Here is a 57,577-nt window from a genome sequence, read left to right on the forward strand (position 1 = left end):
GGCTGAAAAAATTCAAATATTTAAATAGGCTAGTTTTCTCAAAATAAATATCTCTACATGCCATGAGATGGACCCTGACCCTCTATATGCGTTTGAAAGGGGTATAGGGGCAAATATTTGTAAAAAGTCGAATAAACACCAACTTTTAGGCCGAAATGTTAAGGCCGGGGTGGTCCAGCATTTTGGCTGAAAAAAATTGAAATATTAAATAGGCTATTTTTCTCAGAATAAATATCTCTACATGCCATGAGATGGAACCTGACCCTCATATGCGTTTGAAAGGATGTAGGGGCAAATATTGTAAAAGTCGAATAAACACCACTTTCGGCCCAAATGGTAAGGTCCGGGGTGGTCCAGCATTTTGGCCGAAAAAATTCAAATATTTGAATAGGCTAGTTTCCTCAAAATAATGTCTCTACATGCCATGAGATCAACCCTTACCCTCATATGCGTTTGAAAGGGGTGTAGAGGCAATATTGTAAAAAGTCGAATAACGCCACTTTCAGGCCGAAATGTTGTAGGGCCGGGGTGGTCCAGCATTTTGGCTAAAAAATTCAAATATTTAAATAGGCTAGTTTTCTCAGAATAAATATCTCTACATGCCATGAGATGGACCTGACCCTCATATGCGTTTGAAAGGGATGTACGGGCAAATATTGTAAAAAGTCGAATAAACACCACTTTCAGGCCAAAATGGTAAGGTCCGGGGTGGTCCAGCATTTTGCCGAAAAATTCAAATATTTGAATAGGCTAGTTTCCTCAAAATAAATGTCTCTACATGCCATGAGATCCCCTTCCCTCATATGCGTTTGAAAGGGGTGTAGAGGCAAATATTGTAAAAAGTCGAATAAACGCCACTTTCAGGCCGAAATGTTAAGGGCCGGGGTGGTCCAGCATTTTGGCTAAAAAATTCAAATATTTAAATAGGCTAGTTTCTCAGAATAAATATCTCTACATGCCATGAGATGGAACCTGACCCTCATATGCGTTTGAAAGGGATGTACGGGCAAATATTGTAAAAAGTCGAATAAACACCACTTTTCAGGCCAAAATGGTAAGGTCCGGGGTGGTCCAGCATTTTGGCCGAAAAAATTCAAATATTTTAAATAGGCTAGTTTCCTCAAAATAAATGTCTCTACATGCCATGAGATCAACCTTGACCCTCATATGCGTTTGAAAAGGGGTGTAGGGCAACTTGTAAAAAGTCGAATAAACGCCATTTTCAGGCAGAAATGGTAAGGGCCGGGTGGTCCATCATTTTGGCTAAAAAAATCAAATATTAAATAGCTAGTTTCCTCAAATAATGTCTCTACATGCCATGAGATGGAACCTGACCCTCATATGCGTTTTGAAAGGGATGTACGGGCAAATATTGTAAAAGTCGAATAAACACCACTTTCAGCCAAATGGTAAGGTCCGGGTGGTCCAGCATTTTGGCCGAAAAAATTCAAATATTTAAATAGGCTAGTTTCCTCAAAATAAATGTCCTACATGCCATGAATCAACCTTGACCCTCATATGCGTTTGAAAGGGGTGTAGGGGCAAATATTGTAAAAGTCGAATAAAACGCCATTTTCAGGCCGAATGGTAAGGCCGGGGTGGTTCAGCATTTTGGCTGAAAAAATTCAAATATGAAATAGGCTAGTTTCCTCAGAATAAATGTCTCTACATGCCATGAGATGGACCCTCCCTCATATGCGTTCGAAGGGGTGTAGGGGCAAATATTGTAAAAAGTCGAATAAACGCCATTTTCAGGCAGAAATGGTAAGGGCCGGTGGGTCCATCATTTTGGCTAAAAAAATCAAATATTTAAATAGCTAGTTTCCTCAAAATAAATGTCTCTACATGCCATGTGATGGAACCTGACCCTCATATGCGTTTCGAAAGGGATGTAGGGGCAAATATTGTAAAAGTCGAATAAACACTACTTTTAGCCGAAATGTTAAGGGCCAGGTGGTCCAGCATTTTGGCTGAAAATTCAAGTATTTAATAGGCTAGTTTCTCAAATAAATGTCTCTACATGCCATGAGATGGACCCTGACCCTCATATGCGTTTGAAAGGGGTATGGGGGCAAATATTGTAAAAAGTCGAATAAACGCCATTTTCAGGCAGAAATGGTAAGGGCCGGGGTGGTCATCATTTTGGCTAAAAAAAATCAAATATTTAAATAGGCTAGTTTCCTCAAATAAATGTCTCTACATGCCATGAGATGGAACCTGACCCTCATATGTTTTTGAAAGAGATGTAGGGCCATATTTGTAAAAAGTCGGATAAACACCACTTTAGGCCGAAATGTTAAGGGCCGGGGTGGTCCAGCATTTTGCCGAAAAAATTCAAATATTTAAATAGGCTAGTTTCCTCAGAATAAATGTCTCTCTACATGCCATGAGATTGACCCTGACCCTCATATGCGTTTGAAAGAGATGTAGGGGCAAATATTGTAAAAGTCGGATAAACACCACTTTTAGGCCGAAATGTTAAGGGCCGGGGTGGTCCAGCATTTTGGCCGAAAAAATTCAAATATTTAAATAGGCTAGTTTCCCTCAGAATAAATGTCTCTACATGCCATGAGATTGACCCTGACCCTCATATGCGTTTGAAAGGGGTGTAGGGGCAAATATTGTAAAAGTCGAATAAGCACCACTTTCAGGCCGAAATGGTAAGGGCCGGGGTGGTCCATCATTTTGGCTGAAAAAATTCAAATATTTAAATAGGCTAGTTTCCTCAGAATAATGTCCTCTTCATGCCATGAGATGGACCCTGACCCTCATATGCGTTTGAAAGGGGTGTAGGGGCAATATTGTTAAAAGTCGAATAAACACCACTTTCAGGTCGAAATGGTAAAAGCCAGGGTGTCCATCATTTTGGCTGAAAAAATTCAAATATTTAAATAGGCTAGTTTCCTCAAATAAAAAAATGTCTCTACGCCATGAGATCAACCTTGACCCTCATATGCGTTTGAAAAAGGGGTGTAGGGGCAAATATTGTAAAAAGTCGAATAAACGCCATTTTCAGGCCGAAATGGTAAGGGCCGGGGTGGTTCAGCATTTTGGCTGAAAAATTCAAATATTGAAATAGCTAGTTTCCTCAGAATAAATGTCTCTACATGCCATGAGATGGAACCTGACCCTTATATGCGTTCGAAAGGGATGTAGGGGCAAATATTGTAAAAAGTCGAATAAACGCCACTTTCAGGCCGAAATGTTAAGGGCCTGGTGGTCCGCATTTTGGCTTAAAAAATACAAATATTTAAATAGGCTAGTTTCCTCAGAATAAATGTCTCTACATGCCATGAGATCAACCCTGACCCTCATATGCGTTCGAAAGGGATGTAGGGGCAAATATTGTAAAAAGTCGAATAAACACTACTTTAGGGCCGAAATGTTAAGTCCGGGGTGGTCCAGCATTTTGGCCGAAAAAAGTCAAATATTTAAATAGGCTAGTTCCTCGAAATAAATGTCTCTACATGCCATGAGATCAACCCTGGCCCTCATGTGCGTTTGAAAGGGGTGTAGGGGCAAATATTGTAAAAAGTCGAATAAACACCACTTTTAGGCCGAAATTTTAAGGTCCGGGTTGTCCAGGATTTTGGCCGAAAAAATTCAAATATTTAATAGGCTAGTTTCCTCAAAATAAAGTCTCTACATGCCATGAGATCAACCTTGACCCTCATATGCGTTTGAAAGGGGTGTAGGGGCAAATATTGTAAAAAGTCGAAAAAAACGCCATTTTCAGGCCGAAATGGTAAGGGCCGGGGTGGTTCAGCATTTTGGCTGAAAAAATTCAAATATTGAAATAGGCTAGTTTCCTCAGAATAAATGTCTCTACATGCCATGAGGGAACCTGACCCTTATGCGTTCGAAAGGGATGTAGGGGCAATATTGTAAAAGTCTAATATACACTACTTTTAGGCCGAAATGTTAAGGTCCGGGGTGTCCAGCATTTTGGCTGAAAAAATTCAAATATTTAAATAGGCTAGTTTCCTCACAATAAATGTCTCTACATGCCATGAGATCAACCCTGACCCTCATGCGTTTGAAAGGGTGTAGGGGCAAATATTGTAAAAAGTCGAATAAACGCCACTTTCAGGCCGAATGTTAAGGGCCTGGGTGGTCCAGCATTTTGGCCGAAAAATTCAAATATTTAAATAGGCTAGTTTTCTCAAAATAAGTTTCTCTACATGCCATGAGATGGACCCTGACCCTCATATGCGTTTTGAAAGGGGTGTATGGGCAAATATTGTAAAAAGTCGAATAAACCACCACTTTTAGGCCGAAATGTTAAGGGCCGGGGTGGTCCAGCATTTTGCCTAAAAAAATTCAATATTTAAATAGGCTAGTTTTCTCAGAATAAATGTCTCTACATGCCATGAGATGGAACCTGACCCCTCATATGCGTTCGAAAGGGATGTAGGGGCAAATATTGTAAAAAGTCGAATAAACACTACTTTTAGGCCGAAATGTTACGGTCCGGGGTGTCCCAGCATTTTGGCCCGAAAAAAGTCAAATATTTAAATAGGCTAGTTTCCTCGAAATAAATGTCTCTACATGCCATGAGATCAACCCTGGCCCTCATGTGCGTTTGAAAGGGGTGTAGGGGCAAATATTGTAAAAAGTCGAATAAACACCACTTTTAGGCCGAAATGTTAAGGGCCGGGGTGGTCCAGCATTTTGGCTAAAAAAATTCAAATATTTAAATAGGCTAGTTTTCTCAGAATAAATATCTCTACATGCCATGAGATGGACCTGACCCTCATATGCGTTTGAAGGGGTGTAGGGGCAAATATTGTAAAAAGTCGAATAAAACGCCACTTTCAGGCCGAAATGTTAGGGCCCGGGGTGGTCCAGCATTTTGGCTGAAAAAATTCAAATATTTAAATAGGCTAGTTTCCTCAGAATAATGTCTCTACATGCCATGAGATCAACCCTGACCTCATATGCGTTTGAAAGGGATGTAGGGGCAAAATTGTAAAAAGTTGAATAAACACCACTTTTAGGCCGAATGTTAAGGTCCGGGGTGGTCCAGGATTTTGGCCGAAAAAATTCAAATATTTAAATAGGCTAGTTTTTCTCAAAATAAATGTCTCTACATGCCATGAGATGGACCCTGACCCTCATATGCGTTTGAAAGAGATGTAGGGGCAAATATTGTAAAAAGTCGAATAAACACTACTTTTGGGCCGAAATGTTAAGGTCCGGGTGGTCCAGCTTTTGCCGAAAAAATTCAAATATTTAAATAGGCTAGTTTTTCTCAGAATAAATATCTCTACATGCATGAGATGGAACCTGACCCTCATATGCGTTTGAAGGGGTGTAGGGGCAAATATTGTAAAAAGTCGAATACACCACTTTTTTAGGCCGAAATGTTAAGGGCCGGGGTGTCCAGCATTTTGGCTGAAAAAAATTGAAATATTTAAATAGGCTAGTTTTCTCAGAATAAATATCTCTACATGCCATGAGATGGAACCTGACCCTCATATGCGTATGAAAGGGATGTAGGGGCAAATATTGTAAAAGTCAAAATAAACACCACTTTCAGGCCAAAATGGTAAGGTCCGGGGTGGTCCAGCATTTTGGCCGAAAAAATTCAAATATTTGAATAGGCTAGTTTCCTCAAAATAAATGTCTCTACATGCCATGAGATCAACCCTTACCCTCATATGCATTTGAAAGGGGTGTAGGGGCAAATATTGTAAAAAGTCGAATAACGCCACTTTCATTCAGGCCGAATGTTAAGGGCCGGGGTGGTCCAGCATTTTGGCTAAAAAAATTCAAATATTTAAATAGGCTAGTTTTTCTCAGAATAAATATCTCTACATGCCATGAGATGGAACCTGACCCTCATATGCGTTTGAAAGCGATGTACGGCAAATATTGTAAAAAGTCGAATAACACCACTTTCAGGCCAAATGGTAAGGTCCGGGGTGGTCCAGCATTTTGGCCGAAAAAATTCAAAATATTAAATAGGCTAGTTTCCTCAAAATAAATGTCTCTACATGCCATGAGATCAACCTTGACCCTCATTATCGTTTGAAAGGGGTGTAGGGGCAAATATTGTAAAAAGTCGAATAAACGCCATTTTCAGGCCGAAATGGTAAGGGCCGGGGTGGTTCAGCATTTTGGCTGAAAAAATTCAAATATTGAAATAGGCTAGTTTCCTCAGAATAAATGTCTCTACATGCCATGAGATGGACCTTGACCCTCATATGCGTTCGAAAGGTGGGTAGGGGCAAATATTGTAAAAGTCGAATAAACGCCATTTTCAGGCAGAAATGGTAAGGGCCGGGGTGGTCCATCATTTTGGGCTAAAAAAAAATCAAATATTTAAATAGGCTAGTTTCCTCAAAATAAATGTCTCTACATGCCATGAGATGGAACCTGACCCTCATATGCGTTCGAAAGGGATGTAGGGCAAATATTGTAAAAAGTCGAATAAACCTACTTTTAGGCCGAAATGTTAAGGGCCAGGGTGTCCAGCATTTTGGCTGAAAAAATTCAAATTTAAATAGGCTAGTTTTCTCAAAATAAATATCTCTACATGCCTGTGAGATGGACCCTGACCCTCATATGCGTTTGAAAGGGGTATAGGGGCAAATATTGTAAAAAGTCGTGATAAACACCACTTTTAGGCCGAAATGTTAAGGGCCGGGGTGTCCGCATTTTGGCTGAAAAAAAATTGAAATATTTAAATAGGCTAGTTTTCTCAGAATAAATATCTCTACATGCCATGAGATGGAACCTGACCCTCATATGCGTTTGAAAGGGATGTAGGGGCAAATATTGTAAAAGTCGAATAACACCACTTTCAGGCCAAAATGTAAGGTCCGGTGGTCCAGCATTTTGGCCGAAAAAATTTCAAATATTGAATAGGCTAGTTTCCTCCAAAATAAATGTTCTCTACATGCCATGAGATCAACCCTTACCCTCATATGCTTTTGAAAGGGGTGTAGAGGCAAATATTGTAAAAAGTCGAATAAACGCCACTTTCAGGCCGAAATTTTTAAGGGCCGGGGTGGTCCAGCATTTGGCTAAAAAAATTCAAATATTTAAATAGGCTAGTTTTCTCAGAATAAATATCTCTACATGCATGAGATGGAACCTGACCCTCATATGCGTTTGAAAGGGATGTACGGGCAAAATATTGTAAAAAGTCGAATAAACACCACTTTCAGGCCAAAATGTAAGGTCCGGGGTGGTCCAGCATTTTGGCCGAAAAATTCAAATATTTGAATAGGCTAGTTTCCTCAAAATAAATGTCTCTACATGCCATGAGATCAACCCTTACCCTCATATGCGTTTGAAAGGGGTTGTAGAGGCAAATATTGTAAAAAGTCGAATAAACGCCACTTTCAGGCCGAAATGTTAAGGGCCGGGGTGGTCCAGCATTTTGGCTAAAAAAATTCAAATATTTAAATAGGCTAGTTTTCTCAGAATAAATATCTCTACATGCCATGAGATGGAACCTGACCCTCATATGCGTTTGAAAGGGATGTACGGGCAAATATTGTAAAAAGTCGAATAAACACCACTTTCAGGCCAAAATGGTAAGGTCCGGGGTGGTCCAGCATTTTGGCCGAAAAAATTCAAATATTTGAATAGGCTAGTTTCCTCAAAATAAATGTCTCTACATGCCATGAGATCAACCCTTACCCTCATATGCGTTTGAAAGGGGTGTAGAGGCAAATATTGTAAAAAGTCGAATAAACGCCACTTTCAGGCCGAAATGTTAAGGGCCGGGTGGTCCAGCATTTTGGCTAAAAAAATTCAAATATTTAAATAGGCTAGTTTTCTCAGAATAAATATCTCTACATGCCATGAGATGGAACCTGACCCTCATATGCGTTTGAAAGGGATGTACGGGCAAATATTGTAAAAAGTCGAATAAACACCACTTTCAGGCCAAAATGGTAAGGTCCGGGGTGGTCCAGCATTTTGGCCGAAAAAATTCAAATATTTAAATAGGCTAGTTTCCTCAAAATAAATGTCTCTACATGCCATGAGATCAACCTTGACCCTCATATGCGTTTGAAAGGGGTGTAGGGGCAAATATTGTAAAAAGTCGAATAAACGCCATTTTCAGGCAGAAATGGTAAGGGCCGGGGTGGTCCATCATTTTGGCTAAAAAAAATCAAATATTTAAATAGGCTAGTTTCCTCAAAATAAATGTCTCTACATGCCATGAGATGGAACCTGACCCTCATATGCGTTTGAAAGGGATGTACGGGCAAATATTGTAAAAAGTCGAATAAACACCACTTTCAGGCCAAATGGTAAGGTCCGGGGTGGTCCAGCATTTTGGCCGAAAAAATTCAAATATTTAAATAGGCTAGTTTCCTCAAAATAAATGTCTCTACATGCCATGAGATCAACCTTGACCCTCATATGCGTTTGAAAGGGGTGTAGGGGCAAATATTGTAAAAAGTCGAATAAACGCCCATTTTCAGGCCGAAATGGTAAGGGCCGGGGTGGTTCAGCATTTTGGCTGAAAAAATTCAAATATTGAAATAGGCTAGTTTCCTCAGAATAAATGTCTCTACATGCCATGAGATGGACCCTGACCCTCATATGCGTTCGAAAGGGGTGTAGGGGCAAATATTGTAAAAAGTCGAATAAACGCCATTTTCAGGCAGAAATGGTAAGGGCCGGGGTGGTCCATCATTTTGGCTAAAAAAAATCAAATATTTAAATAGGCTAGTTTCCTCAAAATAAATGTCTCTACATGCCATGAGATGGAACCTGACCCTCATATGCGTTCGAAAGGGATGTAGGGGCAAATATTGTAAAAAGTCGAATAAACACTACTTTTAGGCCGAAATGTTAAGGGCCAGGGTGGTCCAGCATTTTGGCTGAAAAAATTCAAATATTTAAATAGGCTAGTTTTCTCAAAATAAATGTCTCTACATGCCATGAGATGGACCCTGACCCTCATATGCGTTTGAAAGGGGTATAGGGGCAAATATTGTAAAAAGTCGAATAAACGCCATATTCAGGCAGAAATGGTAAGGGCCGGGGTGGTCCATCATTTTGGCTAAAAAAAATCAAATATTTAAATAGGCTAGTTTCCTCAAAATAAATGTCTCTACATGCCATGAGATGGAACCTGACCCTCATATGCGTTTGAAAGAGATGTAGGGGCAAATATTGTAAAAAGTCGGATAAACACCACTTTTAGGCCGAAATGTTAAGGGCCGGGGTGGTCCAGCATTTTTGGCCGAAAAAATTCAAATATTTAAATAGGCTAGTTTCCTCAGAATAAATGTCTCTACATGCCATGAGATTGACCCTGACCCTCATATGCGTTTGAAAGAGATGTAGGGGCAAATATTGTAAAAAGTCGGATAAACACCACTTTTAGGCCGAAATGTTAAGGGCCGGGGTGGTCCAGCATTTTGGCCGAAAAAATTCAAATATTTTAATAGGCTAGTTTCCTCAGAATAAATGTCTCTACATGCCATGAGATTGACCCTGACCCTCATATGCGTTTGAAAGGGGTGTAGGGGCAAATATTGTAAAAAGTCGAATAAGCACCACTTTCAGGCCGAAATGGTAAGGGCCGGGGTGGTCCATCATTTTGGCTGAAAAAATTCAAATATTTAAATAGGCTAGTTTCCTCAGAATAAATGTCTCTTCATGCCATGAGATGGACCCTGACCCTCATATGCGTTTGAAAGGGGTGTAGGGGCAAATATTGTTAAAAGTCGAATAAACACCACTTTCAGGTCGAAATGGTAAAAGCCAGGGTGGTCCATCATTTTGGCTGAAAAAATTCAAATATTTAAATAGGCTAGTTTCCTCAAAATAAATGTCTCTACATGCCATGAGATCAACCTTGACCCTCATATGCGTTTGAAAGGGGTGTAGGGGCAAATATTGTAAAAAGTCGAATAAACGCCATTTTCAGGCCGAAATGGTAAGGGCCGGGGTGGTTCAGCATTTTGGCTGAAAAAATTCAAATATTGAAATAGGCTAGTTTCCTCAGAATAAATGTCTCTACATGCCATGAGATGGACCCTGACCCTCATATGCGCTCGAAAGGGATGTAGGGGCAAATATTGTAAAAAGTCGAATAAACACTACTTTTAGGCCGAAATGTTAAGGTCCGGGGTGGTCCAGCATTTTGGCCGAAAAAATTCAAATATTTAAATAGGCTAGTTTCCTCAAAATAAATGTCTCTACATGCCATGAGATCAACCCTGACCCTCATATGCGTTTGAAAGGGGTGTAGGGGCAAATATTGTAAAAAGTCGAATAAACACCACTTTTAGGCCGAAATGTTAAGGGCCGGTTGGTCCAGCATTTTGGCTAAAAAAATTCAAAAATTTAAATAGGCTAGTTTTCTCAGAATAAATGTCTCTACATGCCATGAGATGGAACCTGACCCTCATATGCGTTTGAAAGGGATGTAGGGGCAAATATTGTAAAAAGTCGAATAAACACTACTTTTAGGCCGAAATGTTAAGGTCCGGGGTGGTCCAGCATTTTGGCCGAAAAAATTCAAATATTTAAATAGGCTAGTTTCCTCAAAATAAATGTCTCTACATGCCATGAGATCAACCCTGACCCTCATATGCGTTTGAAAGGGGTGTAGGGGCAAATATTGTAAAAAGTCGAATAAACACCACTTTTAGGCCGAAATGTTAAGGGCCGGGTTGGTCCAGCATTTTGGCTAAAAAAATTCAAAAATTTAAATAGGCTAGTTTTCTCAGAATAAATGTCTCTACATGCCATGAGATGGAACCTGACCCTCATATGCGTTTGAAAGGGATGTAGGGGCAAATATTGTAAAAAGTCGAATAAACACCACTTTCAGGCCAAAATGGTAAGGTCCGGGGTGGTCCAGCATTTTGGCCGAAAAAATTCAAATATTTAAATAAACTAGTAGTAGGAGACCAGCCTGTAGGTCCCGTGACCAATCTCGGGGAACAAAGGTTTGAAAGTGTTTTTGTGTTCCCTGATGAATACCCAACAATTTTGACTTGGGCTGCCCCCTTGAAAATCCCAGGCATTTTCGTGAGGGGTCAACAAAGGTCATACAGGGTAGAAATTAAAATATATTCCAATCGTGTCGATATGCATATCAAATTACTCGTCTGGTCATGAGAATTCAAAAAATGTATAGTTTGCTATACCTCCGACCTTAAATGAGGGCGCTATGGTCAAAAACGTTGAAAGGTCAACACACTTTTGACTGGTGGTCAAATTCACCAACACGGTTAACCTTATCAAATTTCAAATTAAATTACTCGTCTGGTCATAAGGATTACAAAAATGTATAGTTTGTTATACCTCTGACCTTAAATGAGGGGCTATGGTCAAAAAGGTCAATGCACTTTAGACTGGTGGTCAAATTCACCAACACAGTTAACATCATCCGATTCTAATGATTTTAGTGTCTAATAATATGTTTTCTGACATAAAAAATTCAACTAAGCAACTTTTAAAACCAAAAGTGGTTGCCATAACCTTGAAATTTCCCTCAAACCCATGGATAAGAAGTTATATATGTTTGTCACCGAAACGGCAGCCATTTTGAATGTACATGGTCAAGGTAAGCACTTTTACTTTTGAAAGTTGTATAGTTGAATTTTGCCGTGTCAGAAAACATATTATTAGACACTAAAATCATTAAAATCGGATGATGTTAACTGTGTTGGTGAATTTGACCACCAGTCTAAAGTGCATTGACCTTTTTGACCATAGCGCCCTCATTTAAGGTCGGAGGTATAACAAACTATACATTTTTGGAATCCTCATGACCAGACGAGTAGTTTGATATACAATTTGATAAGGTTCACTGTGTTGGTGAATTTGACCACCAGTCAAAAGTGTGTTGACCTTTCAACGTTTTTGACCATAGCGCCCTCATTTAAGGTCGGAGGTATAGCAAACTGTACATTTTTGAATCCTCATGACCAGCCGAGTAATTTGATATGCATATCGACACGATTGGAGTATATTTTAATTTCTACCCTGTATGACCTTTGTTGACCCCTCACGAAAATGCCTGGGATTTTCAAGGGGGCAGCCCAAGTCAAAATTGTTCGGTATTCATCAGGGAACACAAAAACACTTTCAAACCTTTGTTCCCCGAGATTGGTCACGGGACCTACAGGCTGGTCTCCTACTATAGTTTCCTCAAAATAAATGTCTCTACATGCCATGAGATCAACCCTGACCCTCATATGCGCTTGAAAGGGGTGTAGGGGCAAATATTGTAAAAAGTCGAATAAACGCCACTTTCAGGCCGAAATGTTAAGGGCCGGGGTGGTCCAGCATTTTGGCTGAAAAAATTCAAAAATTTAAATAGGCTAGTTTTCTCAGAATAAATGTCTCTACATGCCATGAGATGGAACCTGACCCTCATATGCGTTTGAAAGGGATGTAGGGGCAAATATTGTAAAAAGTCGAATAAACACTACTTTTAGGCCGAAATGTTAAGGTCCGGGGTGGTCCAGCATTTTGGCCGAAAAAATTCAAATATTTAAATAGGCTAGTTTCCTCAAAATAAATGTCTCTACATGCCATGAGATCAACCCTGACCCTCATATGCGTTTGAAAGGGGTGTAGGGGCAAATATTGTAAAAAGTCGAATAAACACCACTTTTAGGCCGAAATGTTAAGGGCCGGGTTGGTCCAGCATTTTGGCTAAAAAAATTCAAAAATTTAAATAGGCTAGTTTTCTCAGAATAAATGTCTCTACATGCCATGAGATGGAACCTGACCCTCATATGCGTTTGAAAGGGATGTAGGGGCAAATATTGTAAAAAGTCGAATAAACACCACTTTCAGGCCAAAATGGTAAGGTCCGGGGTGGTCCAGCATTTTGGCCGAAAAAATTCAAATATTTAAATAAACTAGTTTCCTCAAAATAAATGTCTCTACATGCCATGAGATCAACCCTGACCCTCATATGCGCTTGAAAGGGGTGTAGGGGCAAATATTGTAAAAAGTCGAATAAACGCCACTTTCAGGCCGAAATGTTAAGGGCCGGGGTGGTCCAGCATTTTGGCTGAAAAAATTCAAATATTTGAATAGGCTAGTTTCCTCAGAATAAATGTCTCTACATGCCATGAGATGGACCCTGACCCTCATATGCGTTTGAAAGGGATGTAGGGGCAAATATTGTAAAAAGTCGAATAAACACTACTTTTAGGCCGAAATGTTAAGGTCCGGGGTGGTCCAGCATTTTGGCCGAAAAATTCAAATATTTAAATAGGCTAGTTTCCTCAAAATAAATGTCTCTACATGCCATGAGATGGACCCTGACCCTCATATGCGTTTGAAAGGGGTGTAGGGGCAATATTGTTAAAAGTCGAATAAACGCCACTTTCAGGCTGAAATGGTAAGGGCCGGGGTGGTCCAGCATTTTGGCTTAAAAAATTCAAATATTTAAATAGGCTAGTTTCATCAAAATAAATGTCTCTACATGCCATGAGTTTGATGCTTAACTGTTTAAAAGATTTTGAAGTTAAGTGCATCTTCAACAATGCTTTCAAGAATGCAACAGATGGGGTTCTTGTTATATATATTGTACGGCTATTCCAAAACTTTGGTGCGTCACAACTGAAGGCATAATTTCCTAGTGTTACTTTTATTATTTTGTGAGGTTATTAGAATGTGGATGAGGAGATTTAAAAGATAATAATTTAGGAAAAGAATTTGGGGCTTTACCATTCAAAGCTTTGTAATGCAATTCTATGCATGATTATGATATGATAATGATAGCAAAGATAATTGTAATGCTGTTGCATTTTGATGGGGGTGATGATCAAGCCTAACTTCAAATACATTTAAGCAGAGATACTCAAAATTACGTTTCATGTGAATAGCATGTTATTATTTGTATATATATATGCAATCAGGTGTTGGGTGTTATGTGTATGAATAAGGGTAACAGTCTTTATTATTTCATAAGGGACCAGCAATTTCTTGTCGGTTTCCGCATTCTATACATAATGGTATTTTGTGTTCATCTTTTGTTATGCTGTTCGCATGTTCTTTACTTTTCTGTAAATACCAATGTTTTAATTTAATTTTGTATGTTTTTATATGACAAATGGAATAAAATTAATTGGAATTAATAAAATTATAATTTTGATGATTGCAATAATGATGATGATGATAAGATATTGTTTTGTGTCTCATTCTCTCTTAACAGAACCTTGGGGCTGGTGCGAAGAAAGCGGTAGCGGACGAGTCATGGAGGAAGGAAAGTGTGGAGGATAGATTGGAGTATTCTCTCGTAAAGGTAAATATCCTATAAGCTCTCTCTCTGTCTGGTGGGTCCATGCAGTACCCAACACATACATCTTGTGTAATATTTACTAGAATTATTCAAAAGTACAGGAAATATGATGGGTTTGCAATTAATGCAGTTGATTTTTACTAATATGGTAATGAACATAAATTTTAACATTCCTTCATGTATTTGAATGCAAACATAGATTTTATATTGATTAGATACAAAAAGGAAATAAATGTGTTTTAACATATCTTGAATACTAGTTGAACTGTGATACCAGGTAGAAGTTGTTTTTGAGATTATTAAGATATATATATCAGTGTTACCTGCTGAAAATAACTTGTTGATTGTGAGAGTTTTTCTTTCTTTCTCTCTCTCTCTACACAGGGTATTGACAAGTATGCGGTAGAAGATACAGAAGAAGCAAGGCAGAATACAGAGAGATATAAAAGACCACTACATATCATTGAGGGACCACTCATGAAAGTAAGAACAAAAGTCCAAATGGGTATAGCTTATGTACATATAAACAAAATTTTTGATACCCTTTAATTTGTAGGTTATGTATAGAAATGCAATCTCCCAGCATTTAGTCTACTAGAAGAATCAATTTAATGTTTGGACTGACTTCAAGAGGCAAAGAAAGGATTACAAATTTGTATTCAAGAGCAAAACATTGGATCCTACTCCCAGCAAATGATATTCTAGAAAATGAAATATTAACATGGATTTCACCATTTTACTTCTCTTTTGACAACTTGTTTCGGGGCATGTAAAGATCATTTAAGGATTTTCTTTTCCTTATTTAAAAAAAATGGTTATGTATGTATTGCCAATTTAGGGGTCAATTTTAAGGCTATTTGCTCCTTTATGTGGACCCCTCCTTCTCATCATTTGTTTTTTGTCTAATTGCTCTGTATTGTGGTTTTTCTGGTTTTAAATATATTTTATGTATGTTGATTTATTGAGAGTGAATATAAAGAGTGCAATGATATTCAGGATCTGCACATTGAATAACCTGTACTTACATGTATTCTATCTACCCCCAGGGTATGAGCATCGTTGGTGATCTGTTTGGTGCTGGTAAGATGTTCTTACCTCAGGTCATCAAGTCAGCGAGGGTCATGAAGAAAGCCGTGGGTCACCTCATCCCATTCATGGAGAAAGAGAAGGAGGAAACCCAGAAGGCAACGGGACAAGAAGTGGTAATGATCAGAATTTGGACATAGAGAAGAAGGAGGGAGATGTTAACTGTGACACGTAACACATTCTTATAATATATTGCTGGTATATGTATCATATTTGTACTCTGATATATCATCATTGCTTGCATCATTTATCAGTACTCGGATAAAAAGTAACAATAATGAATTTACATTTTCTTATAGGTTTGATGAGCTTTAGGGGGCATTATTTTTATGTCAAAAGGTGAACAAGCACCAAAGAAAGTATTTTACACCAACTAACAATATATTTTGAATGCTGTGCAAATGCACCAATTCTCCCGGTACTCATACTTATGGTATCCAATTAGGCTTATGTCAAACGTTCCTTATTTCACATCATGATTCTTTCAAAACATGAAATAACCATTTTTGAAAGGTTCGTTGCATATTTGTTCCCATGTTTAATATTTCTATCAACACTGATTCCTTGACCTCTCTTCCTTGACCTCTTCTAACCAGGCCTTCAACAATGGCACCATAGTCCTGGCCACTGTGAAGGGAGATGTTCATGACATCGGCAAGAACATTGTAGGTGTTGTGCTAGGCTGCAATAACTACAGGGTCATCGACCTGGGGGTCATGACCCCTTGTGAGAAAATCCTCCAGACAGCTATTCAAGAAAAAGCTGGTAAGCAAATCTCCTCGGGCATTTGAACAAAATTTGTTCAATGATCTTAAGATGGTTTTGATAAGGTCATGTTAAATGGATATAAATGTATTTGAGTACAATTTTTTGTAGTGATATTGAGAAGTTTTTAATAAAGAAACTCATGTAAAATACATAAAAAATCCCCTTACAGGAAGATTTTGACGTTTAAAGATGTAGAAGCACGTTGGGATCATTCAACAAAGTATTTTAGTTATACACTTGTGTAATGGAGGTCAATGATTTAGCAAAAATGTATAATTGAATATTAAAAAAAAAAAAAACTCTTCCAAGATTCATTTTAGGAGACAGCAAATATAAAGGCAGTTACAAATTTGTAATTCAGGATGCACAAGAGGTTTAAGGAAAAACAATTGCCTTAGACTATGTTTTTACTTCTTTTCATCCACTATTGTGAAACAGACATTGTCGGACTGTCTGGCCTGATCACACCCTCGCTCGATGAGATGATCCACGTTGCCAAGGAGATGGAGAGACTAGGTTTCTCCCTCCCACTTCTCATAGGGGGCGCCACAACATCCAAGACGCACACAGCCGTTAAGATTGCTCCTTGCTACTCCTCACCTACCATCCATGTTCTGGATGCTTCCAAGAGTGTTGTGGTGGTGAGTGCTAGACATTATGTTACCATTGTTTGATAAGAATCATATTTATGCGTCTTCATGTATGTCTTATCAATATAACTTCTACTCTTTTTCATCTTATGGCTCATAGGTGGTAAGCTACCTAAAAACTGGTGTTTGTTTGTAACAGCATTCAGGGTTGGTGCCTCGACAGGACCCTGAATGTTCTTTTGCTACCAACCCTCTAAGCTCCATTTCTTTGTATAATATTTAGCATTTTTTCCTTTTCTTCTCCTTTTTTCCCCCTCTCATACTTGTAAATGTATATGTATTTGCATTTTATCTGTTTGAATTGTATTTTTAATGGAATTTTTGAATTAATGAACTGAACTGAAGTGACCCAAAGTAGCTGTGCGTAACACTAAAATGGAATGCCCATGCAATGTAAAGTCTTTTTTATTTGTGGGACAAAAAACACTGAGTACCGTAGACCATGACGATGCAGTTTCTCATTTTATTTAAAGGAGAAGGAAACCGAACAAACATTAGCTGATAATCTAATGTAAAAAATGTCAGTCAGCGGAAAATATCTTTAAATCACTTGCATTTAATTATTTAGCAAGGAAAACCAGTATCTCCCAAGTTTGCAGATTCTAATTTCCTAGCCATTTTCCCAAGGGAGTCGCCATTTTGATTAGAAATAGTGATGTTAGATTAGAACAACTTGTGAGATGCCTACTGACTCGTATTTCAACTGCAATGTAGGACACTCACCTGTGAAATGTTTGTAAATTTTGAACTCAAGTGGTGCATTATTTGTCTTTCTTCTTCTCACATACTTAATATATCTAGTGCTCATCATTGATTGATGAAGATCGGTATGATGACTATGTGGAAGAAGTCAAAGAAGAATATGAAGAGGTCCGAGAAGATCACTATGATTCCCTTAAGGTAAGAAAAGACTGGGTCATTGTCCATATCATTTGTTCAGAGAAATGCAGAATGAATATATTGAGATCATAGAAGCATTTTATCTTTAAAGAAGGATAGAGAAAGTTTGTGACGCTGAACTGTAGTCACCTCTGTTCTAGAATATGAGGGAGCTATGTGTGATTTTATATAACTAGGTGTGGAAATGGAGATATTTAACATTTTATATTTGATAATTCAAACAATAAAACTGATACCAGACTGAATTTTAAGTATGATAAAATTTGAAGGATGTTTAATCTTTTCAGAGAAATTAAAGATTTATTTTTCTTCAGAATTTCAAAAATTGTACTTTAAAGTTTTGATCAGTGTTCACCTTTGGACAAATTAAGGCCCAAATCAGTGTGTATCACTAGTTGATATAATACTGTTGTGCATTGCACTTGTCATTTCCAACCACATTATACAAGCCAGTGTCATTAATATTTCATGCAGATGCTCTAGAAATTTGGCTGCCATGCACAATGTAGCTGTGTCCTGACTGAATTAAATTCACAGATATGTATTTACTCTGTGTAGGAATGTTATGTAATCAATAGGATGCCCCAAGGGCCATGTTTCATATGACCTTTCGATCAGCCTCGAGTGTCAGGTACAATTGTTGTTAAAGTGTGTCATTTCTTCTAACTTAATCATCTTGTGTGCTATGCCTGTAAAGCTGTTGCCAAGTTGGTGTTATCATGCCTAGCAGATGGACATAAATCAAAATGAATATTTGTATTTTTTGTTTTTTACTTTTTTTATCTAACAGGATAGGAAATATCTCTCTCTGTCAGAAGTCAGGAAGAGAAAGTTTGAAATCGATTGGAGCAACTTTGAGCCTGGTAAGTCTTTCACTAAGAAATGTGGGTATTTTAAGTTTTCCTGAAATTTATTTAATTATGAAATCAATCATCTTACAAAAAAGTATGAAAAAGTATTTATTATGACATATAAAATGAAACAAATCTGTGTGACGACTTCTATTCTATTATTTTCAAGCAAGTAAGTAAAAGCATGAAAAAAAGAGAAGAAGTTATACTTTGCATTATTAAAGTTTAAACAAATCAACAACAAAATTCATTTGAGCATTCTAAATTAGCAATTTTTTACAGTATTTACACTTTTCAGAATATGCAATGATAACATTTTGAATTTTTCTGTTGTTTGATTGTTTCCACTCTTGCCATGTACATGATGGTTCCAATGATTTATTGTTTGCTTTTAGTTGAACCATCTTTCATTGGAACCAAGGTTTATGAGGACTACGACCTGTCTCTTCTGGTTCCTTATATTGACTGGAAACCTTTCTTTGATGTCTGGCAACTGAGGGGGCGCTATCCAAATAGAGGCTATCCCAAAATCTTCAATGATAAGTTGGTCGGTAAGTCTTTGACTGACAGTCAGGTTACCTAGGTTTTCTACCAACCGTTGTTGCAACTTAATAATCTCCAAGGTACTTTGGAAGCTGATAGAGATGTTATAATCATAATGTGATATGCGCTTTGCAAGAACGGCATATTTTTATCATCATCTTTTGACCATTTACCATTCAATCCTGGTTGATCCTTACTGAAATGGCATGAACTTTAAACTTTCAGTGGATGATGTTCATCTTGCAAGACCAACTAGGAAGCACAGGCAACTATTTGAAGTGTTAAAAATCCACTTGCCTAGTGATTTATGCTAATGAGGCTACAGCGCATATTTTCTCAGATTCAGTACCTTATCTACGTAGACCAATTTCATTTAATTGCCATCAGTGATAATGCAACCAACCCTTTTATTTTGGGGGTTTGTTCTATACAGGCGAGGAAGCAAAGAAGGTCTATGATGATGCCCAGGACATGCTGAAGAAGGTTGTGGACCAAAAGCTGCTTCGAGCCAGCGGTATTGTGGGTCTCTACCCTGCCAATAGCGTAGGGGATGACATCCATGTCTTCTCTGACCGTGAGACGACCAGCGGTGGCAAACCTGATGCAGTCTTCTATGGTCTCAGGCAACAGGTGAGCCTTCCATGGAATGTTCTATCAAAAGAGTTCATTGTTACTTTTATAGGGAGTTTAGAAAACCTGTGGGCCCGAATTCACAAAGCAAGGTTTGAGCTCAGACAAAGGTTTGAGCTCAAACCTCCTTTTGTTCCGCCAAACCTCCTTTTGTTATTTACAAACCTGGTTTGTAAATAACAAAAGGAGGTTTGGCGGAACAAAAGGAGGTTTGAGCTCAAACCTTGGTCTGAGCTCAAACCTTGCTTTGTGAATTCGGGCCAAGATGTTTAAGGCATGTTCAGACATAATAGTAAACCTTTTTAATGTGTGAACAATGGTAATTAGAGATAAAAAATAAATAAATGGGCTAGTCTAAGGTATACATTAAAAACAGTATTATTGAAAGTGTGAATGTTTTGTGTGATTCAAGTTTATCAGATAAAGTTCCTTGAAACTTGCATATAGTTGGGAACGAATGGGACAGGATAGCATGGATTTGCCTATATATTTGTTCATAACCAAAGCCCCTATACATAGTTTATGCTTTGTGTGTTATGGTACAGTATGTACTAGGATCACATGAATTTTACAGCAATTTATTCTAATGGTGTCATGGCTGCAAAGGCTTAAAATTGATAGAAACAGGCTAAATTTTGTTAGAAAACCTGTTCCATTGAGGAGTAGGTTGAGTATTGTAGTAGTAATATTGTAATTATTACCACCCTCTCAAAATTGTAGTGCATTTTGTGTTTTGTTATGCCTAAAAATTATTTTCACTCATTTCATTCTTATTTTGACCTGTTAAAGACACTACAGGTATGTCCCTTTTGCAGCCAACATCAAATTCTGTAGAAATTTGCAGGAATTATAAATATGTCATGTTTGTAGCTCTTAAAGCCCAAGTCCACTCCAAAAATAACTTACTCAATAGAAGCAGAAAAATCAGACTAACCAATCAAAAAATGCCTGAGCAAAATCGGATAACTAATAAGAAAGTTATGAATTTTTAATGACATAAAACACTTTAAAAATCACTAGACAAATTGGCAACTCACTCATGAATCTGTGACGTCATGTTCTCACTATCCACTAATTATTTTCTTTATATTGATGATATAAATTTCCTATTTTCTCCTTAAGAATCTTATTTCTTCACACCAGCATCCAAGTTAGATTAATATTAATATGTTTTTGTGTGGATGCACTAATATACTGGTTGAGTAATTTTTTTGAGTTAAATCATGAAAAATGTGAATTTTGATAAACTATTTACATAAAAATCAATAGTTATGAATATACAATATTCAGAAAAAAGTATAAATTCTTTAAAGTTCATAAAAGATTTTGTGAAATGTCATGCATGCAATATGATACAAATCATGTAACCTGGGCAAAGGCATTTGGAAATCAAGTTTTGGGGAATAAAAAGGGAAATTAATGGGATTAAACCATATAGAGCAATTGATAAATAGTGAGGACATGACGTCACAAACTGATAACCATCTTGGCAATTTGTGTTGTGATTCTCATTGTTCCATAGTTTTACATACTTTTCAAAAATTCATAACTTTCTTATTAGTTATCCGATTTTGCTCAAACTTGTTTTGATTGTTTTGTCTGATTTTTCTGCTTTTATTGAAAGTAAGTTATTTTTCGAGTGGACTTGTCCTTTAAGTCGATTTGACAACTAATAGTCGTTATTTTCCACCTTAAAGACATTTTCACCCCCCCCCCCCCCTTTTTAGGTTCTAAATTCTAAATTAGTTCTAAAGTTCTAAAGTTCTAAATTATTATTATCTTTCAATTTGCCGTTGGAATTAAACTTTTTCATTTTTTTGGCCTGCAAATGGGACATAGTACCTTTAAGTGAAATAACTCATCACAATAATAAAGCAAGATTTGGTGTATATATATCCAGCACGATTCTGCCAAAATTGGTTTTTGATGTGACAAATCTGCTGATAACCAATCAGAAGCAAGGATTTCAGTAACTTATAACAAATACTGTCATTCATAATAAGCTGACAAATGTATGCAAAATAATTGCACATGTCATGTATGCATCTACTGCATTGGTTACTAGAGGCTTGCCAGATGCTTGTCCAGCATAGCAACAATAAATGCTTGTAATCTGCATTCTGACTTTTGAAATACAATGACTTGTAACAGGTGAATGCATCCCTAAATGTTCTTTGTCTCTGATTCAAAACATGCATTGATGCATGAAGATGTAAAAACTCTAGATACCACTACAAAATAGTCTATAGGGACTATGAACATGACTGACAAAGAAAGCGGACAAAATATACAGTTCCTCAGGTAGACAAAGGAACATCCCTTCACTGCTATAATGTAAAAAGGTGAATATGCATGTGACACCTGACATTTCTACATAATAGCAGTGAAGGGATGTTCCTTTGTCTACCTGAAGATCTGTATGTTTTGTCCGCTTTCTTTGTCAGTCAAGTTCATAGTGAGGGTACATCACAAGTTGGGTTGCTCATTTATATTTATTTATTCTGCTAATTGATGTTTAATCATGTTTTTTACATGTTTATTCATAACTTCCATCAGTATAGTGGTTGCATCTCTGCTAACCATTCCAAATATTAAGGACAGACTCCTATTTTGGGCCTTCAAACTCATCTTATGAACTTAAGACTCCTCACCTTTTATGTAAACTAATGTGTTAAGGCATACACAGAACATTTATTTCTAATTGCTGTGAGATGTGGCTAATTTTGGCTGTGAAAGGTTGCCAGGTATGGGTTTGAAGTAACCAATAAAAAGGTGTACACCATGATGGTGGGGTTATATAAGCAGCCTGTGCGGAGTGGTCTAGTGGATGCAGTGAGCAGACAAGGCCAGTGTACAAGATACACTACAGTCTTTTACAGTCAACAAATGTTGACATTACATACCAACATTTACACCTGCAATAATAACAAACACCCTACAACTCTCAACTGTATTACCGGCCTTGTTTATTAGTATTTATGCCAGCTTTTTCTGCTGGCATAAATCACTGATGTGCTATGTGGGCTGCTTTTCGACTTGAAAACAGATTTTAAATACCTGACATTTACAGCTCTAACAGCTATGTACTTGACGAGCAATACTGTTAATTCTTGTATGACAGTAAAGTTTGAATAAAAAGACAAAAAGAAAACAGAAAACATTGACACTCCTCAACAGGTGTGTCTTTATCATTTCTTGCCAGAGTGATACAGAGTTTTATCTTGACCCAATACTTTTTCAGAATATGTAGGAGATATATTCAACACTGGTTCCCTTCTCATCTAACCATATGTATTCCTTGAACTCACACTGTATCGAACCTGTATCGCTCTTTGCTACCAAATTCGCATTGAGGAAAAAAATTATTATTCTACAGTTGTGGGGCACAATGATGTATGCATTTTTTGTAATCGTGAGAAGGATTCTAGAAAACGCCATCAACCCTATACTAAAAGTATATATATATATATATATAGGTATCAATGGTACAAGAACAGGCAAAATTGTCCGGTGTTGGAAGGGTGTAAGCTCAAATATTTTTACATGGATTAACACCCTTTAAGCTCCACACAAACAAATTTTAGCTAACGTGGCACTTCAAGATTTACATGATTTGATTAATTAGACAAAGATGGTGAAGTACTTAGAACTCAAAACAGTACACAAAGAACCATTCCCACTTAATTCCATTCTTTTTTACCATATTATTGTTATTATTGTTATGACTGCTTACCAGATAGTAATATTATTCTTGTTTATGTATTTTTTATCAACTATATACCCATTTTCCCCATTGTCCAGGCTGAGAAGGAGAGCGAACACTACACTTGTCTGTCAGACTTCATTGCACCCCAAGAGACGGGCATCACAGATTACGTGGGTGGCTTTGCTGTATCAGCGGGGTTCGGTAGAGAGGAGATGTGCAGGCAGTTTGAGGAGGAGATGGATGATTATAGCATCATCATGATCAAGGCTCTAGCTGATAGACTTGCAGAGGTGAGATACATTGTTTTTGTTTGAATGTAAGACAATATATTCTACATGTGTTTGATCTATGATGTCTCCACAGTGTGCTGTGGAAGAGAGAGAGAAAGGGAGAAAAGTGTAGGAGAGAAAAGAGGAAAGTAGACAATGAGAAATGGAGAAAGAAAGAGAGAGGGAGGGAGAGAGAGAGAGAGGGAGGGGAAAAGAGAGAAAGAAGGGTCTGTCGGCACTCTGGCTGATAGACTAGCAGACATACTTTAGATGAAAATTAAAACAATTGTGAGCCTTAATGTCATACATGTGTTTAATATAGGGTGAAAGGGAGAAGAGGATTATGATCGTGATTCATTTCCAGGTGTTTTCACATTGCTATGGCTGGTAGGTTCTGAATAAATTACTTGGATTGTAAGGCATGGAACAGCTTGGGCTTTGCATGCCAGGTACTTCTTCATTACTATGACAGAGAGGGTTTGAATAAATGAATAAATTACTAGGTATTCAGCATCATGACAGGTCTTTGTCATTGTAATGTATAGTGCTTCTTAAGTTCTTAATGCATTGTTAGGTTGGTTGTGTATTAAGCAATCTAGGGCAAGGCATGCCAGGGTCTTTGTTATTGTAATGTAGAGTGTTTCTGAGTGCATTGCTACTATGATAGGGCAAGGCATGGTGTATGTTTGTGCAGTGCAGCCATTTTGCTTGAATGCGTTCTGGCTGTAGGGATGTTGTAAGGTTTTTATGAGCAATGCTTTTCAGAGGGCGATGCATTTCAGAGGGCAATGCTAATATGTCAGAGTAGATAGCCTGCCATTCCATACAAAGTAGAACATCCCCAAACACACTGTAGGTGATATTTTGGGTGTTTTGAGCTATTTTTCAATTAATTGATGTATAAAGAAATTGGCCATGATTAATGTATATGTATTAGTATAGAAGGTTTGGTTATGGGGCTGGTCACAATTTGAAGTATCCTATATTCCTAATTTGTATTTCATGTCATTTGAAGAAGTATTTTAGTTAGACATTCATATTATTAGTTGAGACAGTCATGTATATATTTAATGCATTTCATATAATGAAACAAATTTGTTATTACCATAATAATTATTAAATGATGTGCATTCAGAGATGAACATGTTTACATGAAATTTGACATAATCAAATTATTTAAAAGATATTTAATCTTGACTTTGTTTGTTTCTATTGCACTTGCAGGCATTTGCTGAGGAGCTTCATGAGAGGGTTCGTAAGGAGCTGTGGGGCTACGGTAACACTGAGAACCTAGAGGTCAATGAACTACACAAGGTCAACTATGATGTAAGATCAAGTGGTATATTATTGTTATAAGAGGTGTAATGAATTCACCCGCAGGGTTCATCCACTTGACTCTCAATCAAAGGGTTTAGAGTTGGAATTCTATGCTGGCACAAATGTTCTTTGGCAAGACACAACTCAAATTTGCCACTAATGGGTACCCAATATGCTAGGACTCTACATATTTGGCTATTTGGCTAAGGCCGGAGTAATCCTGTTGGAGCGTCATTGCATGACAGACACAAAATCCATCATTTAGAGGAAGCAGAGGTTTGTGCTCAGAAACGATTGTAGGCCACATCTTTGGCAGGAAAAAAAATTAGAGTAAAAATGACCTTGATGTACCAAAAGAAATGGCAGTAAAATAGTTTTCTGCGCCCTTATTTTTTTATACCAAGAGTAATTATTTTTATAATGTTGATTCAATAGGGCATCCGTCCAGCCGCAGGCTACCCATCCCAGCCAGACCATACAGAGAAGGAGAGCATGTGGAAGCTAATGGACATTGAGAGCAGCACAGGTATTCATCTGACCGAGTCACTGGCCATGGACCCAGCCGCCTCTGTGTCAGGACTCTACTTCGCTCATCCCAAGTCCTTCTACTTTGGTGTCGGCAAGATTGCAAAAGACCAGGTAGGTCTCAGACATTTCATAGTTTTGGGAAAGAGAAGTCTTACATCAAGTTGCTCTGAAAGGAAACAGAGAATTTGGAGAAAAAAACAATGAGAAAGCTATGATTTTTTTGAAAAATCTGAGATCACTATAAATATATGAATGTAAAATGGCAAATTGGTTATATCCCATTCAGTTATCGCAATGACCATTCTGTACATACACAGAAATTAAATGGAGAGGTTTGATTTTGTATGAGCTATCGTAACCTACAACCAACGAAATTAGGAGAAGTGATGATAATGTTTTGTTTACCCATGGAAGCTTCATCAGTATTAAAGGTAATGTGTTAATTTGTATGAAAGCAGAAATATAAGAAAAACTGACTGAAGTTTGAAAAAATGAGACCAATAATAAAAAAAGTTATGAATGTTTGAAATATGATAAACACTAAATCTGTGCAAATCTCAAATTGGTAATTCAGTCATGGACAACTCTTCTGTTGTTTATCATTTATTTCTGTTTTTCTCCACTTCGGGGCGTGTTTTAAAATGTTATTATAGGTAGTATATTAGGGCCTCTAAAAAAAATCAACATTCTAGTAATTCTGTGTGTTGGAACAAATGGGAGAATTGTCTGCCACTACTTCACAATGACATTCAGCCAATTTGAAATTCCCTTACGTATACCGGTAGTGAAAACAGTTTTCTAAAGTTCATAACTTTTTTATCGCTCAAATACTCGTCAATCTGCTGCATTACTAATTTTTCTGCTTTCTTTCCGAGCAGTTATTAGGGTAAGATTTTGTTTAAATACTGTTCTCCCTGAGAAGGACAGACTTAAATTGATAAAGTGTATAAAGGAAGTGAAATGTCCTGGAAAGGAATATGTACAAGAAAGATCACGATTGAATTGACTTTATATTTCTTTCTAAACTGGGGAATAAACCATTCTCTCCCTCATTACCCTTGGTTTTGTAATAATATACCTGTAAAGCGCTTTAGACACATCGTTGTATCGATTTATTGGGTGCTATATAAAAGCGGAATATTATTATTATTATTATTATTATTTATATATTTAGGTTGAGGACTATGCAGCTAGGAAGCAGATGGAAGTGAAAGACGTAGAGAAGTGGCTCCGACCGAACCTGTCCTACGACTGTTGACGACATCAGTACTCTCTACAAGGTTTATTCATTAAAGTCTACTAACCACATGGGTATATAAATTGGAGAGGCTCTTTATTGCCATGTTCATGCCTGTCACTCGTCTGTAAATTAGCAATGTTGTTGGTATCGTCGCATATACTGACGCTAATGGGAGATATTATTAAAGGGTACTACAAAATAATTGTATTATATTGACTTGGCTCGAGGGGTACATAAGAAATATTGACCAAGCTAAGATTATATTCTTTATATATTCTATATGGTCTTAGTGATGGTCTTATGATGTACCCTGAAAGATGGCCCTGTTATAACCTATACAAGGCATTTTTTTACAAATGATATACAACTTTGATATCAAGCATGCTTTTTACTTGTGTATTTACCGTGTATGCATGTTTTTCGCTTAATCTTTTCAAGAGATAAAAATGTATGAAAATGTAATTGTGACGTTTAATAATTGTTACCGTGTGTACACAATACTGCGCACTGACAAGAAAGAGTGGAATATGTCAAATGTTACCCTCTTATTTACTACAGGGAAAACCCAGAAGAGGGCAATATGGCAAATGTTGCCTGCTTCGTTTTGTCTTTGGAGTAGCGTGCAGAAAATGGCTTTTTATTTTGCAGCCAAAATGCCTTGTATAGGTAATAATGCAGGATCTTGCTCTTTGTTCAATGAGGAAGAGTGCTATATAAATTAATTTATTGTGAATTTTTTGCTTTTCCCTGCTAGGATCTAGGAAATATCTGGTATTAACCGACACCAGGCAGATTTAATTGTTATCATTTTTAATATAAAAGATTTTTTGTTGCGGGAAAGCTTAGCGTTGGACCACTTAACTGGTAATAATGTCCCTTGCTTACTGGGTCACCATATAGTGTTCAGCAATTTGAATTAATAATGTATTACCTACATGGGTATTCAGATAAATAATACCCTCATATTACGGTACTATTGTTCTTTTAGTAGATGTGAACAGGGCTTATGTGTGTGAAGACTAATTTGTTATTATAACTATTTAAGTCTGAAATTAAGTTGGCTGAAACGGAGAGCTGACCAGTAGAAAGTTACGTAAGATTGTGGTGACATGGTTTGCAGCGTTTGTTGCATGTACAGAGACTCCTGGAGGGGGCGTTTCACAAAACTTGTCATCAGTGACAAATGACAGTTGTTGTTATACGCTACTGAAATCCTTGCTTCTGATTGGTTACCAACAGATTTGTCACTGATTTTTGTCATTTGTCATTGAAAAAATGCTTTGTGAAACGAGTCCCTGGTCATTTGTTATTTTGTAAATGTTATTTTGTAAGTAATTTTATGATTGAGAATCATGAACTTTGTTTTCAATTTTGTAAATTGGACTTGCAGGGATTTAAAAAACCTTGATATTTTGCTTTTTTATAATTTTAAAATATTATTCCAAATAATACATTAAAGTTTTTAATTGCCTTTTACAATGAGTTCACAACATGGTAATCTGCTCGAATGAAAGAAGTTAAAATTGAATGCTAATATATGAAATCCTCAATTTTCTTTGTGCCATTTTCTAAATGTGTTCAGTTTTACGGCTTCAAAACTGTAGTACAGATCAATAATTAACCATTATTCTATTCAATAAAACTCATTCGATCAGATAACCCCGTTATGTACTTTGATATGTTGTCACAAACCTCTCAAAGTGGTATAAATTCTTACCAATTTAGGATTGTCTAATCATGAACTTAATTTGAGGTTGCAATTAATAAGTGTATATTTTTTAGAAATAATTTATATTCTCTCTCATTATGCAGAGAAATTCATACTGAAATTAACAAGGAGAATCAAAAAATTCAAAAGATGGCAATATTATAAAGGATGCATTACATTGGAAGGAGTTGTTTTGCAAATTACATCAATTGTAATTTTTGGTCTATTGACAATTTCTATCAAATGCAGGACAAGCTTGAAATGAAGTGTCCATGCACTTTGCATAAAATGAGAGGGAATACTCAATTCTTAGTTTACTAGTACAATCAATATAACAGGTTATCACAGGTTTACTGATTACTTTACAGAATAGAAGTTTTTCAATAATGTTGCCCCAGGAGTGTGATAGTGTATACAATTAGAAGAAGCAAGACATTGGGAAGGTATGATTGGAACCCCCAAAGGGCAAGCCAATGAAAAGCTCATATTGCCAAATTTAAACCTTCCAATTCAGAGGACTTTTAGCTAGATGCATTCCTTGTATCACAGGTTTACTGATATTTTTTTTAAACTTGCCAAGAACCCAACTAGTCCAGTAGACGGTACCATATATGTACGTGACCTGGAAAAGTTTAAGTACAATGTTGTTAATTCATGTTCTAGATCTGTGCAACCTTGGGTAATTTTTTTAGTAGCCTAATTAGCATAATCATCTATTTAGCATACATGCAAACAAATTATGTTGCTTATCTTAATCCAGGAAGCCTAAAAGCATGGATAATACTTCTTCTCAAGGGTTTCTCTTTGACGAGGAATTCATTTATGACCCCAATTTTTATTTTTAAGTAATGCAATTGTCATTGCATGATGAGCTTTAGCATATGTACGATATATGGACTTCGTTGTCAATCTAGAAAGCCTGAAATGGTGCAATGCAACATTGTAAATCACTTTTTAAAGACAACACATTAGTTCATGAGAAGATGTAGTATGATAAGCCTAATTAGCATTTATTGATACAGGTCTAGTTTTATCCACAAAAATCTGGAATGACAATTTTTTTTATTTTTTTTAAAATGACAACCAATATTTATTTCACAGGTCAATCATGTTGAGATGAAAAATAATTAGCCTTACTAGCATAATTAACCCTAATTAGCATATTTAATCCGGTAATTGCCTAATGCCCTTGTGGATTTCTGTCCGACAAGACAAAATACATAGGTATTCATTTTTAATTTCCCACTGTACCAGTGGTAAGAGCAGAATAAATAGTCATGACAGAGGCCAGGAAGTTATTAAAGATGGAGAGAAATGGTTTGGGTCGACTGAAAGATGGTTATGGTGGCAAAGTATATTTAGAATGTTCTTTTCTTTTTCATTTTTGAATTTAGGTATTGGGGACAGAATTAAGAGTTTCAGTTATTGTTTCAGTAATCTAGACATATTGGTACTTTGCAATCTAACAGTGCTTATACTCAGATGCATAGGTAATGAATTACAAAGTTACAATCCTAGCCTATTTAATCTAACCTCAGCGGAACATTGGTTGCAAAGTGGAATTCACTCCAATTCTTCTTCGTCTTGAGAGTCTTTGTTAATGTCTTCATCATCTCCGCCATCTTCTGACTTGTTGTGATTTCAACAGTTCACTCCTGACTCCCACTTGCAGTACACAGAGCAAGACAATCTCTCACGATGACAGCATTCTCATCCTCTCAATGGCCGCGGTGACTGCTTTTTCAATATTGTAACAGGACAAATTGCCTCCCTGAAATTAATGCTGAAGAAGCACTTAGCATCGGCAGATAGATGAAGGCCAAATTCGTCTCAAACCTGTCTGAAAAATTCCACACCAGTGTAAGCAGTCCTGTCAAGATGATGAAGGCCAAACACGTGGAACTCTCTCCAATATTTGAATTTGAACTGTGTGCTGTCCTGCCCATCCTTGATTAGATTGGATGCCTCCGAAAGGGAGCCAAATCAACAATCTATCGTTGACAGTCAGCATGATGACATCTATGGACATGAGGAGGCAGTTTGTCAGCCTTATCTAGTCACTACATATGTGCCGTCCACACAGGCTCTGGCAGGATTGGGCAGACTAGCAGGTGTTACATTCTCTGTTCCTGGCTGCATTCACATGCTGTTTGTTCGTCTTTGAAACTCCACTTCTGCATTATCCGTAATCACTTCTTAGGCGGTTGAGGCTTAGCCCAAAAAGGCCAAGTCTCGCTGGAGCCGGATACGAGGGATTCCTTGGGGTTGAGGTTAGACCACAATAGGTCATCCTACAGTTGTGAGGGCTGGTATTAAGGGGCTCTACAGTGTTCAAGAAACTGTCTGGATTTGAGCCACTTGCCCACTGGCTGTTGTTCGAAGAGTGAGTGGAGTGGATTGTTTTCTTGTTTGTCCTATTCTTTCTGGGACACGACCAACCGTCTGATGTGTGGTGGGGCAATACCGCAAAGCAGGTAGAGGTCTTCTACTTTAGTTGGCTAAAGGCAACCAGTGATTGCTCTGCAGGATGAATTTTGAGCTGGGTCAATCTTGGGCGCATGAGCAGACCTACTCCATACTGGTGATTCATACTCCGCAGCAGAGAAGGAAAGCAAGGGTTGTTGTTATCCGGAATGTTCTGGCATCAGTTCCCCAGTTGGTGATGGCTAGCTTCTTGAGGATGCTATTGCGGGCTTCAACTTTTCCCTTTGTGTTGGCAATGTAGTTCTTGTAGGTAAAGGAGCAATCTAGTGTGATACCTAGGTAGACTTGGTTGTGAGTGTGCTTTATCCTTTTCCCATACCAGCTGATGGTATAGTTGATGGTTGGTATCCCTGTTCTTGAGGTGGAATGCACTTATCTGAATTTTGTCAGGTGGTTGGTTGCGTAGTATGGGATAAGGGACTCCTCCGGCTTCATGAAATCGGCTTCACCAATTCGGTGGTTAGATTGAATAGGCAAGGATTGTAATTTGTTAATTCATTACCTATGCATCTGAGTTTAAGCACTGTTAGATTGCAAATTACCAATATGTCTAGATAACTGGAACAATAACTGAAACTCTTAACTCTGTCCACAATACCTAAACTCAAAGAAGAAAAGAACATTCTAAATACACTTTGCCACCATAACCATCTTTCAGTCGACACAAACAATATCTTTCTATCTTTAATAACTAACTGGTCTCTGTCTACACTGTTAATTTTGCTTAACAAAAAAAAAATCAAAAATGAACAGAGGTTCACAATGCCATTAGGCAATTGCCTGATTAATAAGCTAATTAGTTTAATTATGCTAGGAGGCTTATTATTTTTCCATTCAACATTATTGACCTCTGAGATAAATATTGGTTGTCATTAAAAAAAAAATACACATTAAAATTGTCATTCAAGATTTTTCCGGATAAAACTAGACCTGTATCAATAAATGCTAATTCGGCTAATCATACTACATCTTCTCATGAATGAATGTGTTGTCTTTAAAACGTGATTTACAATGTTGCATTGCAACATTTTCAGGCTTTCTAGATTGACAATGACATTGTACATATGCTAAAGCTCATTATGCTATGACAATTGCATTACTTAAAAATAAAAACTGGTGTTATAAATGAATTCCTTGTCAAAGAAAAACCCTTAAGAAGTATTATCCATGTTTTTGGGCTTCCTGGATTAAGATAAGCAACATAATACATATTGCATGTATGCTAATTAGATGATTATGCTAATTAGGCTAGTTATAAAAAATGCCCAAGGTTGCAGAGATCTAGAACGAGAATCAACAAAATTGTACTTAAACTTTTCCAGGTCATGTGCATATATGGTACCGTCTACTAGACTAGTTGGGTTCTTGGCAAGTTTAAAAAAATATCAGTAAACTTGTGATACAAAGAATGCATCTAGCTAAAAGTCCTCTGAATTGGAAGGTTTAAATTTTGCAATATGAGCTTTTCATTGGCTTGCCCTTTGGGGGTTCCAATCATACCTTTCCAATGTCTTGCTTCTTCTAATTTCATACATTGTCACACTCCTGGGTCAACATGCTTGACGAAGTAAATGAGGCAGAAGGCGGTTGGAAATAGATAATATGCAATTTATTGTTCAGATTCCTTGAAATGGTGAATAAAATGATATTCCAAATAAATACTGTTTTCTTATTAATTCATTTATACAGTGCGTCCCAACGAAACTGAGAATTAGCGATGTTTAATCATAACTTAATCACGATAATTAATAAATGACACATGTTTGTAAAGCTTAGATCCTCCTCTTTTATTTGAACTTGTATGATGCATAGATCACGCATGAGTGATTATAAGCAATTTGAAGAGAACCAAAAAAATCATTTGGCGGACAGTATCTGAATTTCAAAGAGAAATTTCAGTTTCTAATCCTTTCATACGACACCTCATTCATGAAAAATGAGCAAGGAATAACTTTGAAATTCAGATACCGTCAACTAAATAATTTGTTGGTTTCCTCTCTTCAAATTGATTTTAATCACTCATGCGTGAAATATGCATCATACGAGTTGCATCAAATGAAAGAAGAGGATCTAAGCTTTCCAAATATGTGTCATTTATCAATTATAATTAAGTTATGATAAAACATCGATAATTCTTGGTTTCATTTTTTCTGGGACGCACAGTACGTTCTAACAAAACGAATTATTAAAACAATTTGAAGAAAGTTCATCTTCTGCCCTTTCATACGACACATGAATCATTGGATTAAATGAATCCGTTCCACTGCCTGCCCTAACAGCAAAGTCTGTTGTTATGACAGGTAGTGAAAACGTACTCATTTAATAAAATTATGGAAATGCAAGCATTACTTTTAACAGAACTTTGTTATTCCTGGCTCATATGAAAGGGCTGGAAATATGATTTTCTCTTTGAAATTCAAATACCATTCGCTGAAAGACTTTTTGGTACCTTTTCTTCAAATTGTTTTTAATCACTTACAGTGTATGTAATATGAGATGAATTAATTAATTATGATAAAACATTGATAATTCTTGTTTTCTTTGAAACAGGAGGATCTAATTTTTTACAAATATGTGTCATTAAGTTCTGGGACGTACTGTAAGTTCTTGCCCAAATATTATTTCCACATTTGCAGGAATTGGTGCGAAAATGTTTCTTGGTACAAAGACCAACATAAAATAAAGTATATGGCAAGAAATTTCAATAAAAGGCTGGAATTTCACTTTCTAATGTACTTTATGCAATGCTGCTACCTAGATTTTTGAGGGACAATTTGCTCAATATTCATTGCACACAATGCTTGATTTAAAAAAAATTCATGTCATATATATTAATATTCAATTGTTTTCTCAGCCAATACTCCAAAATATCTACTCTCCATTAATGTCTATTTTTCTCACAAATACAGTAATAAACAAATAATACACAGCAGTGAGGGCATTAGTAAGAACTACCTACACAAGGTACCTTTGGACTGTTTTAAAGGTACCGAGTGTGGGTAATTTTACTAATACCCAAACAAAATGAGGTTTTATTACGTGTTGGGCAAAATAAATGCCTGGTAACGTGTACGCTCTCAACCAATCATTTGATTAGGATCCACGTCATCATCTTATAATACAGACATATAGCATGACCCAGAACAATTTGCCAAAGCAGGTCATAACATATAAACACAATCTAGTGCATATATTTTTACATTCATTCTCTCCACATTTTTGTGTGACGTAATAGGCAGTAGGCCTAGATAACAAGCCATGAAACTAGAAAAACATTTTTTTACAATCACACACTGGTTTAGGTAAAATAATAAGCATTCATACACAAAAGTATTAAAATCATAACTACATGTATATATAAACATGTGCCTTTAAAAACAAACCTAAGAAGGTATAAAATCAACCTCTAAAAAATTCACCCAGTATTTTATTGAAAGTAAAGCATACACATCTACTCATTAGTCACCTTTGTGTTTTTTTGAGAGAGTAAATTTGAACTTTCAATATATCTTAATTTAAGTTTGTTATTCGATTACAGTAAAGCAACAAAGCTCCTAACCTAACACTTTAATACCAAAGTACAACGAACATAGCATAATCATATCAAACATTTGTAAATGTATTGTAACCCTAGCTTAGGTACCCGCTGCACTAAACCTGGGTGGAGAGGCAATTAAAAATGAAAGCGTACAAAGAGCAACAGAGAACTAAAAAACTGGTGACATTTTCGGTAGGCTGGATTGGTCCAACATCACAACAACCTTTCTTTGGTATGAAATATCAACAATATTTATAACATTAAATCCTATCCTCCTCCATGACCCTTTGACATATCAGACTAGTCACTCCTGTGTATCTCCTTGCCCTTTTGTGCACAAGTGGAGTCGCACATCCCAACTAAGAATGTGTTAGGACCAAGAACAGCTTCTTTTTGATGCGAAAGAAGTTACCCTCTTTGCAAAGTTCATTATCATGTAAGATAATTTATGCCTCATTTAGCAATAAACCAAAAATACTATAAAGTGAGAATTTGACTTCATATCCATGTTGAACAGAAGGGGGCACACATGACTGCACACAAGAGTGGCCCATATACCACAGAGTAATTAATTTATGTTGCAATCCCATCACAGGATCCCCCTCTCCTTATAAACCATGTTTGACAACCAACTAGCTGCATTCTTCACCTCTTACTTTATCGCCAACATATCATCCACAATTCATTGCCTAGTAATCCAATGCAATCCTTCACTTCTTCATTTCATGGAGCAGTGGTATGGCAAGCAATGAATTCAACTAGCCACACTGATCTTTAATAGCAACAGCTATAATTGAGATATACTGATTTCAGTACTACTACTAACAAATTTCAGAAACTTTTAGAATAAAACTGTGCGCTGTATTGCATAAGATACCAACCATGAGACCCCAATACTGTTTTTGTCCTTCTTCAAACGCAGCAGCTACATTTTGGTTAAAAACATCACAAGATCGACTGTTCTCTTCTCTCCAATGCATACTGATATTCAGTCCATCACACATGACACTTCTTCAGCTAAAAAGACAGACATGTCATTTCATCTAAAGTAGGCCCGAGTCATTTTGGTTACAAAACTGATTTCTCTCATCCGGTGCACTGATCTCCACATGTAAGACAACAGTATAGATTTTGCGTTCTCTTTGTACTTACCCAAACATTTTGTGGGTTAGAAAGATCACTAAAATATCACTTTTTGATATATGTTACTTTCACACTAGGTGTAATTTTATGCCACAATTCATTCTATAAAAAAGTATTAGTATTCTTTCAATTCAGAACTATCTGACATTGGAGTCATATTTTGCTTCCAACAAAGTAAATTTCTCAGACATTTTTGGGTCATGTGTTCACGTTTGTATTCGTGATAACCTACATGTTTGAGAAGAAAAATTTAGAGAAGTTCACTACTTTTTGAAGCAAAATGGACTGTTTAAATTTAAATGAAAGAATACTATTATCTTTTTTTATCAAAATTTGACTTTTGTATGAAAAGTGAAATTTTAGCCATCTTTCTCACCTCCTCAAGCCAAGTTTTAGGTGGGTTCAGATTCAATACAAAGTCTGTACTGCATCGGGGCCTGACCGGCTCTCAGCCATTGGGCCACGATTTAAAGGAAACTGTGATGGCTCGGACCTAATCTTAATATTCTACCTCACTCACACAAGCACAAGAATGTTCCTAAATCTATCAATAGTAAAAGGTGTTAAGATGTTTTGAAATTGCGATTCCTTAGTATCCCTGAGGTTGGTTGTGGACTAGCCACATTTTCATTTAAGTCTGCAACTTCATCTATATTCTCCTCCTCCTCGTCCTTCTTATAATAAACCTCATCCTTATTATCCTCCAACCCTGGGGGTGGATCGTCGCTCGTGGTGTCATCCGAGTAACTTGATAAACTATCATCGCCTTTGAGTGTTTCCACCTTGTGCTTGATCCCTCCCTTCTGATTGGAGTCACTGTTGTCGCTGCTGATCCCCGAGCTGGGTGCTTCTGGTAGAGCTCCGCCTTCATCTTGAGCAAGGCCCCCATCAGGTGTTCTTGATGCCCTCTTACGGACGTTCCTCTGGGGGCTCTTACTACCGGAGGAGGAGGCTGGGCGGTGGGAGGAGGGTCCTGGCTGCTGGCTGGTGGTGGATGTGGATGGAGTGATTTGAGCATGATGAGGTGCAGGGTCTAATGGATCGATGATGGTCACGTGGGGTGGACGATTCCGGAATAGTGCTGCATAATTACAAATAATGTAGATTATCAGTCCCAAGCAAATTCATTTAATATTGCAAGAATACAATAGTCACAACATACATACCTACTATATACGCCCTGACAATTTACTTGAGAAAAAAAAGTACAGGGTTAATGGGCAGCACTCTTTTCAACTGATCAATAGAAAATAATATTTGGACGTTCTGTGTAATTTCAATCTACAGCATACTCTCAAGCTTTATCCAACCAACATGAACAGGAGCTTGGCTGAATTTTGACTGCCAGGCATTTGATCTAACGTTTGCTCCAAGTCTCCAAGCTTAGATACCAGGTTAGAGTGGTGTTGCAATTAATTTATATATAAGATTAAGGGCTGGGGTTAGAGCAATAGGTATACGGTTGTCTCGAGGGATGAAGTTAGGAATTCCATTTGTTTAGAAATTGACCACAAGACTGAATGGTGGATATCACATATTTTGACATGGGCCCCATCTTATGAAGAGTTGATATCATTCGCAACTAATGTACAAAAGAGAAAGGAGACTGCAAACTTTCGATTGATTGGAAGACTTACGATTGACTCACGATTGACTTCCGATTGATTTGGATCAATGAAACGGGGTCAAGAAGACAAACTCTACCTGCTTCTTTTGGTACCATTTTTGTTTGGCAACTCATGTTCCTTCATATTTTCAACTCTATCATGAAACAAGGCATGTAAAGAATTGTGTTCTTTTTTTCAACTCGCACACTATGTAACCCACCTGATCTTTCTTGTCCCATACTCTGCCTGGCCATCCTTCGTCTCTCTTCATAGCTGAGCACCGTTGAGGTGGTGGGTACCTCTCTCTCCTCTAGACTAGGGTCATCTATCAGGTAACCCACGCACTGCTGCCACATCATCATCGTCAGCACCGTCAAGAAGCAGAAGTTAGAGATGACGCTGACCACGACTGAGCTCACAGGCCAGTAAAACATGAGGTACCTGGTAAACCAAATAGAAAATCTAACATTATTCAAAGATTGATAGCTCTGAGGGGCATAGTATAGATTATATACCTCATTTTAAGATTCTTTACTAATCCTGTCTTCTGATTGGTTGAAAATACAGTCATGTTCTTAACCATGCCCGCTAATTGAAATTCATAGTCATTTTTCCCGGCTCTACCGGTTTATATCCATTTTTCATAGCACTTTTTCCATGGCTGTGAAACGTGACGTCATTTTGCTGCGATCCCCATTTTGGTTTACGTGTTACCGTATAAGTTTCTTTTGTGCGATGACCGATGCGCAATACCGTTAACGGTGTTTGAGTGCAATTCAATTTTGGTCGCTGCATTCAGGCGACGAATCTACCAATCCACGCAGCGCAGACGACCGATCGCCATTTTGTGTAGTAGTCTCGATAGCAAAATACTGGGGTTTTTTGTTTCGGTATATAAAATATATATTGACTGCTTTTAATATTCAAGGCATAGTTGTTTCTATAGGGTCTCGGGAAACTCACAACCTGCTATGACCCCGCGGCGCAAGCGCCTTGGGGTCATAGCAGGTTGTGAGTTTCCCTTGACCCTATAGAAACCACTATGCCTCTCAAAGCAGTCAATATATCCTTAATATTGACTGCTATGAGAGGCACAGTATACAAATATTGACTGCTCTGAGGGACATAGTTACAATAAATGCCCAACCTACTCTCTTGACTGTGTTATGCACCAAGGTAAAACAATGAACAAAGGGGTGGTAGAAATTAAATGATTTCTAAATAATGTAGACTAAAGATTTTTGAAACACAATCAAAAGTGTTCTGAATGCACAAACAAACAACAAGAATGGTATTACATGATAGTCATTAATGTAAATAAAAGATAAAACATCAGGAAGCAAAAGAACTTGCAGAGATAACACTGACCAAGGCTGAACTCACTGATCAGGAAAAAAAAAAATATGGTAGCTGGTTAACCAAAATAGGCAATGAAAAGGTGAAATTTAAAAACTTCCTAGTAGCCTACATCACACATGTTTCACATTCTAATATCTGTCATGGCGTTGCATCTAAAAAACAATTTGAAAAACGAAAAAGCTTACCGTAATCCTGTGAACTGGGCATGGACCTTGAGTACAGCAGCATACGTTTCAATTTTCTTGGCTCTCACTTCCAGTCCAATTTTGATAGTAGGTTTGTACTGCAAATCAATAAAAGCAACAGCAACAAACATAAAAATAGATTTCATAATACAAACAATTTGAAATTTCCCTCCTGAATTACAATTAAATATAAACTGTGAGTATAAGTCAAAGTTAAAAGACTCAAAAAATATAGTGTAATAATAATAATAATAATAATAATCTTTTAGTCCACTCCAAATTTTATTAAACCCAAATGAAAATTCTTTTTGCCTACAATAAACATCTGTGTACCTTTCATGGAAATCAATTATAGTCTACAGCAAAATTAATATTTCTACAAACCCATGCACATTCACCAAAAGATCTTTCATGTCTGCTCTCTTTTGCAATAAACACCAGAAAAGAAATAAAGCAATACAAATCCCCAAGGACCCCATCTATTGTCTACTGAGCCATTCCATTCAGATTGAAAATTGATTACTTACAGCATTGTCGACAAAGTCATCTATTAAGTTTACTTGTAGATTCTGTTTTTCTTCTGTGTATCCCGTCAGATAGAGTGGTGCAAGAAACACAACGTTGATCATTTTGAGCAGAGGGGAGCGATATCGTATCATGGCCTGTAAAACAGAAAAATGGTCAGAATTATACTTAAGTCAGATCATTGGTAAGGGATGATTTGTTAAACTGTAATGATGTAGCTACCACCCAATTAAACAAAGGGGCATTTTTGACGGGCTAACCCCTTGCCATTTTTCCACATGTCATAAAATTATCTGCAATAACATATTTTGGATGAACAACGTTCATAGACACCTTCCACAGATGAATAGAGGCCTTTTTCAAACTGTTCAAATTTTTGCCAAAAATGCCATTTTTCTCAAAAAAGGGCATTTTTCCACATTCCATGGAATTATCTGTAATAACATAGTTTGAATGAACAGGGGTCATAGACACCTTCTACAGATGAAAAGAGGCCTTTTTGGAACTGTTCAAATTCTTGCCCAACATTATGGGCTAACCCCTAGCCATTTTTCTCAAAAAGGGGCCACATTCCATGAAATTATCTGCAATAAAATATTTAAGTTGAACTGGGGTCATAGACACCTTCCAATTTCATGGAATTAAGCTCGAGTTCTTGAATCAAGAAAATTGGAAAGTACATGTTTCCTTATTACTGTCACTTTGTCTGATCATAAGAATATTTCAATAATTGGAGTTCTACTGATTTGTGCTTAAAATATCTCATTTGATAATGTGTTGTGTAATAATTTTATTGTAGCACACTGTTATTCATATATTCATGAATCAGACTCTACAATTTTCTTCTTTTCCTTTTTTTTTTTTTTTTTTTTTTACTGTTGTAAATTATTTCTACCATCGTTATGTAACTATTTCTTTTTCATTTTTATTTCAAATCCAACCTTAAGTTTTGGTTGCAATAAAGAAATAATAAATACAAACTTACTGGTCTAGATGATTTTGAAGTAATTTCACCAGATTTTGAAAATGTTTGGATCTTGATCATGAAGACTCCTGTTAAAGAGATAGAACACGATATACCTTGAATATACCTTGAAGTCCACACCTCGCCATCGTGGTGATAAAGATCCCGTAGATAGTGTGGTGTGGCAGGGTTAAGGGGGTCCCATGGGACCCATTTAAAAACCCAGGTTGGATAGTTGTTGTTTGAAGCTTAAGAGTGTGGGAGCATCAATGGCAGTTTGTGGCAGCTTGTTCCAATTGCTTACAACTCTCTGGCTATAGAAATTTTTCCTGATGTCAAGGCGGCTTCTTGTTTTGGCTAGCTTCATGGAATGGCCTCTTGTTCTTTCATAGTTAGCAAACTGAAAATAATTCTCGGGGTTGGATTTGTCGATTTGCGTCATTATCCTGTAGGTTTGCAGTAGGTCTCCTCTCTCTCTTCTTTTCTCCAAAGTAGTTAGTTTCAGTTTTGCTAGTCTCTCTTCATATGGTAGATGTTGAATACTTGGGATGAGTTTTGTGGCTCTTGCTTGAACTTTTTCCAACTTCTTTTTGTCTTTTTCCAGGTAAGGACACCAGGCCTGAATGGCGTAATCTAGGTGGGGTCTGACGAGTGACTTGTATAGTTTCAAGATCACTTCCTTACTCCTGAATGTAAAGTTGCGTTTTATCATTCCTAGTGTCCTGTTTCCTTTATTTGCTGCTGCAGCACACTGGGAGGCAACTTTCAGGGACTTGTGTACTAGAACCCCTAGATCTTTTTCTTCTGTACTTTCTTTCAGCTGGGAGTTGCCCATTGTGTATGTGTAGTGTGGGTTGTGGGTTCCAAAATGCATCACTCCACATTTGTCTGCATTGTACCTCATCTGCCATGTATTTGCCCATCTGTGAAGGTGGTTGATGGAGTTTTGCATGTCTGTTCTATCATTGTCTATTTGCACTGGATGGATTAGCTTGGTGTCATCAGCAAATTTGCTAACTGTTGATTTGTCGGTTAGCCCAATTTCGAGGTCATTCATGTATATCAAGAAGCACAGTGGTCCCAGGACTGATCCTTGTACTACAGAGCTGGTAACAGGTCTCCAGCTAGATTTGGCTCCCTGGGTAACGACTTTCTGCTTGCGACTGTTGAGCCAGGCTGTTATCCACTGTAATATGTTACCATCTATTCCATGGGCCTTGATCTTTGTTACTAGTCTCTTGTGTGGGACGGTATCGAAGGCCTTTGCTAGGTCAAGGTATACTACATCTACTGGTGTACCATTGTCTACTGATTTGGTGATGATTTCTAGGTATTCTAGCAAGTTGGTAGTTGTAGATTTCCCTTTCCTAAAACCATGCTGGGTATCCTGTATCAGACCATATTTATTCAGGTGGTTAGTTATTTTGTCTTTGATAATGCTCTCTAGTACTTTACAGCTGACTGATGTTAAGCTGATCGGTCGGTAGTTCTCCGGTTTAGATCTTGCCCCTTTCTTGAATATTGGAGTTATATGGGCTGATCTCCATTCCTCTGGTACATGTCCTTCCTTTAATGATTTTCCAAACAAAATGGTGTATGGAACACTCAGTTCTTCAGCCAGGGGTCTTAGAAAGGCCGGTGGTATATCGTCTGGACCCGCTGCTTTGGATGGGTCGAGGTGTTCAAGCTTCTTTTTCACACAATCTTCAGTGATTTCTATCTCAGCAAGGATCTCTTCATTAGTTCCTATGAAGACATTCTGGGGATTGGGAACATTTAGGTCCTCTTCAGTGAAGACTGCTGCAAAGTATTCATTTAAGATATTTGCCGTTTGTTGGCCTGATGGGACTGACTCTCCATTTTCTCTTTTAAGAGGTCCTACAGTGTCTCTGACCTTTTGTTTTGATCGAACATATGCATAGAAGCTCTTCGAATCTTCTTTAATGTTTTGAGCAAGTTTCTTCTCGAAGTCACGTTTTGCCGTCTTTATTTCATGTTTGGCGTCCCTCTGGCATTTCTTGTAGTACTCTAAGTTCTTGGTTGTCTTATCTGATTTGTACCTTTTCCAAGCTCGATGCTTTCGACGGATGCTTTTCTGTGTTCTTTTTGTGAGCCAGATAGCTTTCTTCTTTCTAGATTGCCTTTTTAATGGTACATGATCATGCATTAACTGCTTCAACTTTCTTTCAATTGTGTTCCATATTTGATCAGTCGTCTGGTTTTCAAGTTCCTTTATCCAATCTATTTCTTTTAGTTCTGTTCTGATTTGATCAAAGTCAGCATTTTTGTAGTCTCTCTTAGGTTGAGGTACACATGGTTGGACATAGTAGTTGGTTTCCCATCTTAACATGTTATGATCACTGGTTCCAAGATGTGCGAGAACCTCCACTTCATCGATCATGTCAGGATTTGATGTGATGACAAGATCCAGAATTGAATCAAGCCTTGTAGGTTGAGTCACATGCTGACACCATAGATTGTCCTGTATAACTTCTAGAAATGCACCTGATTTGCTTGAAGCAGCTTGCATGTTTTCCCAATCAATGTCTCTGTAGTTGAAGTCGCCGACAATCATTATATCTTTATGTTCATCATTTAATTGCATCAAAACTCGATTCAGACAGTCATTTTGGTCGTTTGAATTGTTTGGGCTCCTATACACTATGCCCAAAAGTAAGTCAAGGGCTGCATCCTTACTTGAGATATCGCACCATAGTGCTTCGTCATATTCAGCTAGTGTTTGGCTCTCTCTCGGTTGCACTTCAATGCCATCTCTTGCATATAAAATTATTCCTCCATGGGCTCCTCTTTGTCTATCTAGTCTTGTGATTTGGTATCCTGGCATTTGAATTTCTGCATTTGTGGTCTTGTCATTCAACCAGGTTTCTACTATACTGACCAGATCTGGTTTTTCTGCTTCAATTACGGCAGACAGTTCATTTACTTTGTTCGTGATGCTTTGTGCATTGGTAAAGATGCACATCAACTTTTTCCTGGCATTTGTGGATTTGGCGTGAGTATCCTTTAATTTTCCTTGTTTCACTTGATCCTTAAGGTCATCGTGGGTACTTGTTGTGCCTCCATCATTTCTTTCTGTTAGAGGTCCTTGTTCATCTATGTAGTTTTTCACTTTCCCTTTTCTTTTGTTTGAGTTGCATTTCTTCAGGCCTGCATTTCGTCTTAATTGTTCTTTTTGTTTAGTATTGAAAACATTTGATGAGACCTCTTTGTGGTGGCTTTCCTCCAAAGTGGTTGGTTCCTCTAGACTACATCTTAATTCTGATCTCTTAGTACTCAGTTTATACACATTTATACCTGCTTCTTTGCTACCATGTGTCTCTTGTGCTGTTATATCAGAATAATTTGGATGATCCTCTTCGTGGTGGCTTTCCATCAAAGTTCTTGGTTCTTCCAAATGTGTGTAGTGCTTTAAGGGTGCTCTATGTACATTTGTGCATGTGATGGTTTGCTTCGTTATGGTCCTTGGTCTGCGGGAGGCTTCACCTTTGTGATAACCCCCCTCACTATCTTTAAGTTTTTTGCACCTTTCTCCTGTGACTGTGATGTTGCTGCAGAAGGTGTTGTGGCCAGTGCTGGTGGTGCTAGTGGTGCTTGTGTAGGTGCCCTTGTGACTTGATGAATTCTGTTTTCTATCCAGACTCTTCGCCTGGGTGGCGAAAAGACTGTTTCGTCTTGATCACTCCATTTCGAATGACCAAGTTTTCCTCTCCATTCTCCAATCGATACTTCAACTCTTCACGTAGTTTCCTGTACTCTTCCCTTTCTGCCTTAGTACGATCTCTAGATATCTGTACCGATCTCTCCTGATATTCTATAAGATTCAAGCCTCCATCTCTAAACGTCTTTAATACCTCATCTCTGATGGACTGGTTGTTCAAAACTGCTTTCAATGGTCTTGGTCTTTCGCCGTCTTTCTTCCCAAGTCGATACAATGCCTTGATCTCTATCTTATCATTGGTAAGCTTACTTCCGATCATATCTCGAAACCTTTTCTCATCATCTGCCTTTCGTGTGCCAGATTCGATACTGGTAGACTCCGGAATTCCAAAGAGTATAAGGTTGCCCTTTCTCTTTTCCTTTTCTTCCATTTCATCAAATTTCTCTTTCACCAGTTTGTTTAGCTCAATGTGAACAGCTTCAGGCTGAAAAGAATTGGCTGCACCTTCTGCATTGATCATACCATTCTTCACCTCCTCCAACTTTGTTGTCATTTGATGGAAGGTGTCTACACTTTCTTCTCTGTAATCCTGCATCACCCTTTTCATGTCTTCTACCTCCTTCTGTAAATTTGCTTGCTGGGTCTGGAGCTGTGCCATTGCATTTAGCATACTCCGTGCTGTTCCGTTGCAGATGTGACAATACCAGTGGACAGATTCTGGTTCCTCATTGACTATATCATATAATTTGCTTGAGACATTTTGACATGTGCAGTGGAACCAGAAATTACACAACTCACATTCAATGGCATAATCATCAGACAAAACGATCAGTCTACATGAGCCACAGCATTTATCATCTTTTGATGTGGATGCGCTTGTCGACTGCTTTTCATCTAAGTTCACACTTCCTCTAGTTTGTCTGATTCTAGTAGTAGTAGAAGGTGGTTTGTTTCCTTTGCGGGTAGCCATCTCACGTTGAATACAGTTATGTACAGAAAAAATTCAAAGTTCACTCAGTCCAGTTAAGTAATGTTGTACAGATACAAGACCTGGCCTATTCACTCAATTTCAAGGTCAAAGCAAGGGCTGAAAAAGCACTCAAAATCTCAAAAACATCCAACAGCATGAATCATGATTTTGATTGAAACAAAGATAGTAGCAACACTTATCACTCCTGATGATATTGATGTTATCTTGTAGTAAGGTCCAGTCCACAATCGTGTTTGTTGAGAACACCAAACTAAAAAAGTAGTGAAGTTACTGCTCGCATAGAAATGCACAAGTGGGACTGAAATGGTATTCACTCCAGTGGCATGCCTGCATATCAAAATGTATTCTCCAAGAAAACTCTCCAAAATACATAGAATGAACAAAATAATTGCCCATATAGTTGCATCTGGTGTCAATAATGAAGAATAAAGCAAATTTGTATCCAAAAAGCCAAGTTCTAGTGGTGGATTACATGGATTTTGATCCAGCTTTCAGCACACACATCCTCTCTCATTATAACAACACAATGATAAAGAGGCATAAAGAGAAAAGGAAAGAATGTGTGAACAATTCTATGAAACTGTAAGCATCAGAATGTTACATGCAAAGATCTTCAATGAAATGTTTGCATGCAACTGGACACACTTAATGTATATTGTATTCATTCAAATTCAATGGTCCACTATCAGATGCTACATTCAATCAACTGTTACAAGTAATTCTAATTCAGTAATCATATTATCATAATGCAATTTCATGTTAGTAGGCCAGACAAACTTTCATGTTTGTCCCACCTAGCAACAGATAATATATGCAATTTGCGTTCTGAGTACGGCTATTGATATACAGTACCTGGTACAGGTGGATGCAATATTTTGTTGCTAGGCAAACGTAAATAAATTTGAATGCATCATGTATATTTTGAATTGAAATGAATTTGACAAGAGCCACAAATAAAATTCAAAGCAGATGAAACAGGAAGGACTAAAGCCCATTGCTTTTATTCAAGAGGTGCTATCTTTAATCATGAATTCTGTGCAAACATCCCCATTTGTTTCTATCATGATTTAGCCTCTGGAATAACCAGCATGTCTCATCTTTGCATAAATGCAAATAGGGTACATGTGCCTAGATTATTTGCGTTTGCAAGCCAGACTCTTTATTGCCCTTGAAGAGAGATTATTTTTATTTGATGTCTGGCAGGATCATTAAAAAGCAATCATAAGCATAAACCTATACAATGTATATTTGGGAATTTGAAGGTGCCTTTCAGAACCTTCCACATATAGTGTATCATATGCTACACCAGAAGTACAGTAGAGGTGCATAATTATCAACAAATTAGTGGCATCTTGCAACTTAGATTATCCTGATAGAAAATGCACAAAAAATACAGTATGCAACAAAATGTAATGATAACCTACACTGTACACCTAAACACAAAAATCTGATACATCTGTAACATTCATATAGGAAAGACTTGTTCTTTGGTACTTGTAAATACTGGTAGATGGGGATGCTGGCCTATCCCCACCCTCTTCTCTCTAATGCAATTAATTGTGTGTATAATTGTTAGAAAACAAAATAAAATCCACCTATCTTTATTTTCTCCCCCATTGAGGGGGGGGGGGGGGATGGGGTGGTCATGAGATTCAGCACCAACAAGAATATAAGCTTTATTTGCGCCTTTTAATTTTTTTTCTTCAAATTGTGCCACCCCCTTCTGAAAATGATGTGTAACTACCCTGCTGCATGCATGTACACATGCCTTTGAAATCATTCTTCATGGGGGAAAATGTTATACAAATATGTTCTATTGAACCTACAGAGTAACACTGAAACATATCTCTGAAAAATATGTTCAATAAAGATACATTTCCCCTGATTTAATCATCAAACCATCTTTTGTAGTCATCTGTAAAAGAATTATTCCCTATCACAAATCTTGTCTGTATCCTCAGCAAAGGAAATGAACCATCTGTTCATACTGTAATCTACTCTAACACTTACACCTATGGGTCTACAATCCTTAGTGAGTTAACTCTTTTTAAGGGATATCATTTTTAAGCAATTTTGAATTATAAGCAATATCAAAGAGTAATACATTTAAGATCTGATTATACTATCCACAAAGGTAGACAATGACATTTCTCACTCAACTTCCTTCTGTGGATTTAAGAGAAAGCCATTCAGTTTTCCTTCCCATTTTACAAAATTAACAGAACTGCATATCATGTGCATGGTGTATTAGGATCCTGATTAACACATTAGTAAAAGAAAAATACAGGTAGGCGTCTAGGTGAAGTGAATAAGCACGAGTCATGACACCAAGTATTTCACTCTGTGGAGGTTACACATAGCTTGTACATGTACATGTATGTTGTACAACATCCATTTGATCTATTTGCAACATTTGGAGACCTTCCATTATCTCACCCATTCATTATCCTTTCATAGTATTGTTAGCATAAGGATAAGATTTCTGAAGGTACACATTCAAAATGGTTTTGGATTTCAGGTAAAAATGATAAGCAATCATTTTTAAAGGGAACCTGTATTTCATTTTTACTGTTATTAAAATTGATGATTGCCAATACGTAAACCCAATAAAATCTATAATTTAATGAACACAACATACAGAAGATCTGTGCACTGCTACAATAAGCCACACTGCACTCTACTATATAGTATTCATATTGACTTAATCAAATTGGTTCAACTTCATTTGCTGTTGTAAAATATCTTGGCTTCTATTCAAAAGTGAGCACAGTGAAAATGATCATTAGTTTGGAAATCGTAGTTTTGTCACTCTGGTGCGAGCAAGAACGAAAAATCATCTTTAAATACATTGTACTTTACACTGAGAAAAACATAAATAGTCTCATTCAATTCATAGAGGTAGAATTATATATATGAAGTACCTTGTACATTCTGTATACACCATCCTGTACAGTGTAGACATAAAAAATTTCCTTGTATTTGTGGCAACTTTATTCAACTGAACAGAAAAACCTTAAAGCATTCACTATATGTATTTCTAAGGGAACGATAATTTCTAGAATGCATAAATAATCCTCTAAAATATATACAACTGTATGATATTCAGCGGAAAGGAATATCATTTAAGAAAAACTAATTATCTTACCCATCCTCAAAGTCACCTTCACACTACCTGTACTTATCAGAGAGTATGATCTATTAGTCGGTTGAATAAACATTACTTTATGATATCATATTGTATGCAAATACTCCTACTGAGTCAATTGTACTATTACAAACAAAAAGAAATTAGATCTACATGTGAACATCCTCCTGGCTTATTATGACTGGATGAGCTCAAATTCAGATCGGTAAATCACAATTAACTCATAATTTGCTAGCTGACTCACAGTGCTGGTACAATAATGTAATAATGGAGAACTGAATTTATCTGCAAGTGAATAAATATGGAGCTGCTGATCAGTCGAGTTCAGGGCCCATATTCATAAAACCGTACAAAATTAATTGTGAATAGTGACTAGTCGTCAACGAAATATACTTAGTAAAGTTTTATGAATATGAGCCCTAGTGCGCCCAAAAAATTGGACACCCTGGGCACTCTTTCCAGTTTTGTTTCATGAAAGAATAAATCCTCTTTGGTTGACCTAAAAAAATACAATTGAATGAAATACAAAATATTGTTTCTACATCACCTTTAATCACATACAAAGATGGTGCCAGCTATCTATCTATCTTATCAACTCACCTAGGTTTTCATTGACAGGAGACTGAGGCATATCCATATCCAATCTCACATGATACTTCTGACCTGGCATGAATAACTGTAACAAACAAAGATATGATATTATCAATCATACAACACTCTGCTGGTAATCACCAACAAGTACAGTATGGCAGGGCTCCACACTTAACCTTTTTCTCAAATGGGTCTGGATTGAATCTCTTAGAGTCTACATGTATATGTACACAATCTCTATGTGAGATTTTCAAAATTTGGGGGGCCCGGAATTGTATTTTGGGCATCTACATGTACGTGTCCCGGGCACTCGTTAGTATTGAGCCCTGCCTACGGCTTCAAACAATAGGTGCGCACTGCAAAATGTGAATCATGCAATCTTATATGTACTCGTACAAGTTTCGTCAATCAAATCAACAATCAAACAAACAAACACAGGAGCAAGGCCTGATTTGAGGTCTGGAAATCTAAAAGAGAGCTCTAGTTTTAAAAAAATTAATTAAATCATGAAAGATGTCATTCTGGTCATTCCAGTGAAAGCTCCAGGAACGTGATTTCGCTATTCAATCTCTGGTGGAGATTCTCGTCTAAAATAAAATACAAATTAATAAAGAAATGTTCACTTTTGAGATTTGTGTGAATAGATGTATAAAGTCTGATACGGTTTTTCATTCTTACAAATGGGCAGCCAATTCCCTATCTGCTGTGATCAAGAAGGGCATCCTGACTTAAATGGTTATTCCACCTTACTCATCTGTTCAACTTGCCAAAACATTGGTAGTTGAACATTCCTACTATTATCAATATCATACTATGCATAGTACTATTGCAATGCATGCACAATACTCTCACACAAAATCTGTATCCAGCTTTATAGTTTCGAGCCCCTTTTTAAGATTTTCCGTATCGTTTCTCTGCAAGAGATTTTGCTGTTCGGCCACTGGCCATCATTAAATTTTACTATTAAAACCACTTCAATTTCATTGAACAATATTTTGTTCAAACAGACTTACACCCTTCTAACTCTCAACAAATGACATTCAGAATACAGGTCAATTTGAACAGGAGAATGCCAATGTAATGTTCATGAGGAATGTTATGTAACAGAGTTATTATTGAACTTACCCTTTCTTGACCTGGATGTTTTACTAGACTGATGTTGGTCTGAGGGAAAGGGCATGCTTCACTTCCATCAAAACGATCGCATAAACTGTAAAACAAGAAACAAATTTTGTAAGATAACAAACGATGACAAAGAAAGCAAACAATGAAAGTGCAAACAAATTATTCTCAGTTAAAAATTGCAATGATTCATCTTTCAACCAAGACTGTAACTTTGGGTTGCACACTACATATTTGGATTTGAAGATACATTTGACATGGTCATGTCCACAGTGGAGTGATGAAGTAATTTATAATTTTTCAAAAGTAAATATACATACATTCTTAAAATTACTGTTTCCCAACTTTTCCTTCATGTATCTGAGGAGGGATGAAGGGATTGCAGGTAGTGGTCATTGTATGAGGACTTGAGGCACTTCTTTTTGTAGGTGTTAAAAAACCTTCTTGAGAAATGTGACAAAAATAAGTCTAAATGACAACAGAGATGGTAGGGATTTACAGAAAGGTGGCAACAAAGACAAGTTTGACTTACACATACATAGTCAAAAAGATATTAAGGCTGATAATGTTTCAATTTCTAAACTAAACTCCCACCTTACCACACCCTCCTGTACACCAGTACATAGATGATGTACATACAGGCCTACATGCACATGCAGTCACAGACTACCCCCTTCATAGTACTTACGCAAATTGTACATGTAATTTAGTGAAATATTTTAATCAGCTGCACTAGACATAAAGCCTAAAGTTTAAACTACAGGAGCCATTATTATGCAGGCACTAGACTCCTATTCATGGATGGAATTTGTGAAAGTTACAGGTTTTTAAGGCTATAATCCCTTCTATTAGGTACCGGTACTGTAATATATAAGAGGCTACTGTGAGGAATTCCAATCTTAAAAAACAAAGTGACCTAATAATGAGAATTCCCCATTGACACTACCGGTTGACCTCTCTTTGTTCAAAAATGCAAAGAATTGTGTTTGTACTCTATGATTCAATTAAAAAATTCAATCATGAGAGGAATGTAGCTCTAGGCCTAGTGACAAACTATTCACCTGTTACAGATAATTGTATTTTAATGGTCATTATGTAAGACAAGCTTTAATGCTTGTCCCCCCATCTAGCAACAACTAATGTATGTAATCTCCATTCTTGCTATTGAATACAATAACAGGTGATTGTCATACCAGGTACATCAAAATGGCAGATAAGTTTTCTTTTAATTGAATGTTAAGTAGGACAGAATATTATGGAGCTGAATTCATTATACTGTAGACCTATTTTTTTTTTTTTTTTTTTTTTTTTTTTTTTTTGGGGGGGGGGGGGGGGTGTTGTTGAGCCTATTTGTAAAAACATTCCACAACATAACTGCAACTAACATCAGGGATTTGACACTCTCTAAATAGACCAGTTCACTGTTAGTAAAATGTCCTAAGTCACCCCGAATATCCACAGATCTTCAAAACATGAAGAGGTCCCACTCTGTACACTTTGAAATAATCACTCCTATAGCGATGGACACTATGAATATGACTGACAAAGAAAGCGGACAAAATATACAGTTCCTCAGGGAGACAAAGGAACATCCCTTCACTGCTATTATGTAAAAAATGTGTAGAACAGGTGTCACATGCATATTCACCTTTTTACATAATAGCAGTGAAGGGATGTTCCTTTGTCTACCTGAGGAACTGTATATTTTGTCCGCTTTCTTTGTCAGTCATATTCATAGTGGGAGGTGCCACCTACAAAATGTAAATAGGCCTTGTTTTCCCCTTTTCAAAGAATTCTTCCACCTGTGTATCATGGTCTCATGGAGTGCACTGCTTGTGCATAAATGAATAATGATTACATAACTTTCATGAGCACGTATCCAGTATTTTGTCTCTGTGTATTTCACGATTGGGTCTCCAATGACCTTAATCTGCTCATGAATCCCAGCCCCCCCCCCCCCCCCCCCACTCAGTGTTATTTAGGGTATGCATATATATGCGTGTTCCAAGCGACCCCCCCTTTTCAGCAAAAGTCTGGTGTGTAAAGTCAATACGGGTCAACCTTTTTCTTTTGTTATACCAGCCTTTTTCAGCACCCCCCCCCCCCCCCTTTTCAGCAAAAGTTCGGTGTGTAAAGTCAATACGGGTCGACCTTTTTCTTTTGTTACGAGCCGGACATTTTGGTAACACGCATGGGGTCCGTCCGTTCTCGGAGAGGAGGGGGGGGGGGCCTGAGCAGATGAAAGAAGGGGCCTCACATTAGCTCCCATCTTCTTTGCACCAGGAACATAGGATTTATTGGAACAGTATAGGGCAATTCAGAGGTGCTACTTCAAAGTAGCCTGCAGGGGCACGTTGCCCATTCATACAAATTCAGGTCTTCTGCACATAAAAATGATTGCTGTTTGGATGGTAGATATTGAGGGCTGCCCCGAGTCCCCTTTGGAGGCAGGTACCCCATGGCGATTCCTACAAATTTTGTTTAGAATCCAGCCATGGGTTTTCAAGAAGAAACTAGATGGAACTTCGACTGCGCGCAGTCGAAATGATGCCTCCGTCATAGAGCAATTTTACAAACCAAAACAGAAGAAATTGTTCAAATTCAAGTTCAATTGTAATCCATTAACAGGTTCTCAGAATATTGTGATTACAAGCAATTTCTCATATACATATATGACCCTTTGATCTTTGACCACATGACCCTAACATCTACTCAGTTCATTGGCTCTGCAAGATGTCCCGAGTTAAATAGTAATCCATCTGTCAGTTCTAATGAGAATGCGTTCACAAGCTATTTTTGCATACATAATGAGCCCATGTCCTTTGACCTTTGACCTCATGACCCAAGAATCTACTCAGTTCATTGGCTCTGCAAGATACATACATGATCTAAGTTTGGGAGGAATCCATCAATCTGTTCTAATGATAATGTGATCACAAGCTATTTTTGCATGCATAATGAGCCGCATGACCTTTGACCTTGACCTCATGACCCCAAAATTTAATCAGTTCATCGGCTCTGCAAGTAACATACATGACCTAAGTTTGGCAGGAATCCATCAATCGGTTCTTGAGATAACGCGATCACAAGCTGTTTCAGCATACATAATGAGCCCTGTGACCTTTGACCTTTGACCTCGTGACCCCAAAATCTAATCAGTTCATCGGCTCTGCAAGATACATACATGACCTAAGTTTGGCAGGAATCCATCAATCGGTTCTTCAGATAACGCGATCACGAGCTGTTTTTGCATACATAATGAGCCCTGTGACCTTTGACCTTTTACCTCGTGACCCCAAAATCTAATCAGTTCATCGGCTTTGCAAGATACATACATGACCAAAGTTTGGCAGGAATCCATCAATCGGTTCTTCAGATAACGCGATCACGAGAACGGGACGTACGGACGTACGTACGGACGGACAACCCGAAAACATAATGCCTCCGGCTACTTCGTAACGGAGGCATAAAAACAAATGTTCATGTACTGCCACCGGGAAACTTTTTGGGGAGCTGCCCCAGGCCCCCCTTGGGGATATGTACCCCATTTTAATTGTTTTTCAATCACCTTTGCCTAAGAATGATCCCTACCAAGTTTGGTTCAATCTGGCCTTGCATTTAAGAGAAGTGGAAATTGTAAACCAGTGGGCTTTTTTATTGGGGGGGGGGGGGGGGGTGAGTTGCTTCTCTCAACTTTCCAAGCTCCCTTCCCTGGAGGGGTCAGCTCAGTAGCCCTTTAGAGTTTAGAACAATTTCATATCCCCCTGCCTGAGGAATGCTTTGAGTTTCAATCAAGTTGAGTCAAAATGTATTTAATGAATTTCTAATTATTGTCATATCCCCATTTGAACAACTGTTGACATCAAAGATTTAAAGCCCATCTGCACTAGTTTACAGGAGGGATTAGACCACCCGGCAAGGTCACTGACAGGTCGTTATCTCATCAAATCAGCTCTCAATTAACATAAGAAAAGGAGGATCATGGGGGACCAATGGTCACCGATTAGGCATTGTCTGCTAAATAGAGGGCACAAGTAGCTATAAGTAGTGCAGTGGGGCTTTAAACCTTTGGTCTAGGCATAAATACGCATTGTGAGAGAGGGCGAGGCAGTACTTAGTAGAATTTATAAATAAATAAAAACATGCCCGCAAAATGTTAATGACCCTTTTTTTTTTGCTTGTAGAGAAGAGCGATTACCACTATTATTGTAAAGTGAGTATCTAATCGGCAAAAACATTTTTTTATAATTTTTACCTTGTGTCTTCGCATTTCTGCCTGCAACTAACATCGCAAAGTCCCTTAAGAGGTCAGCGTTTTTGTAATATCAATAGCACCTTCACTAATTATCATCTGGAACATGTGGAAGGTAAGCAAATTTATCGCTACCACTCCAATAGCTAAATCTCACATTTTATATTAATTTCTTGACCAATTTCAAAGTGCTTTTCATGAGAAGAAGAAAGAACAGTCCTCTTGGCACTAGCGCACTCTGAACTTCTGAAGCCACTGTACAGGTAGAACTTTAGCTTACAGCTAGCCGATTCTAGCGCATGCGCATTACAATGATCTAGTCTCAGCCTCATTTTCCTACATTGGCGCCTACAAGTGCCCTTCTGATTGGCTATCGCTGGCTGCCATTCACTCAATGTTATAAAAGATATTGGTGCGAGGAGAAAGCTTGCAATTTTCTGTTTGATCTGTTACAAAAATCATATTTTAGTCAAACCTTCTAGATCTATTCGATACGGTTTTTCAGCATTTTGGTATCAGATCAAACAGAAAATCGCAAGCTTTCTCCTCGCACCAATATCTTATAAGATTGAGTGAAGCCAGCGATAGCCAATTGAATAGTGAATAGGCAATAGCAATAAGAAGGGCTCGTCGGCGCCAATTTAGTAAAATGAGGCTGCAATTCGTCGAGATCAGATGAAGGTTATGCGCATGCACTAAAAGTAAGCTAAAGTTCCACGTGGTCCGACTTTAATTTAACCACTGAATTCTGAACTTACTGATTTGCAGATTTGCTTTTGTTAAAAGTAAAACACCATCATTTTTTCAATTTATATTCATACGATTACAAACTTCTTTGACTTTGCTACTGCGTTTATATACTTTCCATACATTATTTAAATCTTATATAATTATCAAGAGAAACACTTGCTTACCCATAATCAAGATAAACTGGTTTTGTATGCAATTCTGTTGGCATGTAAGCATAATAAAAAGTCCCATACAAGAAGAATGCCAGCCACAGCTGAAAAGTCGTTAGAGCGGTGAGCAGCACGACCTTCACCGCAGTGTTCCGGGCCCAAACCACCCAGTGCGATGATATACTCTGCGCCCGTCTCCAAGCTCGTCGAACGGAAGCGACCATTTTGCCCACAGTTCAGCTACAAATGCGGTATCAACTTCGTGTGCTCAATAATTTACAGTAGATTTATTCTTGATTCCTCAGTTGTAAATACATATTCTAGTTTTGGTTAAAAGTGACCTGTAATAGCCGACTTTTCGGGCAAGTCATACCGTTTGTCGGAAGCTAAAAGATGATTGTTGTTTGTCGAGAGACGGAGATGGCGCTTCTCAATATCGATTTGGGCAGAAATGTTCACATGCCATCTTAACCCCTTACCTCCATGAATTTTCTTTCCATATGATCAGGCATATCTTCCGATAGATTATGAGATATAAAACTGATGGAATCGAGATGAGTGTGAAAAAGAAATTTCTATGATAGTTAGAAAAGAGAAAGAATATATCTACTGCCCTTTGTTAACATAATAAAAAGAGAAATTCTCATTTTAATTTGAACATTTACTTTTTTATTAACATATATTTCTTGATATAAAACCATAGAGATATATACTTAATAATTATATCTCTATGTATTAAATGCACTATGAATTAAAAAAATATGTATTATTTATATAAATTAGCAAGGAAATAATTAGGTTTAACTTTCTAAAACCCTTTTCAGCAGTTTAAGTCTATTTTTTTGCTATTAATACTCTTTATTTCTTTCTCTCCCTCTCTATCCGTCTAAATCTTGCCAACCCTCCTCTCTCTGTCTCTCATTCTTTTCTTTCCATTCTCTATCTCTGATTATGCATCTCTCTATTGCTATCTCTTCCTCCTTCTCTTCATATCATCTTCTACTGTGTCATTTCGAAAAGTATTTCAAGCAAAACTATATGGATGAATCCCAAGTAGTATACCTCAGGATATGACTTTAATAAAAGAAAAATCTAAGAATCATAGAAAAACAAAATTAAAACTTTGAAGAAAACTCAAAAAGGATTAAAACGTATTGTTTTTGTTTAATCAGAATTTTACTTGTTTGAAGTCATATGATAAACATATAAATAAAACACACACATTTAAGCATTATGCATTTTTGATGAATACCAAAGCAATGTATCCAATGAGATATGGAATTGGTTTGTACAGCTAATAAAACAAGACCAAGACAAAGATAGAGAGAGAGAGAGAGAGAGAGTGTGTGAGTGCTTGATTCGCTAACTGTACAAACTGTAAACAATCCCTGTATTTAAATCAAAGGAGAATATATTGTTTATTATACTCCATTTTGTATATTACATCAAAGTAAAACTTTGCCTCAGGAATAAAAACATTGAGTTCAAAATCTTGTGTATGAGTACCTTTTCTTTGATGTACATGTATCTGAAATAGATTTTCATTGTTAGTTAGATAGCAAGCATATAATCATTTTTAATTGGATACTATTAAATAAATTACAAATTACTATCATATAAATGTAAATATATTTTTAGACAACCTTTTTGCAGTACAATAAACTTTACTCTTTGAATAAGTTGCTCACCTCCAATTTTGTTCTCTCCTTTAAAAAAAACAGTTGTATCTTGTAAGGGGTAAATACTCAGGCAAAGACAGGTTCACAATATAGAATACCATTTGCAATTGCCAATTAATCAATCAATACATTATTATCTTTCTAATCATTACATAAAAGCATGGTTTTATCAACTTCACATCCTTGTACAAAATGTAAAAACAATGAGAACATACTTATTTTCTTGGAGCTTCTTCTCAATAATATTTGATAATTGCTACATGAGTGACCATAGAGAGGAATATATACAGCTGGAAAACATGTCAATAATTTACTGGACGGAAGAGCTTTGACAAACTTTTCAAGGTGTTTACATTTTGGACCAAATTATTTTTCTTTTGGCACTTACATTTGCGCAAACCTATCCTACTGCGAAAAGTGAATGATACTTGCACAAGGTATATGTACATTTCACTGTAGCAGATAGCTTTGCTCTCGCCAGGCACACATGAACATGTTTGGTACAATAGGCATCGAGCTTACTAGATCTAGGGGATAACTCAGCAACATGTCAGTGGCAATTAAGTTTCCAGACGCTAAAAAAGCTAACTTCCACAATAGAATGCTAATTTCGCTACATAGTACTAAATTGCTTGTTTTTGGTAAAAACTTTACTTTTTTAACATTGTCATCATTCCCTCTTGAGACACTACTTTAAACATTTCTATCAAATGAACACGAAATGGGTGTATAAGTACCCTTCACTCTATGCAAAATTACGCACATATCTGTGACAGAGTCACCCCTCCCGATAAACTTCCTTGCTTCAATGGGTACCGATTAAGCCCTGGGGAATTAAGAGTTAGCCCGGATTTACAGAATAAATATACATGTTAGATTGCCAGCTGAACACAATTCATTTTTAAACTATTGATCACATGAACTCATACACACTAAAATAGAATCTACAAACAGATATATATATCATGATTGA

General features: G+C 37.2%; 2 protein-coding genes across 4 annotated transcripts; one reads left to right on the top strand and one right to left on the bottom strand.

The window, feature by feature from the left end:
• The first annotated feature begins 11,908 nt into the window (after positions 1-11,908).
• On the top strand, positions 11,909-26,992 carry LOC763678 (methionine synthase). Its single transcript, XM_030999137.1, has 14 exons — positions 11,909-11,920; positions 14,159-14,248; positions 14,630-14,728; positions 15,292-15,447; positions 15,928-16,096; positions 16,538-16,740; positions 17,551-17,649; positions 18,440-18,512; positions 18,896-19,051; positions 19,477-19,673; positions 23,475-23,669; positions 24,873-24,974; positions 25,401-25,604; positions 26,668-26,992. The coding sequence occupies exons 1-14, from the start codon at positions 11,909-11,911 to the stop codon at positions 26,749-26,751; spliced, it is 1,839 nt and encodes a 612-aa protein (XP_030854997.1). The 3' UTR covers positions 26,752-26,992.
• An 8,911-nt stretch (positions 26,993-35,903) lies between these two features.
• Positions 35,904-55,343, bottom strand: LOC115929581 (seipin-like). Of its 3 annotated transcripts, none has more exons than XM_030999050.1 (8): positions 54,941-55,343; positions 49,778-49,862; positions 48,662-48,737; positions 40,268-40,335; positions 39,285-39,419; positions 38,758-38,855; positions 37,434-37,654; positions 35,904-36,687 (listed from the first exon to the last, which is right to left on the bottom strand). In XM_030999050.1, the coding sequence occupies exons 1-8, from the start codon at positions 55,147-55,149 to the stop codon at positions 36,170-36,172; spliced, it is 1,410 nt and encodes a 469-aa protein (XP_030854910.1). In that variant the 5' UTR covers positions 55,150-55,343; the 3' UTR covers positions 35,904-36,169. The 3 variants fall into 3 exon arrangements, with proteins under 3 accessions (XP_030854910.1, XP_030854912.1, XP_030854911.1); XM_030999052.1 differs by lacking the exon at positions 54,941-55,343 and adding an exon at positions 50,369-50,454; XM_030999051.1 differs by lacking the exon at positions 54,941-55,343 and adding an exon at positions 50,374-50,446.
• Between the last annotated feature and the right edge of the window lie 2,234 nt (positions 55,344-57,577).

The sequence above is a fragment of the Strongylocentrotus purpuratus genome, unplaced genomic scaffold, assembly GCF_000002235.5.
Source record: "Strongylocentrotus purpuratus isolate Spur 01 unplaced genomic scaffold, Spur_5.0 spur5_scaffold_5, whole genome shotgun sequence".
Classification (NCBI taxonomy): Eukaryota; Metazoa; Echinodermata; class Echinoidea; order Camarodonta; family Strongylocentrotidae; genus Strongylocentrotus; species Strongylocentrotus purpuratus.

What these genes read in the sequence shown, in the direction of transcription:
- LOC763678 (XM_030999137.1), top strand. An exon ending in CTTCAATGATAAGTTGGTCG is followed by an intron (nt 19,052 to 19,476) that starts GTAAGTCTTTGA and finishes TGTTCTATACAG; the next exon opens with GCGAGGAAGCAAAGAAGGTC. An exon ending in TCTATGGTCTCAGGCAACAG is followed by an intron (nt 19,674 to 23,474) that starts GTGAGCCTTCCA and finishes CCCATTGTCCAG; the next exon opens with GCTGAGAAGGAGAGCGAACA.
- LOC115929581 (XM_030999050.1), bottom strand. Translation starts at nt 55,149, where the DNA reads ATGGTCGCTTCCGTTCGACGAGCTTGGAGACGGGCGCAGAGTATATCA. An exon ending in TCCTGTCAATGAAAACCTAG is followed by an intron (nt 40,336 to 48,661) that starts GTGAGTTGATAA and finishes TCTCTTTAACAG; the next exon opens with GAGTCTTCATGATCAAGATC. An exon ending in TATGGGACAAGAAAGATCAG is followed by an intron (nt 36,688 to 37,433) that starts GTGGGTTACATA and finishes GTAATTATGCAG; the next exon opens with CACTATTCCGGAATCGTCCA.